General features: G+C 44.9%; 4 protein-coding genes across 4 annotated transcripts; 3 read left to right on the top strand and 1 right to left on the bottom strand.

Annotated features, from left to right (window-relative positions):
* The first annotated feature begins 20971 nt into the window (after nucleotides 1-20971).
* On the top strand, nucleotides 20972-22327 carry LOC123442337 (transcription factor bHLH168-like). The gene is made up of 2 exons (XM_045118343.1): nucleotides 20972-21426; nucleotides 21525-22327. The coding sequence occupies exons 1-2, from the start codon at nucleotides 21175-21177 to the stop codon at nucleotides 21972-21974; spliced, it is 702 nt and encodes a 233-aa protein (XP_044974278.1). The 5' UTR covers nucleotides 20972-21174; the 3' UTR covers nucleotides 21975-22327.
* A 4627-nt stretch (nucleotides 22328-26954) lies between these two features.
* On the top strand, nucleotides 26955-29641 carry LOC123439084. Its single transcript, XM_045115832.1, has 5 exons — nucleotides 26955-27157; nucleotides 27524-28179; nucleotides 28282-28461; nucleotides 28542-28633; nucleotides 28741-29641. The coding sequence occupies exons 2-5, from the start codon at nucleotides 27535-27537 to the stop codon at nucleotides 29471-29473; spliced, it is 1650 nt and encodes a 549-aa protein (XP_044971767.1). The 5' UTR covers nucleotides 26955-27157; nucleotides 27524-27534; the 3' UTR covers nucleotides 29474-29641.
* A 6022-nt stretch (nucleotides 29642-35663) lies between these two features.
* LOC123442336 (wall-associated receptor kinase 4-like) lies at nucleotides 35664-44235 on the bottom strand. Its single transcript, XM_045118342.1, has 9 exons — nucleotides 44032-44235; nucleotides 43651-43924; nucleotides 40804-40911; nucleotides 40611-40715; nucleotides 37493-38404; nucleotides 37274-37390; nucleotides 37104-37166; nucleotides 36583-36985; nucleotides 35664-36483 (listed from the first exon to the last, which is right to left on the bottom strand). Exons 2-9 carry the CDS (start codon nucleotides 43904-43906, stop codon nucleotides 35847-35849), a joined length of 2601 nt encoding a protein of 866 aa, XP_044974277.1. The 5' UTR covers nucleotides 43907-43924; nucleotides 44032-44235; the 3' UTR covers nucleotides 35664-35846.
* Nucleotides 44236-50132: 5897 nt separating this feature from the next.
* Nucleotides 50133-53510, top strand: LOC123442334 (subtilisin-like protease SBT3.8). Its single transcript, XM_045118340.1, has 8 exons — nucleotides 50133-50278; nucleotides 50381-50570; nucleotides 50676-50861; nucleotides 51124-51746; nucleotides 51932-51999; nucleotides 52085-52363; nucleotides 52463-52752; nucleotides 52881-53510. Exons 1-8 carry the CDS (start codon nucleotides 50177-50179, stop codon nucleotides 53426-53428), a joined length of 2286 nt encoding a protein of 761 aa, XP_044974275.1. The 5' UTR covers nucleotides 50133-50176; the 3' UTR covers nucleotides 53429-53510.
* Nucleotides 53511-71887: the final 18377 nt, after the last annotated feature.

Here is a 71887-nt window from a genome sequence, read left to right as displayed (position 1 = left end):
AATGTTGTTCGGAGTCCCGGATGAGATCACGGACGTCACGAGGGTTTCCGGAATGGTCCGGAAACGAAGATTGATATATAGGATGACCTCATTTGATTACCGGAAGGTTTTCAGAGTTACCGGGAATGTACCGGGAATGACGAATGGGTTCCGGGAGTTCACCGGGGGGGGGCAACCCACCCCGGGGAAGCCCATAGGCTTTGGGGAGACACACCAGCCCTTAGTGGGCTGGTGGGACAGCCCCAAGGGGGCCTATGCGCCAAGAATAAGAAATCAAAGGAAAAGAAAAAAAAGAGGGAGGAAGTGGGAAGGGAGGGGGACTCCTCCCACCAAACCAAGTCCAACTCGGTTTGGGGGGGGGGAGTCCTCCCCCCCTTGGCTCGGCCGACTCCTTGAGGGTCCCTTGGACCCCAAGGCAAGGCCCCCCTCCCTCCTCCTATATATATGGAGCAATTAGGGCTGATTTGAGACGACTTTCTCACGGCTGCCCGACCACATACCTCCATAGTTTTTCCTCTAGATCGCGTTTCTGCGGAGCTCGGACGGAGCCCTGCTGAGACAAGATCATCACCAACCTCCGGAGCGCCGTCACGCTGCCGGAGAACTCTTCTACCTCTCCGTCTCTCTTGCTGGATCAAGAAGGCCGAGATCATCGTCGAGCTGTACGTGTGCTGAACGCGGAGGTGCCGTCCGTTCGGTACTAGATCGTGGGACTGATCGCGGGATTGTTCGCGGGGCGGATCGAGGGACGTGAGGACGTTCCACTACATCAACCGCGTTCTCTAACGCTTCTGCTGTACGATCTACAAGGGTACGTAGATCACTCATCCCCTCTCGTAGATGGACATCACCATGATAGGTCTTCGTGCGCGTAGGAAATTTTTTGTTTCCCTTGCGACGTTCTCCAACAGTGGCATCATGAGCTAGGTTCATGCTTAGATGTCTTCTCGAGTAGAACACAAAAGTTTTTGTGGGCGGTGATGTGCGTTTTGCTGCCCTCCTTAGTATTTTCTTGATTCCGCGGTATTGTTGGATTGAAGCGGCTTGGACCGACATTACTCGTACGCTTACGAGAGACTGGTTTCATCGTTATGATTGTGATGTGATATGGCCAACAATGACTGGCAAGTGACGGTTTCTCCAACTTTAGTTGAATCGGATTTGACCGAGAAGGTCCTTGGATGAGGTTAAATAGCAAGTCATATATCTCCGTTGTGGTGTTTGCGTAAGTAAGATGCGATCCTACTAGATACCCTTGGTCACCACGTAAAACATGCAACAACAAAATTAGAGGACGTCTAACTTGTTTTTGCAGGGTATGATTGTGATGTGATATGGCCAACGATGTGATGTGATATATTGGATGTATGAGATGATCATGTTGTAATAGAAATATCGACTTGCACGTCGATGGTACGGCAACCGGCAGGAGCCATAAGGTTGTCTTTATACTAACGTTTGTGCTTGCAGATGCGTTTACTATTTTGCTAGGATGTAGCTTTAGTAGTAATAGCATAAGTAGCACGACAACCCCGATGGCAACACGTTGATGGATGATCATGGTGTGGCGCCGGTGACAAGAAGATCGTGCCGGTGTTTTGGTGATGGAGATCAAGAAGCACGTGATGATGGCCATATCATGTCACTTATGAATTGCATGTGATGTTAATCCTTTTATGCACCTTATTTTGCTTAGAACGACGGTAGCATTATGAGGTGATCTCTCACTAAAATTTCAAGACGAAATTGTGTTCTCCCCGACTGTGCACCGTTGCTATAGTTCGTCGTTTCGAGACACCACGTGATGATCGGGTGTGATAGACTCAACGTTCACATACAACGGGTGCAAAACAGTTGCGCACGCGGAACACTCGGGTTAAGCTTGACGAGCCTAGCATGTGCAGACATGGCCTCGGAACACATGAGACCGAAAGGTCGATCATGAATCATATAGTTGATATGATTAGCATAGGGATGCTTACCACTGAAACTATACTCAACTCACGTGATGATCGGACTTGGGATAGTGTAAGTGGATCATGAACCACTCAAATGACTAGAGAGATGTACTTTTTGAGTGGGAGTTTAGCATATAATTTGATTAAGTTGAACTCTAATTATCTTGAACATAGTCTAAGTCCACTTTGAATATATTTGTGTTGTAGATCATGGCTCACGCAAGTGTCATCCTGAATTTTAATACGTTCCTAGAGAAAGCTAAGTTGAAAGATGATGGAAGCAACTTTGTAGACTGGGCTCGTAATCTTAAGCTAATCTTACAAGCTGGGAAGAAGGATTATGTCCTTAATGCTGCGCTAGGAGATGAACCACCCGCTACGGCTGATCAGGATGTTAAGAACGCTTGGTTAGCACGTAAGGAGGACTACTCAATAGTTCAATGTGCAGTCTTGTATGGCTTAGAACCGGACTTCAACGTCGCTTTGAGCGTCATGGAGCATTTGATATGTTCCAGGAGTTGAAGTTTATCTTTCAGAAGAACGCCCGGATCGAGAGGTATGAGACTTCCGATAAATTCTATGCTTGCAAGATGGAGGAAAACTCGTCTGTCAGTGAACATGTGCTCAAAATGTCTGGGTACTCAAACCGTCCAGCTGAACTGGGGATTGAACTCCCGCAAGAGGCTATCACTGAAAGAATCCTTCAATCACTGCCGCCAAGCTATAAAGGCTTTGTGTTGAACTACAACATGCAAGGGATGAACAAGTCTCCCGGCGAGTTGTTTGCGATGCTGAAAGTCGCAGAGTCTGAACTCCGTAAAGAGCATCAAGTGTTGATGGTGAGCAAGACCACTAGTTTCAAGAGAAACGGCAAAGGCAAGAAGGGCAATTCGAAGAAGAGCGGCAAGCCTGTTGCCAATCCGCCGAAGAAACCCAAGGCTGGACCTAAGCCTGAAACAGAGTGCTTCTATTGCAAGGGTATGGGTCACTGGAAGCGCAATTGCCCCAAGTATCTAGCAGATAAGAAGGCGGGCAAAGAAAAATCAGGTATATTTGATATACATGTTATTGATGTGTACTTAACCGGCTCTCGTAGTAGTGCCTGGGTATTCGATACCGGTTCTGTTGCTCACATTTGCAACTCGAAACAGGAACTGCGGAATAGACGAAGGCTGGCGAAAGACGAAGTGACGATGCGCTTAGGAAATGGTTCCAAGGTTGATGCAATCGCCGTCGGCACAGTGTCACTTCAGCTACCATCGGGATTAGTGATGAACTTAAATCATTGTTATTTAGTGCCTGCGTTGAGCATGAACATTATATCTGGATCTTGTTTATTGCGAGACGGTTACTCTTTTAAGTCTGAGAATAATGGTTGTTCTATTTCTATGAGTAACATCTTTTATGGTCATGCACCGAATGTGAGAGGATTGTTCATATTGAATCTTGATAGCGATACGCATATACATAACATTGAGACCAAAAGAGTTAGAGTAAACAATGATAGCGCCATATTTTTGTGGCACTGCCGCTTGGGTCATATTGGTGTAAAGCGCATGAAGAAACTCCATGTTGATGGACTTTTGGAGTCACTTGACTTTGATTCACTTGACACGTGAGAACCATGCCTCATGGGCAAGATGACTAAAACTCCGTTCTCCGGAACAATGGAGCGTGCAAGTGACTTGTTGGAAATCATACATACCGATGTGTGTGGTCCAATGAGCGTAGAGGCACGCGGCGGATATCGTTATTTCCTCACCTTCACTGACGATTTAAGTAGATATGGTTATGTCTACTTGATGAAGCACAAGTCTGAAACATTTGAAAAGTTCAAGCAATTTCAGAGTGAAGTGGAAAATCATCGTAACAAGAAGATCAAGTTCCTACGGTCTGATCGTGGGGGTGAATATCTGAGTTTTGAGTTTGGTGCTCACTTAAGACAATGCGGAATTGTTTCGCAGTTAACCCCGCCTGGAACACCTCAGCGTAATGGTGTGTCCGAACGTCGTAATCGTACTTTGTTAGAGATGGTGCGATCTATGATGTCTCTTACTGATTTGCCGTTATCATTTTGGGGTTATGCATTAGAAACAGCTGCATTCACTTTAAATAGGGCACCATCAAAATCCGTTGAGACGACACCATACGAACTATGGTATGGCAAAAGGCCAAAGTTGTCGTTTCTTAAAGTTTGGGGATGTGATGCTTATGTCAAAAAGCTTGAGCCTGAAAAGCCGGAACCCAAAGCGGAAAAGTGCGTCTTCATAGGTTACCCAAAAGAGACAGTTGGGTACTCCTTCTATCTCAAAACCGAGGGCAAAGTGTTTGTTGCTAAGAACGGAACTTTTCTCGAGAAGGAGTTTCTCTCGAGAGAATTGAGTGGGAGGAAGATAGAACTTGACGAGGTTGTCGAACCTCTCATCCCTCTGGATGGTGGCGCAGGGCAAGGGGAAACCTCTGTCGTTGCGACGCCGGTTGAGGAGGAAGTTAATGATGATGATCATGAAACTCCAGTTCAAGTTTCTGTTGAACCACGCAGGTCGACGAGATCACGTGCTGCTCCAGAGTGGTACGGTAATCCCGTCTTATCAATCATGTTGTTGGACAACAATGAACCTGCAAATTATGAAGAAGCAATGGTGGGCCCAGATTCCAACAAATGGCTAGAAGCCATGAAATCCGAGATAGGATCCATGTATGAGAACAAAGTTTGGACTTTGGAGATACTGCCTGAGGGCCGCAAGGCTATTCAGAACAAATGGATCTTTAAGAAGAAGACGGACGCTGACGGTAATGTGACCGTTTATAAAGCTCGACTTGTGGCAAAGGGTTTTTCACAAGTTCCAGGAGTTGACTACGATGAGACTTTCTCACCCGTAGCGATGCTTAAGTCCGTCAGAATCATGTTAGCAATAGCTGCATTTTTCGATTATGAAATCTGGCAGATGGATGTCAAAACGGCGTTCCTTAACGGTTTCCTTAAGGAAGAGTTGTATATGATGCAACCCGAAGGTTTTGTCGATCCTAAAAATGCTGACAAGGTGTGCAAGCTCCAGCGATCCATTTATGGACTGGTGCAAGCATCTCGGAGTTGGAACAAACGCTTTGATGAGGTGATCAAAGCATTTGGGTTTATACAAGTGGTTGGAGAATCTTGTATTTACAAGAAAGTGAGTGGGAGCTCTGTGGCGTTTCTAATATTATATGTGGATGACATATTACTGATTGGAAACAACGTAGAGCTTTTGGAAAGCATAAAAGGTTACTTGAATAAAAGTTTCTCTATGAAGGACCTAGGAGAAGCTGCTTACATACTAGGCATTAAGATCTATAGGGATAGATCAAAACGCCTGATAGGACTTTCACAAAGCACATACCTTGATAAAGTTTTGAAAAGGTTCAAAATGGAACAGTCCAAGAAAGGGTTCTTGCCAGTTCTACAAGGTACGAGATTGAGTAAGACTCAGTGCCCAGCAACTGATGAAGATAGAGAGCATATGCGCTCCGTCCCCTATGCTTCAGCCATAGGTTCTATCATGTATGCGATGCTGTGCACTAGACCGGATGTTAGCCTGGCCATAAGTATAGCAGGTAGGTTCCAGAGTAATCCAGGAGTGGATCACTGGACAGCGGTCAACAATATCCTGAAATACCTGAAAAGGACTAAGGAGATGTTTCTCGTGTATGGAGGTGACGAAGAGCTCGCCGTAAAAGGTTACGTTGATGCAAGCTTTGACACAGATCCGGACGACTCTAAGTCGCAAACCGGATACGTATTTATTCTTAATGGGGGTGCAGTAAGCTGGTGCAGTTCCAAGCAAAGCATCGTAGCAGATTCTACATGTGAAGCAGAGTACATGGCTGCCTCGGAGGCGGCTAAGGAGGGTGTCTGGATGAAGCAGTTCATGACGGATCTTGGAGTGGTGCCAAGTGCACTGGATCCAATAACCTTATTCTGTAACAACACTGGTGCCATTGCCTTAGCAAAGGAACCAAGGTTTCACAAGAAGACCAGACACATCAAACGACGCTTCAACCTCATCCGCGACTACGTCAAGGAGGAGGACGTAAATATATGCAAAGTGCACACGGATCTGAATGTAGCAGACCCGCTGACTAAACCTCTTCCACGGCCAAAACATGATCGACACCAGAACTGTATGGGTGTTAGATTTATTACAATGTAATTCACATGGTGATGTGAAGGCTAGATTACTGACTCTAGTGCAAGTGGGAGACTGTTGGAATTATGCCCTAGAGGCAATAATAAATGTATAGTTATTATTATAATTCCTGTATCAAGATAATAGTTTATTATCCATGCTATAATTGTATTGAATGAAGACTCATTTACATGTGTGGATACATAGACAAAACACCGTCCCTAGCATGCCTCTAGTTGGCTAACCAGTTGATCGATGATAGTCAGTGTCTTCTGATTATGAACAAGGTGTTGTTGCTTGATAACTGGATCACGTCATTGGGAGAATCACGTGATGGACTAGACCCAAACTAATAGACGTAGCATGTTGAAAGTGTCATTTTGTTGCTACTGTTTTCTGCGTGTCAAGTATTTATTCCTATGACCATGAGATCATATAACTCACTGACACCGGAGGAATGCTTTGTGTGTATCAAACGTCGCAACGTAACTGGGTGACTATAAAGATGCTCTACAGGTATCTCCGAAGGTGTTAGTTGAGTTAGTATGGATCAAGACTGGGATTTGTCACTCCGTATGACGGAGAGGTATCTCGGGGCCCACTCGGTAATACAACATCACACACAAGCCTTGCAAGCAATGTAACTTAGTGTAAGTTGCGGGATCTTGTATTACGGAACGAGTAAAGAGACTAGCCGGTAAACGAGATTGAAATAGGTATGCGGATACTGACGATCGAATCTCGGGCAAGTAACATACCGAAGGACAAAGGGAATGACATACGGGATTATACGAATCCTTGGCACTGAGGTTCAAACGATAAGATCTTCGTAGAAGATGTAGGATCCAATATGGGCATCCAGGTCCCGCTATTGGATATTGACCGAGGAGTCTCTCGGGTCATGTCTACATAGTTCTCGAACCCGCAGGGTCTGCACACTTAAGGTTCGACGTTGTTTTATGCGTATTTGAGTTATATGGTTGGTTACCGAATGTTGTTCGGAGTCCCGGATGAGATCACGGACGTCACGAGGGTTTCCGGAATGGTCCGGAAACGAAGATTGATATATAGGATGACCTCATTTGATTATCGGAAGGTTTTCGGAGTTACCGGGAATGTACCGGGAATGACGAATGGGTTCCGGGAGTTCACCGGGGGGGCAACCCACCCCGGGGAAGCCCATAGGCTTTGGGGAGACACACCAGCCCTTAGTGGGCTGGTGGGACAGCCCCAAGGGGGCCTATGCGCCAAGAATAAGAAATCAAAGGAAAAGAAAAAAAAAGAGGGAGGAAGTGGGAAGGGAGGGGGACTCCTCCCACCAAACCAAGTCCAACTCGGTTTGGGGGGGGAGTCCTCCCCCCCTTGGCTCGGCCGACTCCTTGAGGGTCCCTTGGACCCCAAGGCAAGGCCCCCCTCCCTCCTCCTATATATATGGAGCAATTAGGGCTGATTTGAGACGACTTTCTCACGGCTGCCCGACCACATACCTCCATAGTTTTTCCTCTAGATCGCGTTTCTGCGGAGCTCGGACGGAGCCCTGCTGAGACAAGATCATCACCAACCTCCGGAGCGCCGTCACGCTGCCGGAGAACTCTTCTACCTCTCCGTCTCTCTTGCTGGATCAAGAAGGCCGAGATCATCGTCGAGCTGTACGTGTGCTGAACGCGGAGGTGTCGTCCGTTCGGTACTAGATCGTGGGACTGATCGCGGGATTGTTCGCGGGGTGGATCGAGGGACGTGAGGACGTTCCACTACATCAACCGCGTTCTCTAACGCTTCTGCTCTACGATCTACAAGGGTACGTAGATCACTCATCCCCTCTCGTAGATGGACATCACCATGATAGGTCTTCGTGCGCGTAGGAAAATTTTTGTTTCCCTTGCGACGTTCTCCAACACCGTAACCATGGACTATCTTCATCATTTAACGGGATGCTTGGATCATCTTTGACTTTGAAGGGAGGAATTTCATCAAATTTATTGTAATCTTCTGACATGTCTGTCTTGTCCTTGACTCCCATGATGTTTCTTTTCCCTGAAAGAACTATGTGGCGCCTTGGCTCATCGTCTGATGTATTCGCTTCCTTATCTTTTCTTTTCTCGGTCTGCTAGACATGTCCTTCACATAGAAAACCTGAGCCACATCATTGGCTAGGACGAATTGATCATTGCCGTACCCAAGATTCTTCTGATCCACTGTTGTCATTCCGTACTTCGGGTCTACCTTCACGCCTGACAGGTTGAACCATTTGCACCAGAACAAAGGGACCTTAAAGGAAGGTCCGTAGTCAAGTTCCCATATCTGCTCTATGTAACCATAGTATGTGACCCTTTGCCCGTTGTCGTCTTTTGCATCAAACCGGACGCCACTGTTTTGGTTGGTGCTCTTTTTATCTTGGTCTGCCGTGTAAAATGTGTTACCATTTATCTCGTACCCTTTAAAGGTCAATACAGTCGAAGATGGTTGCTTGACCAACAAGTATAGCTCATCTTCAACAATGTTGTCATTAATGAGACATCTTTGCAACCAACCGCCGAAAGTCTTCGCGTGTTCTTTAGCAATGAAATCTCCAGGTTGCTCCGGGTATTCCGAGCGTAAAATATCCTTGTGTTCCTGGATATATGGAGCCGCCAAGCTGGAATTAACTAGAACTGTGTAGTGTGCTTGAGTGAAAGATTGCTCGTCCATACATGTTGTTGATTTCTTTCCTAGCGTGCCTTTTCCACGCAGTCTCCCCTCATGGCGCGACTGAGGAACACCGATCGGGTTCAGGTCAGGAATAAAGTCAACACAAAACTCAATGACCTCCTCTATTCCATAGCCCTTGACCATGCTTCCTTCTGGCCTAGCACGGTTTTTAACATAATTCTTCAAGACTCCCGTGAACCTCTCAAAGGGGAACATATTGTGTAAGAATACAGGACCGAGAACGGAAATCTCTTGGACTAGGTGAACTATGAGGTGCGTCATAATATTGAAGAAGGTTGGTGGGAACACCAACTCGAAGCTGACAAGACATTGGACCACGTCCTTCTGTAAACTTGGTAGAGTTGCTGGATCGATTGCCTTCTGAGAAATTGCATTGACGAATGCACATAGCTTCACAATGGGTACTCGCACGTTTTCTGGCAGAAGCCCCCTCAATGCAATCGGAAGTAACTGGGTCATGATCACGTGGCAGTCATGAGACTTTAGGTTTTGGAACTTTTTCTCTTCCAGGTTTAGTATTCCTTTTATGTTCGACGAGTAGCCAAACGGGACCTTGATACTGCTCAGGACTTGGAAAAAGATCTCCTTCTCTTCCTTGGTAAGAGCGTAGCTGGCAGGACCTTTGAAATTCTCTGGATTCATCAGGTCGTCTCGTTCGTGCATACGTTGGTGGTGCAGCCGTGCTTTTGGTGTATCTCTCGACTTCTTCCCATGCACGCCCAATAAGTTTAGCAGGTTCACGCAAATATTTTTTGTGATCTTCTAACATGCGCTCCAACTTCAACCTCTCGTTTTCACTTCCGCAGTTTATCTGTTCTTCACGAATGACCTGACGAAGATCATCATCAGACTCATCAACAATGTCCTCAAGTTCAGGCTCGTCTTCCCCCATTTCAGTATCACCGTGTTCACCGAACATAGGATAGTTATCATTATCCTCTTCTTCTTCATTGTCTTCCATTACAACCCCTCTTTCTCCGTGCTTGGTCCAACAAAAATAACTGGGCATGAAGCCTTCTTGCAACAGGTGGGTGTGTATGGTTCTTGAGTTAGGGAAATTCCTCTTATTCTGGCATTTTTTACATGGACAAAAAATAAATCCATTCTGCCTGTTTTTCTCAGCCACATTGAGAAAACTATGTATGCCATTAAGGAATTCGGGACGACGTCGATCACTGTACATCCATTGCCGGTTCATCTGCATTATATAAATTTATCAAAAACCATTATGCTAAATCATCATGACTAAATTAATTAATTAATACAAAAAGTTCATCACACGTTAAAACCAAAGTAGCGTAGTGACCATACATATATAGTTCTCATAAAAACACACACTGAAACCAACCATAAAAACTCTCTCTAATTAATGCATTTAAAAACAACAACAAATGCGATCAAAATCGCAACAAAGGTAACAATTGACCCGACGGCATAATGATACCAAGCCTCTTTACTAATTGCATATTTTATAATCTTTCTAATCTTCAGACGCATTGCGTCCATCTCGCTCTTGTGACCATCGACGACACCGGCAAGAACCTTTTCCAAGGTCATCTTCTCTCTTTCAGTTTTTTCCAACCTTTCTTCAGTTTTTCTCAATCTTTCTTTCAGGCCAACATTTTCTTGTTCAACTAAGTGTAACTTCTCAACAATAGGGTTGATTGGCATTTCCGGTTCCACTATCTCCTAGATAAAAATATCTATGTCAAGTTGGTCGGCGTAATTAATTGTCATATAATCAGGAAATGAAAATATGTAGTTATAAAAGATAATATACCACATCCGAATCATAGACTGGACGAGGGCCAACGGGGACGGATATCAAAACCATGGCGCTATACATATAAAAAAAATCTTACACAATAAGAAAATTATATACAAGTAAATATGTAAATCATACAAATCAAAATTTGGTTTGGTAAATAAAAACAATAGGCTCACCAAGGTTGTGTCGGTGACGGGGCGATCGACGGCGGTGAGGAAGGGGACAAGGCGCGCGACACTAAAAAAAACCACAAATCATAATTAAATTTGAGCTCAAATTGCATATGTATACATAACAAATGATGAACTCTCTCTAGCTTAGGCATTTCATCAAACACCTAGCTAGCACAACAAAAATGAAATGAGCAAGAAAACGAGCAAAACTTGCAATGCCGGAAGAGGGAATGTTGATGCTAACCGTAGGACCGATGGGTGCCAACAATCTTGACAAATGGTGGAGAAAAATGGGGATGGATTAGAGCTCCCAAGAGGAAGGAGAGAGCAAAAATGGAGTTGAGCTCGAGCTAGAAAAAATGGAGCTGAGCTCGGGGTGGAATATAGGGGTGCTCGGGGAGGAAGGAGAGGAGGGCTTTAGGACCGGTTTGTGTTAAAAACCGGTGCTAAAGGGTCTGATAGCGGGGCCCCGCAGTTGCTGCAAAAATGAGAAAACCTTTAGCACCGGTTTGTGATACAAGCCGGTTCTAAAGGGTCTGTCCACTGGGCCCCCCTCCCTGCAGCAAACGGTCCAAAAACCTTTAGGACCGGTTTGTGTTACAAACCGGTCCTAAAGGCCTTGCGGCCATTTGCTGCAGGGAGGGGGCCCAGCGGACAGACCCTTTAGAACCGGTTTATATCCAATCCGGGTCCAATGTGGTTGGCTCAATGCCCTGTTTTCTACTAGTGGGTTGGGAGAGGAGAGATCGTGGGTGGGGGTCGCGAGGGTGAGGAAGCCAGGTGTCTTGGCCTTTTTTTCTCTTCGATGGAGTAATCGTGCGAGGGGAGGGGGAGGTCGAACCATCGTACGTGCAAAGGAGGGGTTGAACCATCACGACGGCAGATTCCCCTTTAATAGTAAAGATATTACGGAACAAGTTTGGGGCTATCATAACTTGTTTTAAATGTTAAAATGTAGAAATATAAATGTGGTGTACATTTATTGTGGCTCCTATAACAACAACACCGCAGCAAGCTACATTGATATTTCTCGATCGGTGCACACGCACCCTCTCCAACCAATAGCATATGCGTTAGTACTTCCTCTGTTGTTAAATATAAGTCTTTGTAAAGATTTTACTAGAAAGACTACATATGAAATAAAATGAATGAATCTATATACTTTAAAGTATGTTTATATACATTTATATATAGTCTTTTAGTAAAACTTCTAAAAAGACTTATTGGAATGCATTCCATGTACTAATTGCTCGATATCTGGATTCCATGTACTTATTGCTTGATATCTGGATTACGGTAAATGCTTGGCTGTGTAGTTGCAGGGTGAAGATGCCTGAACAAATCCGTGAGTTGTGCAATATGTATCCCGGTTATCGGCCACACGGCTGGGACCAAAAGAGCAGTGTGATTTAACTTAGCAGCTGCAATTTTGCCAGGACATTTAGATACTATAATTCCTTAGTTAGCTAGTGGTTCCGGCCAGATTAAAGACATTAGACCTCGTGGATGCATTAGTCCTTTTCCAGACTACATACATATATGTTGCACTTGCACGTTGAGAACAAATTAAATCTGGAAAGGAACAAATACCTTCAACATCAAGACTTTGGCCTGACATTGACAGTTAAGTTAATAGTTCTTTGACAAAAAGCAAATTCTGGTTCCCAAACTAATAAAACTTTATGTGACGCAGAAGAAAATACTCCCTCCGTCCCAAAATAAGTGTCTCAACTTTATACTAGCTCTAGTACAAAATTGTACTAAGCTTGAGACATTTATTTTAGGACGGAGGGAGTATATGTGAATGTCAGGATGCCTGTGGTAGAAAGATTAAGTGAAGTATGAATCGTGTTAGTACAACGTTAGAGAACTTTTTTTTTTGAAAATAAAATTTCAGAATGCATTCCATGTACTAATTGCTTGGTTATATCAAGTGTATCCTAGAGGCCCCTTCTCCTCCTCTGGCGTTCCCCAGGGAAGGAAACCTAGCCGCCGCGGGACCGCGACACTCCTCTTCCTTCCCTCCCTCACTGCAACAAGGGCGTGCCAGCAGGCGAAGCTATCCGGCATGGACAGCGACGGGGAGCTCTCTCCTTCTCGCGGGGCGGGATCGTCGTGGAGCGATCTACGCTAACCAGAACGCGGCGTGGTGTAGGGAGCGATGACGCTGGGCTGCCACGATGGCGGGCGTGGAGGGCTGCACGAGGAGAGTTGTGTGCTGGTGATGGCTATCGTGGTTGACGGCCGACCTGTCGGATCTGGACGGCACGAGGGGCGGTGGCACCTGGGCTAGGCGGAGTCGGGCGGGATCCCCTTGGGGCTGCTCGCTGGCTTGGTCTATCACGTGCGCTCGGCCTTGGATCGGCGCCGAGGCTAGTTGGGGAGGCATCCGCGGGGTGCTCGTGATGTGTCGTTGGTGGTTGTGCGTCGGGCACGGCTACTAACAGCGGTGGTGTCCGATGGCCCTTCTCGGCACGACGGCGGGCCTTGGCAGTGGTGGTCATCTCCTTAGTCGAAGATGATCTATCTGAGTCTAGAAGGTCGGATCTCCAGATGTGTCATGCAGTCCCGATTGCAAGTCGGCGAGACATAGTTGCCGGTGAAAACCGAGCCAACGGCGGGTGATGGTGGCGTTCTGTGTCGTTACCTTCATGAAGGCTTCGTCGAGTAATTACAACCGATCGACTTGTGCTGCTCTCGGGGAAACCCTAGGATCTTGCCTTCCAAATCGGACGATGGCGACATTGTGATGTCTTTTCTCTCTTGTGAGCATCGTTTGTGGAGCAGCGCTGGAAGATAGAGGTAGGAGGTGGAGCGGCTTTGTCTTACACGGAGCTTCGGTGAAGATGTCAAGTCATGTGTGGCCGACAGGTACTACGTTGTGTCATGTCTATTCAGCTTTAGGTTTGCTGCACTGGTTGTAGGTTTCGATACCTTATGTGAACGAATCGGCAACGACACCTTTTTTTAGTTATGAGAATTGATGATTTCATATTATCGAATTTATAGGTTTGAGTAATGGTTTCAGGTGATTTCATGTATTTTTTTTGTAGACATTTCTTGAATAACTAACAAACATCGTCATATACATCGATTGATGCAGAGACTAAGGGTTCTTAACCTCTTTTTTCAAAACAAGATGCACTAATTGCTCGATATCAAGATTACGGTAAAGGCTTGGCTGTGTAATTACATGGCAGAGATGCCTGAACAAATCCGTGCGTTGTGCAATATGTATCGGCCGCACTACTGGGATCAAAAGGGCGGTATTTAACTAAGCAGCCGCAATTTTACGAGGACATATAAATACAAATTCCTTAGTTAGCTAGTGTTTCCGGCCAGATTAAACAATTAGACCTCGTGGATGCATCAGTCCTTTTCCAGACTTCATATATATATGTTGCACTTGCACGTTGAGAACAAATTAGTTGGGGAAAGGAACAAATACCCTTCAACATCAAGGCTTTGGCCTGACATTGACAGTTAAGTTAATAGTTCTTTGACAAAAAGCAAATTCTGGTCTCCAAACTACTAAAACTTTACGCGACACAGAAGAAAACATATGTGAATGTCAGGATGCGGATCGTAGAAAGATTGAGTGAAGTATGAAACCTGCCTAACAAATGAATATATACTATGGGTATTGACTCAGCAAATATAATGATGCTGATGTTCCAAAAGAAGAAGAAAAGCGATGGATGATCATGAAACTATGAAAGGGAGAGCTATAGGCCGATTTTACATGCATGTAAACGTGCCGAATGTAGATTGTGTGATGGCGTTTGTGCCCATGCCCCGCTTCGCTTTCCTCCTCGTCACCAGAGGGTGATTTGGGCAAGGAATCAATCAATCTGTACATATTTTATTTGGCGCGTGGAAGTGATTGATGTATTGTTTTTCCCACATACGTAATTCTTTTGGATTGTGATTGTTTCTCACAACGATAGCTCTGTAAAAGGTTAAAAAAGTAACGTTATGCAAAACAACATGTGGATCAGCCCCAGTATAGATTTAGCTGGAGAAGTCTTGCACTTGGATGACAACGTTAACTTTTACAAAGTGTCCAATTCGACATGATTTATCTTTTGGAAAGGAGGTTAAACCCCAAGCCTACGCATCACCAAAATGCCGCATGTGATTGCTTAATTTAATTGTTGCTGTGTCACTCTTGCCATCTTATGAAGTATACGTCAGATGAAACCATAAACACATATTACACCTTTATCAAAGTTCAACTAACTGCCACAACTCAATCTTGAATTAATTAATTAATTAATTGCCACTAATCTTAATACTAAAGTTCTTAGGCTGTCCGTAATGGTAGTATCATAGGTAGTATCATGCATGCCAACTAGGCAATTTCGATGAGGTGGCATAGAATTAAATGAAGAAAGACAGGGTTGAGTATGATATCATGATACTGTATCATATTAAATGATGTGCTACTGATGTGTCTTGCATGGCAATAAATGAACTATCATATGATACTATGCATTACGATGTAGTATCATACACTAGTATCATATGCATGATACTAGTATATGATATTACCCATTACAACCAGCCTTAGAGGGTGCTTGGATACGTTTTAGTCCCATGACTAAAAGTAATGAGACTAAAACTTACTAGCCTCACCCATGCTTGGATCCAAATACTAAAGAGACTAAAATCAAGTTAATGGGCATTATCCTCCAAATCCTTCAATCCAGAACTTGCATGAGGAGTTAAATGAGAAGAGAGAGGACTAATGCACATTTTAGTACTTGGATCCAAGCATGGATGAGGCTAGCAAGTTTTAGTCTCATTACTTTTAGTCATGGGACTAAAACGTATTCAATCACCCTCTTAGATTGTCATGTGTACATTACATAGGGTGTGAATGCGAGTACGCATACGTATTTATTTTCTTGCGAAAGACGTGTGTATAATATTGTATAGCAACGTGGCGACCAAATGTCAAAACCATATATAATCTTCTAATCTGTCCAAGCCTCTGTTGAAACGCGCTAACATCGTTGGAGCATGTGTGCTCGATCTGTCTCATCATTAATTATGTAACTATATCAGCATCGATCGGCAGCTTAATTAGCAATGGAGATTCAAGGATTAAAATATTTGCCGGCCTCTTTGTCCTGGCTACTATACGCGCTGTGCACCTTAATCTATTATTCTAGCTTTACCTTTTGTCCTGGCTAGCTTACAGGAAGCAACTTTGCAGAGGAACAAAAACCTTACACTAATCTCTTGATAGAAAAAAGCTTACTTCGACTGGGCATGCATGCCATTTCAAGCTATTTCGTCGGTGGTTGGAGTATGCCGTTTTAGGGTACTGGCCCAACAGTGATGTGACCAAATTTTGTTCCCTTGATATGTGTTCCGTCTCCTAGAGGATTTACAACCGGACTCTTCAAATTCTTTTTAAATGTCTAAACAGGCCTTCCGATGACTGTCCGGTTATAAACTTTGACACAGACGGACCTCTCAAAACGTTTCTCAAACGCCCGGGTTGACCGGCACCCTTCATTTCCAGTTCAAATATGGGGCGGATATGGGCCGTCCGGGCACACCCTCTACGTCGGACCCTACAAGAAATTGCATCAAATTCATCCCGCAGAACTGTCGGATCCATTTCCTGTTTTCCTCTCTTCTTTCTCCGCGTGTCATCCGTCTCTCGCAACTCTGTCCTTGGTGAGATGGTCAGAATAAGGGAGAGCACATGCCTGAAAACTACTGTCATATTTTCCCATGATGTGGTGGAGGTCTTTGGGGTATAGTGTCTAAGAGAGTCAAATGCACATGACACAGAGAAGTTGTTGGCAATTGGAGAGGCCGGAGGGTTTTCCTGAATGTTCGGATTAATCGATTGCATGCATTGGCAATGAAAAAACTGCCCAAAGGTTTGCGACGAATGTATCAAGGTACACAAAAGAGGCCATCGTCATACTAGAGGCGATGGCATCACATGACTTGTGGATTTGGCATGCTTTTTTGGGATGTCAGGTTCTCACAACGAAATCAACATGCTTCAACGATCTCCGGTGTTTAGAAGGCTTTGTAATGGGGAATCACCTCCGTGCAACTACACCGTCAACGGCCGAGACTACAACATGAGATACTATCTTGCCGATGGAATATATCCTCAGTGGGCTGCGTTTCTGAAGACCACATCCGAACCACATGGCAGAAAACAAAAAACAAATCGCAATAATACAGGAATCAGCTAGGAAGGATGTGGAGAGGGCTTTTGGAGTGCTGCAAGTGTGTTGGGAAATTATTCCTCGGGCTGCAATGATGTGGGAACAAGAAACATTATGACAGTTGATGACATGTTGTGTTATTTTGCACAATACGAGTGTCGAGGATGAGGGTGATAGCGTAGGCCAAATCAACGATTTTAAAACACGTGGAGTACAAGTTGAAATCCCTGAAGATCCAGATGAAATGCAGCTCATGAATTTTTTGCAGATGCATCATAATCTCCGACATCATTATCTACACACGCAACTACTCAATGATCTGATGGACCATATGCGAACCCACAGTAAAAATTAAAGAACAGATGATTGATTGTGCACTTTAAATAAAATTGATGTAAAGCTTTTTTATGTTTGGTACCAACATATATTTTATGTGCGACGTTTATTATTGGATAATCTATGTACATAACTTTATATGAATTTAAAAATCCAGATATAAGATATGTGAATGCATATAATAAAATATGAAAGACTGTTCGAACGCATCCACGACACGGATGACGCCGGATTTGTTCAGTCCGGCTGTAGATGCTCTTAGCACCAACACCAGGAAGTGTTAAAATGAGCATAGTGAGGAAAAGAATAAATTAAACAAAAAAATAAGTATCGACGTAAGTCGAGGCAGAGCGTGTGTCACATCACCCCGGTGCGTCACGGAATACAGTAGGTACGTTGCTCTACCTTTGAACCCACAATTATTGCGTACATGCATATGATTATCCGGAGCTAATCAACATACTCCCTCCGTTCCGAAATATAAGTCTTTTAAGCAATTTTATTAGGTGGAGCAAAATGATTGAATCTACAATCTAAAGCATGTCTATATACATTCGTATGTAGTCTACTAGTGAAATCTCTAAAACGACTTATATTTAGGAACGGAGGGAGTATTATATAGTCGACTCACTGCCCTGTCAATGAGTCAATCAGTCTATATCTCAATTCCCATGGAGCTTGGTTTCGTGTGGAGACAGACGTCCAAATCACCACGTGATCATTAATTAACTGGGGCAATGCGAGTTCTGTGTGATCCACATAATTATGGTGGATAGGACACGTACGTGGATAGCGACTCACTTTTCTTTTCCTTTTTAAGATGATGATGTCTTTTTTTTACATATACACATGTACGTGTGTAACGGCCGCGTCAACAATACTGTTACCTCTCCAATCCATATTACTTCCTCTATACACAAATTTAAAAGTGTCCGCATCGCGTTAAAGTAGTGATCTAAGAACATCTACAACCGGACCCCTCATACCACCTAAAACGTCTGGACAGGCCGTCTGATCAGTGATGGGTTACGAAAATGCGATCCAACCGGACCTCTCAAACCTGGGTCATACGTCCGGGCTGACCGACACACCTCATATCCAGCCCAAATATAAGACGGATATGGGGTGACCGAGCATGCCCGTATGACAGGTTCGGCCCACCACCGACCCCACCACTGTACCCAAAAAAAACCACTCCGGTGCCTCGCTCCGAACCCTAATAGCTCACTCTCTTCCTCTGTCTCGTCCTTTCCCTTTCCGAGCCCGATCCCATCAAGTAGAATGTCGAGTGCCGGCAGCCGCTCCGACGACTTCAACGTCGACTCCGACGAGATGGCGCTCCGCATAGCCTTGGAGCAGTCCAAGGTGGAGACCGGCGGCAACTCCGAATCTGGATACGCCGCAACTCCCGACACGGTGGAGCGCGGATGCCGAAGCTGGACCCTCCCGGCCCGCGCGCAGCTCCGGCAGGGCTGCACAGTCCACATCGGTCCCGCATCGTGTCCTTCTCCCCCCCCCCCCGGGTCGCTGTTTCACGCGGGCAGCGCTGGGTCCTAGTGCCTGCGCCCGCATGTGCACTCCAGAATCGAGGCGCGCATCGCCCGCCATGAGAAGCAGCGGGCACTAGGATGAGGGGAAGCGGGGCAGTCCGCATGCCGCCACCGTGGGATGCCTGCGGAGCCCAATGAGGACGAATGTCTCCTCGCATGGGTGTACTGCTGGTCCCTCACGACGGCGGAGACGAACGCTCGGTGCCTACAGGGAAAAAATTGCGAAGGCGCTCCGGCGTGCTATTGAGCAGTCGGAGCGTGAAGCGAAGGAGGCGGCGGAGGAGAAAGCTCGAGTGGCACGGTTGAAGCGGGAGCAGGACATGGCAGTCCGGCAAATGAAGGGGCTCATCATCCTCTCCGGCGACGACTCCGACGACAACGGCAGCTCCTCCTATGACGACCAAGAGCCTTCGCCAGCCGCAGACGGCTACAGCTCCGCCAGCGATCCAAAGAGGAAAGGTCCGGTGAGGACGTGGTGATCTGCCGCCTCCCTCATACACATTGTTAACATAGTTTTTAGTTGTTTTTATGGAGGGAGTAATTGTCACGGGCGGAGTGATGGCGTGGCAAAGGAGCTTTTTTTAACACGGTATAAACGCAATCGCTCATATACACGCGCATACACTCACCCATATGAACACACATCCTACCCTTAAGAGCACCTCCGAAAAACTGAGCCGGCATGTCGTCTTGAGATTTACGAAGTCATCCAAGGCGCCTCGTCGGCGACAAAAACATTTTCTTCTACTGAAAACGTATCGCCGGAAATACTGAAACAAATTCAAAAATAATACAAAGTAAACCCTGATGAACTGAGCATACCATTATTTTTTTAATCATCCAATCACTCATTGGTTTACGCGTTGCAAAGGAGCAGAAATGGCGGAACTCCTGGGCTACCGTGGCAGCACCGGTGAGATGCAGTCTTGGGGCGGAGGAGGAATGTGAACTAGGACCAGGAAACGGATGGAAAGCAACATCCCTTGCCTTGGTACGCATGCAATGGAACAACAACGTGCGTGCATGCGCGCGCGTGGCCGGCTACCGTGTAAAAAAAATCGTCCACGCGACAACAAACTCGTTCAGACGGACACGATTCCTCTTTCATCACTCGGAACCGGGCGGAAGAGAAGAGGGGGTTGACTCTTGACCACCACCACTTGCTCCTCCCTCAACACATTCTTTCTACCATCTCCTCTCCTTTTTCATCACCCCTTTTTTTTTCATTTTTTTTAGTTAGACTAGAGTACAGTAGATGGCTGTTTGGTCCATTTTGCTCTGCCCCGAGCCCATCCATCTCTCTCTCTCTCTCTCCGGTGATCTTTCCACGCTCTTCGACGGTCCGGGCGAAGATCACCGCTAGAATCGAGGAGGAGATCTGGGAGAGGCACACTGCTAGAATCCCTGTCGGTCTGCTTTCGGACTCAACAAAGCCGTAGGAGGAGGCGCATGCGGAGGATGAGGAAGAGGAGGTGTAGCCCGCTCCGATGAAGGAGGAGGAAGAGGAGTCGGCAGCTCTGATGGAGGCGGAGCAGTCGAAGCAGGAGGTGACGTCGGCTCTGGGATTCAACATGGAGCACGCGGAGGCGGAGTTCGCCATTGCTCAAGCGGAAGAGATGACGGAGCAGCATGTCATCCTAGAGTCCATCCCAGATGAGTTCTATGTGAAGGCCAACCGACGATTGATCCGGTAGGAGCGGGCGGCGACCCACGCTCCTTTCGCCCAAATCGAGGCGGAGTCGGAGGAGTGAGTTTTAGATGCCGTCCATGTATCCAAAGCCGAGCACGAAGATGGTCGACGTCTACGACGAGGAGTAGATACCTACGTAGTTGTAGGTGCATGGTACCATAAATTTTTACGTTTGTGTGCTTTGGTAAAGATTTAAGATTTACTACGAGGATTGATTGGAGTACTAGCGTCGCATTTCACTCGCGTGGTGGAACTGGAATGCAACGGCGTGGGTGCGCGTGGCGGGACCCACACGCTCGGGTGGACCATGACCAGTAGGAGTTGACTTTTGACCGCCACTTGCTCCTCCGTCCATCCCTCACTCAATCAACTGATTCTTTTCTTTTCTTTCTTATTTTTTCTTTTTAGATGAGATGAGATGGCTGGTTGTTATTCATCGACTACTACTTAATTAATCATCAGTCGCTGCTCCTCGTGCTGCTGCTTCTGGTGTACAGTATAAATAAGCTCCTTTCCCACACCCCAACCACCATCGTCGACCTCCAGCCTTCTCCCACCTTCAATCAATCCCAATCCATTCCTACACCTTGTTCCTCCTTCTCCTTCTCCACTCACCACACCCAACTCATGAAGAGCAGGAGGCAGGCCGGCCGCGGAGGTGCCGTGGCGGCGGACGGGAACCACCACCACACCACAAGCAGCGGCGAGGACACCGGACGCTGCAACACCAAGATGGAGCGCAAGGACGTGGAGAAGAACCGGCGGCTGCACATGAAAGGACTCTGCCTCAAGCTCTCATCCCTCATCCCCGCCGCATCCCCCCACCACCACCTCCGCCATTATTCTCCTTCCTCTTCCTCGCCGCCCTCCACCAACAAGGTAAAAGGCAGATCTTGGCCGATTAGAGCCACTGTACATAAGCATACCGTTACCGAGCACCATCTGACAACGACGGATTCCTTCTCCTGTCCGTGCAGGACGCGGCGACGCAGCTGGACCAGCTGGACAGCGCGGCGGCGTACATCAACCAGCTCCGTGCCCGGATCGACGGCCTCAAGCGCCGCAAGCAGGCCGCCCTCTCCGGCGGCTGCTCGTCCTCCGTCTCCGCCGGCGACTACAAGCCACAGACGGCGGCAGCGCTGCCGGTGATCGAGGTCCGGCACCGGGACGGAACGCTGGACGTGGCGCTGGCGAGCGAGGCCGGGCGTCCCTTCCGGCTGCACGAGGTGATCGCGGTGATGGAGCAGGAGGGCGCCGAGGTGGTCAGCGCCAGCTTCTCCGTCGTCGGCGACAAGATCTTCTACACGGTGCACTCACAGGCGCTCTGCCCCCGCATCGGCCTCGATGCCGGCCGCGTCGCCCAGAGGCTCCGCGGCCTCGCCGCCGCCGCCGCCGCCGCCGTCTCGTCGTCAGTCCTCCTGACATGATCTTAGTATCCTTTTTTGCCATGGCGAACTGACCGACCGACTGACTGACCGGAGGCTAGCTGTTGCAAGGGGTGGTTGATTTGCGGGTTGTGCTGCAAATGAACAACTTTTTTTCATCAATCGGGGCAGCAATGCTCTGTGCGGTGTTTGTTTCAGCTCTCGATTCCCCTCCTGTACAAGTGCTGTTCCTCTGCTTATCTGCTTCTGAGGTGGGCTTCAGGTTCGTCTGAAATCTTAGGTGTAATTGTTGAGATAATATTTGAGTTCTGAGACCCCTTGACAGACTAGGCGTGAGGCCGAATAATGTAAATATGAATGAATGATTCAGGAACATGTATGAATGCCTTGAAAAATGTTGTTGGTTGTGCCTTTGACCCTTAAGCGAGGTGTGTGAGGGGATCGATTCCATGAACGAACCCTGCCAAAGCATCTGTTCCAAGCTTTGCTATCTTGTTGCTTACCAGGCAAACAAATTTGGTAAGCAATCTCGTTGCTTCCACAAGGACAAGGAGATGCTCTACTTCTTTTTTTTCATACTGCTACTATGCTATGACAGAAGAAGGCTATTACTCTACTTGTGAAAACGGCTGTGCTATACTCCCTTCGTTTTCAAGTATAAGTCTTTTTAAATATTTTACTAAAAGACAACATACAAAATGAAATATATACACTCTATAATATATCTATATATACATCCGTATTTAATTCTTTAATAAAAAAATATATATATTGAAGAACGGGGGGAGTATGATAAACAAGCAAAGCAGAACGTTGGTGGTTTTGGTACGGGTGACAATGATGCATGAGAGAGAGAGAGCCGCGTCGCTTTCCAACACGTGATGGATCTGCTGCTGCTCACGAGTCACGAGCAGCAATTGATTATTCTTTCTTTTTATCAACGGATGATGATCTTGTTGTGTACAGACCACGAGGGAGTATACAATTATTGAAAGTATATATTTGCAGCTGCCGGGTGTGTGAGCTGCGTGCGCCAACAGGAGGCAAACTCAAAGAAAGCGTGAGGCCTCTGCATGCATGGTGCCTACTGACCGACCGTGTGTGAAAAATCTCTCGCTCTTGTACACCAAAAGAAGCAGAAATTGCGGCCGGCAACTAATCCAGTCATAATTTAGTATCAAACATTCTGCCACATGTTCAAAGTTCACCGGACTAGTCAAATAACCAACACAAACGATAAGTGCCACACGTGGAGTTCAAAACACAAAAACATCACATTTCAGACTTGTTTACGAAGTGGTCACTACCCCCCCTCCCCACACACCACACACACACACACACCCCGTTGTCCAACTCCCGTGGCACTCATGGGACCTCACCGCCGGGCGCCGGCGACCACCACTGCCCTGCCAGCATCTCCTTCCTCCTCCCTTTACTTTTCTTATCCTCGTATCTTTTTTTCTCTCCTAACTGAACCACCCTGCAGGTCAATTGCTGCCGCCGCCGCATCCAAGGAGCTCCGCCTACCGCCTCCACGGACCGGATCTAGGCATCCTCACCCGTCCACAATGTTCAACTATAAAAACAACTGAACATTTTCCGTACATCTTTTTTTTTTCTTTTTTTTAATAAAATCATGAAACATAAACAATTGAAGGACATTTGTAAAAATCAGTAAGCATATAGAAAATCTAGTGAGGTTTTTAAAGTGTACGGACAATTTTCAAATTTTATGACCATTTAAAAAAATCTTGAACAACCTCCCCTTAAATTTGTTACATTTTTTTATAATATGTTACAATCAAATAAAATCCTGACAAAAACAATCCAAGCACAACATCTATAATTGGCTGGCTCAATAATGATCATGATGAACATTGGCTGCTTTTGCTCAATAAAAAAAAAGAACATCCCTAGACAGCGATATGTATCGCTTGTAGACGGTTGGCCAACCAACCCAGCAAAGCAAGCAAAACATGCAGGGATTTCAAAATTTACACAAGTTCAAAAAATGATTATGAATTTAGCCATTCTTGACGAAACTTAAAACATATTAACCAATTAAAAAAGGTTCAGTAATTGCAACAAATCAATTAAAATATAAAATAATTTTTCCTAAATAAACTCATGAAATTTGCAATTTCACCAATTTTCAAACTACGCAAATTTAAAAAAAGTCCGTCTATTTAAAACACCATGATTTCCTAAATTTCATGTATTTAAAAAAGTAACTTGATTTCATTTTTGACAATATGTAAAAGCTATCTTCATATGTGCAAAATTTTCATGAAATAAACTAATATATCCTGAAATAAAATAATCCTTTTAAAAATGTTCATGAGCTTTTCTTGAAAAAAAAGAGAAGCAAAAAGTCAAAAACGAAAGGCAAAGAACCAAAGGATATTATAAGAATAAATAGAAAAAACAAGGAAACTAAAATATCGGAAAAGCAGCATTCCAAAACTTATAAACACATTGAACGCCGGGAAGAAATTAATTACTGCCAGCCGTAGGGCAGCCTCGCTTGGGCAAGCACAAGACATGGACGGCCTAGCACGAAGGAGGCCACATCCTCTTTTTTCTCTTCTTTTTTCACCTTCTTTCCCTTTTTTCATTATAATTCAAAAAACAAAATAAATAAATAATTATACTCAAAACACTTTACATAAAATATTTGAAAAATATAATATAAACTTGAAAATGTTAAATGTACAAATATATTTTCTTATGTGTATAGAATTACTTTTCAAAATGTTAATAATATATTTAGAAAATTTCAAATATGTATGAAATTTTTTGATGTGCAAAGGTTGTATACCGCGTGTGGAAAAAATTAGACCTAAAAAATTGCAAGTTTCCGAAATTGGTAATCACATATTAGGAAAATATTAAACATTTATATCAAAAATATATCTGATGTTTGTAAAAAGGCAAATAAAAATATGAAAAAATATACATAAATATATATATATTTACAAAATGTCAGTCTTGTATTTGGAAGATGTTCAACGTGTATAAAAATGGGTATTGGGTATATAAAAGAATGTACAGATTTGCTTAAAAAGTATATATCCAGAATATATGAGATAAAAAAGTCAAATCATGCATTTCAAAAATGTTAAACGCGTATGTAATTACTTTACCAAAATACAAAAATGTATAATGTGTATGTGAAAAGTTGATATGAAAGTGTTAATTATATTGTTGAGAAAAATATTCCCAATGCATACAAACAATATAGAAAGAATAACGTTGAAAGCCAATAAATGAAAAAAAGGAATAAATAAATAAATATGTAATTTAAAATCTTGTCAAAGCCTAGAAAAGAAAGAAAGTAAGGGAAAACTAGTTAGAGATGTGAAACAAATGGTAAAAACAGAAAAAAGCAAAAAAAATGCGACATAACAAAGAACCCGCGAAGGTTAAAAAACAAAGATAGAAAAAAAGAAAAATCATAGAAATAAAAGAAAATAAAAGCAGTAAAAAGTGAGAAAGGCAAAGTAAACAGAAAAACGAAAGAAATTCGTTGAAGAAACAAAGAAAACCAAAAGGAAAAAAGAAAAAAAAATCAACTCAAATGAAGCTACAACTAGCTATCAAACGCAGCCAGTGATGATAAAATATTGAAATATCCCACCTCTATAGTCCAGATGGTGCCTATACTCGATATAAGAGAGATATAGTGTTGACGAGGAAAAACCAACGGAACCCTCCTTGTAGCAACCGCCATTAGCCCCATAGTGCCAGTACGTGCGGCACATGATATTCTTGAAATCCCCTTCATCGAAAAAACAAATACCAAAAGAAAACAAAAAGAATTTAACCCATGGGGCCTGGATGTGTACCGTTCACCCCATGTTGTCTCTATCTCTCCTGCTCCCACCCCATTTATGTATCGTGAAAAGAAGATATAGCAATGCATCGTAGTTTATGTGTTCGTTCAAAAGCTTAGGGGCATGTATTTTATCTATAGTAAACACAGTTCAAGAACATTTTACATAAAGCACCACATAAAAGAAAACAAGTAATTATCCATATGCGAAGAGAAGATAAGAGGCATGCACCCTGTTGCTATCGAATGTTGGGTGAGGCCGAGAGAGTGTGCCCGAACGCAATTGAGGTTGCTCGCAGTTTAGCCAAGTTTTGTAGGGAGGCGGGTTACATCATCGACACACATATTAAAAGTGATCTCGTGACAATTGTACCAAATTTTCTACTACCATGCATCATCTAGAGATGACACGCCAACATGATATGGGTGCCGCTAGGTATTAAAAGAAACAAAAACAGAACGGATAACAAGCACACAAATATGCAAGAAAAAAGGAAGGGGGGGGGGACATCAACGTCATTTCGGCTATTCACAAAGGCCTCCCGCATTTATGACAGCATTATATTAACAAGCTTGGCGATCCAGACGAGAACACAACCAAAGACGAAAACAATTAAGAAAAATGAATAGAACAAGACAAAAAAAAAGTAAAGACTTTTGCTGGCAATGAACGAGAGGAGGCCTCCCGCATTTAAGAGCATAATATAAAAAAGGTTGGGGATCCAGACGAGAACACAATCAAAGACAGAAACAATTAAAAGACATGGATAGAACGAGACAAAAAAAATGTGAAAACTTGTGCTTGGCGATCCAGACGAGAACACAAGCGGAGACGAAAGCAGTTAAGAGAATCGGATATAACGAGACAAAAAATGCGAAGTCTCGTGCTGGCGGTGAACGAGAAGCGAGAGAGGGAGGGGGGGAGGGGCAAAGTTGTCAATTCGCCCACGAGCATATATTTTTTCCAATTCAAGGGAGGATATTGCAAGGTACCAAATTGTTGCATTTCTTACCTCCTAAAATTGAAAATTGATGCATTTTTTTTACTAAAAAGCCAATAGGACGACTAGGTGAGGTGACAGGTGGCAGGGGCAGCATCGTCATTTCGCCCCTCAGCTCGGACTCGACCGTTGGGCAACGTTCCAATTTGGTTTCCCCTTCTTCCCTTGCCGTCGCCATCCGCCGCCCTCCTCCTCTCTTTACCGTTGCTCCCCCGTCCAGCTGCATCCCGCCTCCCTCTCCAGCTCCCCCGTCGACGCCACCGCCTTCTCCCTCCCTCCCTCGTCGCCGCCGCCTGGGGATCCCGTCGTCGCCGCAAAGCTCCCCGTCAAGCCTTCCCCTCTTCTTCCTCCAGCGGCCGGCCGGGAAATAAAGCTCCCGTCTTCTCCACCAGGTACTGACCAGTCCATCGCCCTGTTCTTTCCTGGTCCATTGCCGTCCCCTGCCCGCTCGACGCCGCCATGACCGATTCATTTCCTTTGCGCCAAGATTTCTCATCCGCCCTCTTCTTGATATGCCAACAACTCAAGGTTTCCCCGAATTAGCCCAGGTTTCCTCGGATCCCCCCCCCCCCCCCCCCCCGCTTGGGGTGCAAGATCGGGCTCGGATTGACCCCGGTTTCCTCGAATTCAACTCGATTTGATCGAATTCGCCGTTTCCTCGAATTTTTCCGACTTGATTTGACCAGCAAGATCGAGAAATCGACGCCAAAGAACAGAGCGTTCCTTGCCTAAGGCTGACCCGAATCCCGTCTCCCCAGATCGGATCGCCATGGCGACGCTGTCGGCGGGGGTGCTCCTGAAGCTCCTCGACGGGATGAAGACGGGGGCCGCCAAGCCCGTCGGCGAGCACCGGACGGCGGTGCTGCAGGTGACGGACATCGTGCCGGCGGAGATGGACGAGGTGGACCTGTTCCCCAAGCACGGCCGCTTCTACGTCAAGGTCTCCGACTCCTCCCACTCCATCTACGCCACGCTACCGCCGGCGCAGGCCGACCTCGTCCTCGCCAACAAGCTCAGCCTCGGCCAGTTCGTCCACGTCGACCGCCTCGACCCCGGATCCCCCGTCCCCGTCGTCGTCGGCGCCAGGCCCATCCCGGGGCGCCACCCGCTCGTTGTCGGCACCCCCGAGCCCGCCAGGAAGCCCGCCGCGCCGCGGAGGGGCTCCTGGGGCCCCGAGAATCATGGCGGCGCTGGGGTGCTCGCGGCGTCGCCCAAGGTCGTCAGGCCCATCGCGCTCAGCTTCGAGGACCGGACGCCCGTCAAGGAGCGGCCCTCGCCGGCCCGCAGCTCCGCGTCCGTCAGGAAGAGCACCAGCGTCATGCCGAGGCTGGTGACCCGCAGCCGGAGCTTCGTCGCCGACCGTGGCGACCCTCCTCCGCCGCCCAACAAGATCCCCAAGAGCCCATTCCCACCGGTATGTTCTCTATCTGCACGCCTGAACTCAACATTTTTTTCATGGCTTCTGAAGCTGAACTGTGAACTGAAGCTGAAACTGTTTGTGTGTGGGTGGGTGCAGGAGAAGAGCTCGATGAGCTGCACGGCCGTGCGGACGATGAGCAGGAGGGCCAGGGATGAGGAGCCCTCCTCGCCGGTCTCCGACGACGACGCCGGCAGCACCGCCACCTCCTCCAAGCGGCGGCCCTCCTCGTCGGCCGCCCGCGTGCCGGTACCAGGGAAGCTCAGCTCCCTCGGCAAGGTGTGTGATCATCTGTCTGTCAGCTGTTTTATCTGAATGAACTCTGAACTGAATCGATGCTGGAAAATTTGTCATTTCAGGAGGCCATGGAGCAGAGGGAGCAGGCGCAGAAGGTGGCGCTGGAGGCGCTGCGCAACGCCTCGGCGACGGAGAACGTCGTCAGAATCTACAAGTGAGTCAATCAATGGTGGTTCTTGATCGATCTTCATTGCCATCTTAACACTGTCTGTTTGCTGTGACATGAGCTCACCGAAATGTGTTGGATCGCTTTCTTGTCAGGATGTTCGCCGAGGTGAGCAAGGCGGCGAGGCCGGACGCGCCCGCGGCATGCTTCGACGGCTTCCTGAGCTTCCACCAGGAGGCGGCGCAGGCCGTGGCCGACATCGAGTCGATCCAGGCGGCAACCTCGATGGCCGCCGCGGCCGCCACGAACGACGTGCTCGTCGAGGCGACGCCCGCGCCGAACGTGCTGCAGGAGATCGCGCAGAACAGGGCCGCCACGCCGGCAAGGCGGCGGGGCCTGCTCGGGTTCGGGGGCATGTCCAAGTCGGTGTCCTTCGCGCCGGGCACGCTCCAGGACCCTTCGTCGCGGCCCGACGGCGGTGGGGCCCGGAGCTCGAGCGCCAGCAGGAAGTGCCTCGGCGGCATGCCGGACAAGGCGCCCGTGGACGGCGACGACAAGAACAAGAGGTCGTCGGCTCCTGCAGCGGTGGCGGTGGGCAACTCGCCTCTTGGGTCGTCGCTGAGGATGGCGAGGCAGATGCAGGCGGAGGCCGGGGGCTGGTTCATGGAGTTCCTGGAGGCCGCGCTGGAGGCCGGGCTGAAGAAGAAGCGGAGCAGCACTGGCACTGGCAAGCCGTCGGCGGCGCAGAACTGCCCGCAGTCGCTGGTGCTGAGGGTGATCAACTGGGTGGAGATGGAGCAGAGCGGCGGCGAAAGCCGGAAGTCGGCCGGGCACCCGAGGGCGGCGGCCATCGCGAGGAAGCTCAGAATCAAGGCCAAGAACCCCTGATCAATTGAGGAAGCTCAGGATCAAGGCCAAGAACCCCTGATCAAATTGCTCCATCGGTGCTTTGTGAATTGTGAATTGTTAGACGATGAGGATTACTGCTCTGCTCGTGTGCACTGAAGAACACTGAAGCTCTTCTTCGGTTCAAATTAAAATTCGTTATTCTTTCCACATGATGATCTCTGTTCGTTTTTGTGCATTGTGTTTTTGTTGTACTATGTTTGAATCAGAACTGGGCGAGCTTTCTTGGGTTGATTCTAAAGACACGGGATTCAGAACTCAAACACACAAACTTCAGTTTTAAATGAAACGGTCTGGTGTTCCCAAGGACACATGACTCAGAAACCCACAACAGCTGATTCATTTGGTTTCAGCAAAACAGACCAAAATCGACTAAGGCCCACCTAAGTTAGGGTTCCCCCCTCTTTTTCTTTCCCCTGCGCCATGGGCTGAGTGGGGAGGCGCACCAGCCCAACTAGGGGCTGGTTCCCACCCCCACTTAGCCCATCTTACCTCTTGGGGTCGCAGCCCCCCTTCGGTGGTCCCCCGGGACCACCTCCGGTGGTCCCGGTGGTCCCGGTATGTTACCGGTGATGCCTGAAACACTTCCGGTGTCCGAAACCATCCGTCCTATATATCAATCTTTACCTCCGGACCATTCCGGAGCTCCTCGTGACGTCCGGGATCTCATCCGGGACTCCGAACAACTTTCGGTAATCTCGTATAACAATTCCCTATAACCCTAGCGTCATCGAACCTTAAGTGTGTAGACCCTACGGGTTCGGGAGACAGGCAGACATGACCGAGACACCTCTCTGGCCAATAACCATCAGCGGGGTCTGGATACCCATGGTGGCTCCCACTAGCTCCATGATGATCTCATCGGATGAACCACGATGTCAAGGATTCAATCAATCCCGTATACGATTCCCTTTGTCTGTCGGTATAGAACTTGCCCGAGATTCGATCGTCGGTATACCTATACCTTGTTCAATCTCGTTGCCGGTAAGTCTCTTTACTCGTTCCGTAGCACGTCATCGTGTGACTGACTCCTTAGTCACATTGAGCTCATGATGATGTTCTACCGAGTGGGCCCAGAGATACCTCTCCGTCACACGGAGTGACAAATCCCGATCTCGATTCGTGCCAACCCAACAGACACTTTCGGAGGTACCCGTAGTGCACCTTTATAGTCACCCAGTTACGTTGTGACGTTTGATACACCCAAAGCACTCCTACGGTATCCGGGAGTTGTGCAATCTCACGGTCGAAGGAAAAGATACTTGACATTAGAAAAGCATTAGCATACGAACAATACGATCTAGTGCTAGGCTTAGGATTGGGTCTTGTCGACCACATCATTCTCCCAATGATGTGATCCCGTTATCAATGACATCCAATGTCCATGATCAGGAAACCATGATCATCTATTGACTAACGAGCTAGCTAACTAGAGGCTTGCTAGGGACACATTGTGCTCTATTCATTCACACATGCATTACTGTTTCCTGTTAATACAATTATAGCATGAACGATAGACGATTATCATGAACAAGGAAATATGATAATAACCATTTTATTATTGCCTCTAGGGCATATTTCCAACAGCTGCGGCGGTCGCGGCGGCCACTGGAAGTGCCGCCGCCGCCAGTGTGGTCGGTGTCGGGGCTGACGGTGCGGATGGGTCGGATGAAGACGAAGATGGGTTCGAGTTCGAGATTGGGACTCTGGGGAGATTTATGAAGCCTCAGGTACCAATGTTGGATTCCCATCTCAAATCATACTGTGTTTTCTGCTGGTGATAGATAATCCTCCAAAGTGGGATGATGTATCTTATACATAAGGAAGCTTAGCTTATGCATGGATCATTTTGTTGTAGAATGATGGCCATTTGCTTGTTGTTGTAATTGGTTGTGCTCATTGTTGGAAACAATCAAGTCGTGTCCCGCTACGAATGATGTTTGTCAAGTCGGATTGTGCCGGATTTGTGTGTTCATTGTTGGTATAATCAATACTTAGCTATGTCCTGCTAGGAGCTGTGTTTGTCGAATCTGATCGTGGCATGTCGAGTCCTACCTTGCTATGTCCTAATTGACGTGTACGGAAGGCGAGTCCATGTACGAGAGTGGTTGTGTAGCTTCATTGTGCATACATACACATGCAGGTTGCAATGTTGTGTGCTGTTTTGAGAAAGAAACAAGGGGGAAAAACAGAGGCACCCGAGCTGTCTTTGCTGAAATATGCCTATCTTGTGTATGCGTGATTGTTTGGCTGATTGATTCTGCCATACGAAGTATTACTTAGGGCGAGATTGTTGGAATAATAGTCGTGTCTGGTTTGGTCCTACCTAGCTATGTGTTAGTTGACATGTATGACTTGGACAAGGTGATTATGTGGAGTGTGTACGAGTGTGAGTCATCTAGCTTGATTGTGTACATATACACATGCAGGTTATAATCTTGTGTAAGATTCGCAAGAAGGAAACATAAAAAAAAGAGGTACATGAGATGAATTGGCAAAACATCCCAATTGTGTGTATCTGATATTTGTTGGTCTGATTGACTGCTTGGGCTAAAAGCTAACACTCCTCTTAAATTTCAATATGATATACTGTTTGTGGCTATATGTTTGTCATTTAGTAGTACATGTACTTCAGATATCCTTTTCGTATACCAAAGGTTATACCCTTCTTTTTTTCTGCAGATTTATGATGGGTTTTTGTACGGGTTTAGAGTGTAATTGTACTGGGTCGCCGGTGCTGAAACACATTCAATATGCTCAAGTACACATCATAACACCTGTAATGATGATGATGTAGGGGACTGTAAATGTCTCGGCAATGTACAATACAAGGCACCACACTGTTGATAGTTCAGTTGTTGCACGTGGAAATTTTTGGAGGTTAGAATCATCACGAGGTGGTTCAACTAATGGAAATGACAATGCACCTGGTTTCCTTATTCAGTTGGGTCCCTTACTTTTTGTGCGAGACTCTACAACACTTCTTTTGCCTATTAATCTGTCAAAGCAACACCTCATTTGGTATGCTTATGATCACAAGGTACTTCTCTTATTCTTGATATATGAATCTACGCATGTTCATTAGTTTTTATTTATTTTATCCTTCAGATAACTTTCTAGAACAATTTTTTTTGCCTTTTCTTATGAATGGTAATCTCTAAAGCTATATATACATTGCATTGTATATTGGTAAAATGCGAAATATACTACAAGAGTGCAAATATTATGCATAGGCGCATAGCATCTGCTTGAAACTGAAACGAGGTGGGTGAGATTGTGAGGTTTTTTTTAGGGAATTGTGAGGTTATTTTTTATAACGAGAGTGGGTGAGGTCTTTTTTTTTATAACGGGAGTATGTTCTTAATTTTCTTTTTTTACCTTTTCTGTGTCTACCATGTTTATTTGTACATTATGGAATATTTGATTATATTTTGACTACTTCCTCCATTCCTAATTATAAATCTTTTTAAATTTTTGAATATAAATCACATATGGATCAAAATGTCTATATGCATCCGTATGTAGTGCATAAAAGACATATATTTAGGCACGGAGGGAGTATACAGACAATAAATATCTCATATGTTCTTTACGGAGAAATTCACCATGTTGATTGCCTTGGATGTGTGATTTTTGCTAATTATGAGCAGGGAATTTTCGGTGTACGGTTATTCGTGTGTTGCACGTGCATGCTTACTAGTGTGAACAAAAAGGTAGAATGTGTGTCTGAACAAAAAGGTACTGTGTTATATTTAGGAATGTAGGGATAATTAAGTAAAAGTTAAAAATGCATAAAAATACATCCCTTTTTAAATTAAAATTCTCGTGTGCAATGAAGAACACTGAAGCTCTTCTTCGGGTAAATTAAAATTCGTTATTCTTTCCACAACTTCTGTGTTCGTTTTGTGCATTATGTTTTTCTTCTATGTCTGAATCGAAACCCGACGGGTGTTTCTAAGGACATGGGATTTAGAACTCAAGCACACAAACTTCAGTGTCAAATCAAACGGTTTTTGGTGTTTGTAAGGATATATGATTCAGAGACCAAAAACTGATTGATTTGTTTCAGCGAAAGAGACCAAAAACGACTTAATTTAGAGTGATTTTCTCAGACATGTTTTGTCTACTCACGGATAAAGTTATGAATTGACTGGCATTCGGAACGAATAAAAACAAAACGGATAAAAGTATATTACGCTCACTCTTCACATAGTTTGTGTACTTGCGATTATATCTTTTTTGTCAATAATACCACATAAGTAATTTTGTCGTGAAAGACAAATGCGAAATAATACACTTGAAAATGCTTGTTCCACAAAGTTTCATATTCTTTTGTTTATATTTATAAAATATTATAAATGCATATATTTCAATATTGTTTTGTAATTACAATATGAAACATGTTCACTTAGTATAAATTATTTGGAAGAGTAATATAAAACTATACAGGCAGCACTAAAAAACATATTTGTGACACTTACAAATATCTAACACATATTAAAACATGTTAATAGCTTTAAAAACATATTTGTGACATTTATAAATATGTAAGACATATTAAAAAAATTATTAACACATATTCACTTAAATGTTCATAAACATCTGTTTGAAAAACATGTCAGTCATGTATTTAAAAAATGTTAAACATGTGTAAAAACTGGTCTTCATGTATTAAAAATGTACAGAATGTATGAAGAAAAATAGACATAACAAATATATACTAAATTTTTTAATTATGTATTTGATTTTTTTAACCATGTATAAAATAATGTTACATATGTGAACAGAAATAGTTAAAAAGTTATGTATTACGCTTACTCCTCACATTTTTTGTGTACTTGAAAATTTATCATTTTTCTCTAAGTACACAACAAAAGCCATTTCCGAAAAAGTTTCAAATTTTTTTACTACTTCTTTTCTGCCTAAACAGGTTCGCCTAGTCCCAAGTTCCAAAAATCTGCACCGGACTTTTCCAATCCTGTGAACTACACTGAAGAAGTGTTGGCAATTAGAACGTACTGGACTAAATGCAGCGGAAATAAAATAATCTTAGCACCGCTCATGTACTGACTCCAGTGATTATGCTGATATAATTACTTTTTTCTTCATTTATTCTTTGAATATATTCTAAAACATATATTTCAGATTATTTTCAAAAAATCACAAATTAAAAAAGTTAAGGCCGTGTAAGTTTTTTGGTAGCGCATGAAAAATATTGGTACCATTAAAAACATAGTTGTAACACTTACAAATATTGAATAAATTGAAAAACATTTGTTAGCATTAAAAAAACATTTGTGTCATTTACAAATGTATGCAAATATTTAACACATATTCAACAAAATGTTTTTAAACATCTATTTCAAAAAAATTGTCAATCATATATTTATAAAATATGTAACATGTGTAACAACTTTACCTGGTGTATCAACAAAATGAACGTATGAAGAAAAGTAATCATAAAAATATATATTAAAAATGTTTGACTATGTTGAAAATGTTAACCATGTAAAAAAATAACCACAATCTTAATCATGTATTTGAAAACTGAGAATGTGCTTCAGACGTATATCAAAAGTTTACAATGTACATGAACACAAGTATACATGGAAAACATATATTTGCTAAAATATGTAAATAATTAATTTCAAAGATGTATGAGATATACAAAAATTCTTTTATATTCACCCGAAAAATTTCAATTTGGCCCCATGTCTTTCTTACACAAACGGAGTAATTAGGGATCTAGCTGGAGTCGCGAAGCTTTAGCGACGAAGGGTGCCCACCGATATATACTATCAAGGTGGAAAGGACAAGAACAGCTGCAGCCAGAAGATCATTGGCGCACGGTTCTACAGCACATGAGTTTCTGACGATGTCCTCAAGACGGTCTGCAATATAATTTTCTTCTTTCTTTGGAATTAGTAGATATCTAATTTCCACTGAAGTCAGACTCTCCTGAAGGCCTGAACATCAGTAGACTATTATTTTTTTAACATTATTGGTTGATTTTTTGGAAAAGAACATTACTGGTTGATATCTAAATTTTATAATGAATTAAATGTTTCACTATATATAGTGAACAAAATATGTGCCTATATTAAGCGAAATACGCTGTCTCAAGTGAGGTAAACATTTGAACACGGTGAATAATATTTGTGACAATGTAACAAAAGGACAAGCATAATGACTCTATCCGAATTTAATTACACTGAACCAGTGTGTTTATTTATTGAACAAAAACATGTGTCCGCATCGATCATAGATTCATGGTGATGGCAGGATCAAAAAGTCGAGACATGTAGTAGTGGTTTGACATAAGTACAGAAATAGCTTCGAACATCAATCCGCTTCATCACGGCATGCTAGCCCACCGCCTTGCGAATGTGAGGGGAGCGACTCCAGCATCTTCATTGGCCCGTAATGTGGAGAGGGCATTCTCATTAGCTCCCGGAGGTAATGTAGTTGCTTGTTGAAAACTAATCAAGGATTGCTTTATGACTCCCATATTTGGACGCTCTTTACGATTCTGGTGGACACACATGAGTCCCAACTCCAATACAGTTTTCATCTCCTGGTCAAACGGACCCCTCAATCGCATGTCAGCTGCCTCAAGAATGTTATTGGCATCACGAAACCGCTCAACTTTCATGATAAGGCTGTTTTCGACATCATCCACGATTGTTGGTTTTTCTCCGCAGACCATCTCGAGCAACAACACCCCCAAGCTATACACATCAGACTCCCAACATGCCTTGCCGGTCTCAGAATATACTGGATCAATGTAATCTTTACTGCCACAGACGTGCAACGTGTAGTATGAGGTTGCGGTATGGTTGACTTGTGTCACCAGGCCAAAGTCAACCAACTTGGCATTGAAGTCTTTGTCCAGCATTACATTAGCTGGCTTAATATCCCTGTGCAATGTGACTTTGTTGGCTTCATGATGGAGGTAGTTAAGACCCGAGGTTATTCCAATTAGAATGTCGCGCCTGAAATATGCATGCGTACATACCTTATCTATATGGTGTCCCTGTCAAATAAGTTACTTTGAAGGTAACCAACAGATCTCAGAGTTGTGTCGTGCATACCTTTTTGGCCAACTTAGCTGGTATGATATACGCTCGTGCCGCGCACCGTAAACTCGTGCACCTAAGGCACCAACCTTAGGGTAAAGATGGTCCTCAAGGCTCCCGTTGTTCATTATTTCATAGACAAGCAGTAAGTTATTGCCTTCTTCGCACCAGCCTACAAGATGTAGAATGTTCCTATGGTGCAGCGGGCTGATAATTTTAATCTCCTTTTCGAATTCCCTTCTTTGTCGAGGTGATGGAATATCTTCTATACATTTTTTTATTGCTACCTCCTCATTCATGCCCAAAATTTTTCCTTTGTAAACAACACCGAAACCGCCCCTTCCAAGCATATTTATCTGTGCAAAGTCATTTGTTGCTTGGGCCAATTGCGCATAAGTGAATTTCCTTGCACTATTCACTGAAATGAGTAATGCAATGTGACTTGTAAATGTTTAAGCTAAGCTGTATCTTGTATACTGACAATGTGGTTTAGAAATGGTGCAAGTTTTTCCGTGAAAATAGATAAGCAAAGGTACCTTCTGTCCTGGGCTCCCGACTCCGTTGCCTATCCATGAACTCTAGTTGCTGCGCTTGCGCCACTAGAACACATATATACCACAAAAAGATATTTTGTTCAGATTTGGTTTGGTCAGCTTGTAGTTTAACATTTTTGAAAAGAGAACTTGTAGTTTAACACATACAATACCTCTTGTCCTACGTCGGCACCATAACCAAATGAAAAATCCTACCAAAGCCAACACAGCGACAAGGACGCATGTTATCGTCACCACGGCAATTGTAGGACGACCTGCTGAATGGACACCTGTTGCCAAAAACATATTACAGGTTCAACCAATGAACTTGTATGTAAAATGCTGACCTGATTTATAGATACGGGCTGTTCATCATAGCGGGGCCGTCTTACTTGTGCATCCTTTGTCAAGGTACGGGCTGCCCTGGTAGCCTTTGGTGCAGCTGCAGACATACCCGGGGCCGTTGCTGGAGTCGATGCACTCGCTCTTGTCGCTGACGCAGGCGTATCCGGAAATGCTGGGCGCCTCATCGCAAGACGGGGAGCTGCCGTTGCTGCCACGGATTGCCCAGTCCAGCAGCATCGGCATGCCGGTCCGGTCGACATCCATACGAAGGTCGGCCGCCCGGAATGTGTAGTTCCCCTTCTCCACGATGAAGGCGTAGTCGCACGGGCAGAATTCCTGGTTGGCATGTGACCAATCGTCATCATTGGTGAACCGCATCTTGTTGTCTGTCAGCCCCGCCGGAATGTCAACGTGGCAGCAGCCGACTCCATCGCAGGCGCCATCCTTGGCGCTCCCGGAGTTGTCGGCATAAGCGATGCACCCGGTGTAGTAGGTGTAGCCGTAGCGGCCGCGCAGCCCGCTGTTGGTGTAGGCAAAAGTGTTGCAGCCAAGGACGAAGAGTTGGTTCGCCGTGTTGGAGATGCGGTACATGCCGTCCCGGTTCAAGTCAACCCAGCCGGAATTCCACCTGATAGGGTCGCCGGTGGAGTTGTAGCACTGGTACGCCACCGGCAGCATCACCCGGACCTCCGGGCGAGGGGTAACCGACAGGCTCAGGACCTGTATAGCATCGCTGGTGTTGGCTAGAATGGGCATGCTGTTGACGCAGGTGATCTCAAAGCCCGGGCGGAAGCATCCGTGGCCTATGCCGAACGGGTAAGGGATGTCGACGCCGCCACAGCTCTCCTGGCACCCTGGTTTTGAGGTGAGTCGACTATCCGCGTTGCTCGCAAGGAGCAGCAAGGATGTCGTAGCCATAATTGCTGCTTTGTTTCTCAACAAGCTACTAGCTTCCACGGCTGCAAACAAACATTTAATTTGTAACTTGGTTAGGTTAGGTTAGGTGACCAGAAAGGAGAAGGACGTGTTATAATGGAGAAAATGATAATACTGATATATGAAAACAGGAAAAGGTGACTCTGAGAATTATTATTACTTCTTAGGTAATAACTCTGAGTAGATTGTAACTTTGTAAGATGCTTCCGAGTTATATTGGGATGTTCAAGTCATTCCATCGAGGACCAAGGTGTTCTTAATTTCAATTCGATCCAGTTCCTTTTCATTTAAGTAACATATTGGTACTTGCACCGTGGAACTTGCTACATACTGATGAATGAATATACTAATTAAACATAAACTCATTTTGCAACGTTAATTGACATGTAAGCTCAGCAATATTTGGCTAGACCCAGTTCAAACCACATGCGCGATACTAGTTATAACGGTTAACTAATTGAAACGTTGCTTGCTTATCTGTAGGGTAATGATTACATGCTTGATTGTTTAGATACATTAAACAATAGAATTTCTACTTACTGCACTATTCTGCAATCACTATTTCATGTAACCCCTGTCATAAAATACATCCATTTTTAGGTTTGTTCTGAGTTAAACTATTTTAAGTTTAACCAAGTTCATAGGGAAGACTACCACCATCCAAGACCAAAATTAGAATCATTATTATTAGGTCCAATTGAAAATATGTTTTTCTAGAGTGTGCTTATTTGTGACTTTGATCGTACTATTCCCTATAAACTTGGTCAACCTATATATGAGGCCTGATCTATGAAATTATGTACCAAACCTAGCTATGAGACCTCATCGATATGGTTTGAAGCCATAAACACCACTTGCAATCTGAATTCCGAACTTATAATCACACCATCTTCTCTAGTCTGTCATTACATGTATGTTATGACACTGGGTGTGCCTATGTTTCTATGTGTTGTACAGCTGTAATCTTTCTTCATCATTACTACCATCTTTTTCCAGGCTTAGATTTCACAATCTAGTGTTAGGCATTTACTCTGTTTAATATAAAGTGTTAGAAAGGTTAGTTAAGAATGTTCTAAGATATGGATGATGCATATAACTGTAAGAACATTTTTCTGCAAGATGATGCTTATGACGGACTTATATAAGAAATCCAACTATTAAGAGCTTATAATGAATTTTCTTACACTACAAGCAAAAAACATTTATTTGCCATGTTCAGCAAAAACCATAGCAATTTTGTTATAGCTATGTAAAATTCATCTATACTTACTATTTTCACTGTGTTGTCAAAAGTGAAATATGGTGGAGATCAAGCCAAGGCATTGCTGGCACATAGAAAAACAGGTCAGCGTGATCAAAATAATCGTACATTGTCGTTAGAACTCTAGTTGTGTCTTCTGTTTTACTACACCTACCAATGCTGGCAAAGCAACGGACCAGCAGCAGCAGAGGGTATCATGTGGAATTAAGCCTCAAGAATTAATTCATTTGGCTGTTGTTCTAGTTGTTGTATCATCTTATCGGCTATTGTGGTTGTTACAATCCAGTAACTGGAACATAGCCAAAACATGGCATTGTGAGGAAGATTGTAACAGGTCATTGTTGAGGATGCCAAAACAACTGGAGCAACTATGCAACTAAGCATGGTTTTCGACTTCATACTCTACCTTTTAGCATTTGAGACACATATTTTGATCCTATAGATACATAGGGATATATTAGAAGTGTGAGCTATATTATTGTTGTTTTTGTCGAAACTTTGTGTTGTTTTCATTGTTGCTCCTCTATTTATTAGTATACGATGGGTAACAGAAAATGTTACGTCAGTTATCGACTGAACACCATATGAAACAATATGTCATGAGGTTCAGTTCCCTTTTATGAACTTACGTCCACCTTAATCATATAACTATGCAACTGGAGCAACTATGCATTTCATTTTTCATATAAGGAACTTTCAACAAATATAGCAAGCTATATAAGATAGATGCCCATGCAAATGTGGGAGGAAGTGTTGCTAATTATTTCTAAAGAAAATATCCCTTTCTTAATGATAAGATTTTAGTTCTAATCCGAACCATTTATATCATTTATAAGTGGTTGTGCTAAAGCAGACCCTACATGGTGCATGCAACTTTCGCAAGAAATTATCTTGATCTTGTCCAAAAAATTAGCTTGGCCTTTAAATATTTTCTATTACGACATTTTCTTTTGTGCTCGAATGTGTACCTTTATGAACACCACTAATGACACTTCCTCCAATCCGTTTTTCATCCGCAAATTCACTTGCTTTATGCACCAATTCTGGATAAGTCATTGATATCTTGGCATACACTGGAAATAAAAAAACATGGTAAGTTGTAACATTTAAGACTAAGCCTAGTTCACCTTATATTTTTACACTGCAATGGCCATACGATACCTTGTTTGTATATCTGGAGCTGTAACCAATGCAATAAACCTACTAACAAAGCCACCACACATAGTACGGCAGGGATTGACCCGATCACCACCATAGTTGCGCTAGAACCTGCAAAGAGTAGACATGTTGCCGCGAACAAATGCCAGAGAGAGGTTAATGGATGAATTTTCTGGCTAACTACTTAAAAACTTGTCTACTATCTTAATATATTTTTTAAAGTTTGTTCATGGAAACCAGCTTTCTATTTATTTTGATTGATCAGATGAGAGGCAAAGTAAGATATAATTTTGAGTTAATTAATCAGAGAGGGTGGTTTTCAGTATCTAGGAGCTGTATATATAAGATCCTCTACTGTGTTTGGCAAGAAAATTCTTCATATGTTTCATCTAAAACAAACAAACAAAATTCTCTTAATAATGGTGACAGAAACAAAAAATGTTTAAAAGATTTCACAGCATGTTAATTAGAAAATGAATGAGCAAGCATGTCCGTGTAGCATCAGTCCAACGTCATAAGTTATACAATATAAAACAACTTCTAGCCAATTTTCTTTGTTCATGCGTCCTTAACGAACACACTCAGCTTTATTGAACTTCATATGCACAATGTGTTCTAATTTATTTGATCTTGTAGTTGGAGTGAATAATTTAGTTCTTATACCTCAAAAAAATAATTGTAACTGCAGTTTTAATTCTTCACGCAAACTGCCGTGCATAGTGCCAATTGTTGCCCTGTATTTAACTCGAAGCTCACAACTCAACTGTACAAAAGGTCCAACAAATTAACCCTAATTACACTTTCAATGTGATGGAAGCGTATCACCATTGAGCTTGAGAATGCATGTCGATCTGTATGTGAAGTCAAGAACATCACTATTAAGCCTATTTGACTCGTAGAATTGTCAAAACAGGGAATATTAAAAGAAAGTATTAGAGGTTTATGTCCGGTTGAATCTGCCTCCATTTCTAAAAAAATGTCCGGTTGAATCCTATAGGATTGAAAGACTAATTAATTTGCATCAAATAAGTGTTTGACATCACATAAAAAGCAAAGGTATTTTAACAAGTGGTTTGAGTGGATTGATTGTTCTTTTACCCAAACATAGTGAAATGCAATCCTTACGAAAAATTCTTACATATCCCAATCCTACAAATCAAGCGGTGACATAGGAATTTTCTAAAGGACCCAAACCAACTAAAAATATTATGATTTCTCCTTTGAACCGAAGGAGCCCTAATATGTGAACTGTGCATATGTATAATCCCAAGCTCTTGATGTGAACCTCAAGCTTTTTGTAAAGCAGGGCCAATCCTCTTTCATTGCTTTACCATGGAAGAAATATATTGATCCAGCATAAGGATCGAGGGGGCGGGAAAAGTTCATGCACTATTAGGACATCCACTGTGCACATACACAATCAGCACATCTTGGAAAAGCAGATAGCACAACAAAACGAACCTACCAAAAGCGAAAACAAGTTCGGAGCTCTCAGACAGATGAGAGACAACCAAACAAAATAGCAGGACCATGGCTTCGTGAAGACAATAGAATCATTGACCCACAAAATAAATAAATAAATAAATAACAAGACAATAGAGCCACTAAAATCCAAAGCTAGATATGATGCATAGAGATCAGTTATGGCCTGTTGGAACTCGTCCACGGGATTGATCACGTCAAATCACGACGAACACGCGCAGACAAAAAACTCTTGCCAAGGGTACGTCTCATACCCTCTAAATTTCTCTCTTTATTGCATTTCTATTTTCATGACACCGATACTACATGATTACAATAGTTACGCATATACTCTGTATACATATAGCATCAAGACCTACCAGGTAACCGACTCGATCTATACTTACCTAACACAATATGAACGCACACACCTAAGAAACCTACCAGAAGTCCAGAACACGGACTAGTACGTACTCCTGCCTGATCTAATCACTTCAGGTCCTAACCTATAGCAAGGACCAACTCCTAACGTGACCTGAACCACACGTATACATCCAAGAGACCAAGACACCTCCTAGCCCGACTAATTAACTTGGCGAGGAACTAATTAATCTTTTATTAGACAAGATTACTGCTAACATGGCCATTCCAGCAACAAGGCTTGATGAACTAATCAATCCGCAAGTACCATAATTGGGGTAGGTGATGTCGGTGTAGTAGGTATGCGCGTAGAGGCCGCTGTTGGTGAAGGCGACTGTGTTGAAGCCTACAAAATCGATGTTCAAAGTTTTGTGCACTGTTTGAGCATTGATTTTGTTTTTTTAGTTTGAGCTCCTCGGAAGTTATTTTTGGCTGAAATTTTGCAAGTAGCCCGGTAATGTTTGGTGTCTCCAAATTTCAGATTTTTTGGATTTGATTTCATCATGTTTTTCCAGCTTTTCCCAAACTCGGATGTAGTCACCCGAGAGTAGTGGCTACTTTCGGATCGAGGAAGCGGGAAAAGTTCATGCACTATTAGGACACCCACCGTGCACACACACAATCAACACATGTTGGAGAACCAGATATAGCATAACAAAAACGAGCCTACCAAAAGCGAAAACAAGTTCGGAGCTCTCAGACAGATGAGAAACAACCAAACAAAACAGCAGGACCATGGCTCCGTGAAGAAAATAGAATCGCTGACCCGCAAAATAAATAAATACTCCCTCTGTCCCAAAATAAGTGACACATATTTTGTACTAAAGCAGCGACACATATATTTTGAGACGGAGGGAGTAAATAAGAAGACGATAGAATCACTGAAATCCCAAGCTAGATATGATGCATAGAGAACAGTTATGGCCATTCTAGCAATAAGGCTTGAAGAACTAATCAATCATCAAGTACCGTAGTTGGCGTAGTAGGTGTTGGCGTAGCGGCCGCTGTTGGTGAAGGCGACCGTGCTGAAGCCTACAGATCCGTAGCTGTAGCTGCCGGGGCCGCCGGCGGAGCCTACAGATCCGTAGCTGTAGCTGCCGGCGTCGCCCATGGAATTGTAGCACCGCAACGCCACCGGAAGCACGGCCGGAGCCACCACGCGAGGGATCACGATCAGGTTTAGGACTGCAAGGAGCAGCACACGCAGCGACGATGCTGCCGACATCACTGCTTTGCTTTGTTTCTGAAAAGAAAGAGAGGAAATAACAATCCAGTCAAAGCTTTGTGTTCATCGATCACGAACATCGCGAGTCAGTATCTACTCCCTGCAACAACAGATCTAGAGAGTACCAGGGCAAAGGAGTGAGTAGGTCTCTAGTCTCTACTCGATCCCCACATGAACAGATCCAGAAGGCAAGGAGAACAGTACTAACCTGGAGGAGATGTATGGATGAGAGAGCGACGGAACTCACAGGGTCAAATTTGAAGGTGCTTACCTAAGCGCGTAGACCAACAAGACGTAGTACCTTTTGACGGGTTTACCCACCAACAGCTACCTCCCACGAAATTTTCTACAAGGAATTGATAAACAAATACAAGCTGGTGTGGTCTCAAAATATATTTGACGAAATTTTCTACAAGGAATTGATAAACAAATGCATGCGACCATACAAACAACCATAGATAAGAGGGGGGGGGGGGGGGGGGGGGCGCCCCGGGCCCCCGGAAAGAAGGGGGGAGGGGGGGCGCCCAGCCATGTGTAAGCAGCTCTCTACAAGGATCGGCAACCGCGCTGGATCCTCGAGTACGTAGTCATTAACGATCTAGAACCTGCTCGGTGGTCTCATCAAGAAGAACGAGGCTGAAACGTTATTTCTTTAGTACTGGGCCTTGGGCTGTTCTGGTGGGTCACAGTAGGCTGGGACACCACTGGTTCAGCATAATTGGTCCTAAAAAAACTGGTTAAATATAATTAGTGATCCTTTTTCTGGAAGAAGGAATTAAATACTCGGGAATAGAACACTCGCGTTGCTCTTCTTTCCTGTAAATGTTTTATATTATTTTATAAGAAGTTCATGATTTCATGTTATAAATTGACAGCTGATTGTTTTCATTAACTTTATTTAGATTTTTTTATGTATTCAACTTTGACCTTAATATGTTCGTATAGTCCCGATGTAATTCTTGTATGGTTGAATATGCATTATAAGTCATAGAAATATCATCACTACCGATTTACCATACCAAAAATTTAGTTCTTTCTAAACCATCATGGGTGTAATTTGGTCCACATTGAGAGGAGACCGCACTATGCCCACCAGTCACAATGAACTTTAGCATCTCAGGATGTTAGATTTTTTTATAATATTTTATAAATTACCTGACATGATATTGCTTTTTATGTGTTTATTAAATCTTTATTGATAAAATTTTATTTTATTGACATACATTAACTTTTTGTATGCTTATATTGAAGGGGTCGTGTTTTATTTTTGCCCCGGGCCCCCAAAATCCCAGGACTGGCCCTGGATAGGTATTGATGTTTTGAATGACGAAAAATAGACCACGTCGGAAGCTAGTGCATATTTTCGACAAAAGGGCGTCTTTACTCCCTCATGATGGCGCATCAAAGTGATACAACCATGATGAACATACACCCGGTGTCTGGCTCTCCGCATAACTAGGATGCATACAACCAATACAAACTCACATGCACAATAAAAATATGCTAGCAAAAGGGCAAAGTTATACAAGACTGAAATTATGCCTAAGTGGAGAGGAAGTTAGTGCATATACCGGTAAATAATCTGCAACGAAGAGGATCATTTTCTTTTGTCAATTGTATCATTTCTATATAACTAGAACAACCAAATCAAAGCCACGGGATGTTAAATTCCATATGATGGGTTATTTTTATTAGATGATACTATCTATGATACTCTCCCTGTGACCAATCTTAGATTGTAATATTTCTGCGTTGAGACTTGTTTTATTTATCATTTTTTCATATGTTAAATTCCATAGGATGGGTTATTTTTATTAGATGATACTATCTATGATACTCTCACTGTGACCAACCTTAGATAGCAAGGCTGTGTCTTTTTTTAATTAATTATCCTTTAGTTTTCTTCTCTATCTAGAAATTAAGCCAAAAGGCAAGTTCATGGATTCTTCCAACCCGTAATATACTCCTGCCTGGCCCCTCACCAAACAGAAATAAGTATGAATGCATGATATGTAAAGCCCCCTTTAGATCTTATTATATACATCATTTCCTTATTATACAAGCATTTGGCACTGCAAAAAGATAACCGAACAGAACCGCTGAACCGACCCGAATCGAAATGCAAAAAAAAAAAAAAATTCCCACCCCCACACCTTCTCATTTGCACAACCTCGGCCACTCTCCCTCCTTCCCACGCTGACGCATACCACGCAACCTCGTGCCATCTATCATGCTAGACACGAGCTCTATCCACACCGGGCACCCCTTCTCCAACCTAGCTAGCAGTGTCGCTACTCGATTCAACGCGATCATAAACCAGGGAGGCCCCTGTTCCATACTTCTTGGCACATCCAGGCATCTCTCATGTTGGGCCACCCGCCCTCTTATCAAATCAACAAATCACCACCTAGATACTTGATCATGTAGCGGAAGCAAACTTGCATTGACAAAATGGATGCTCAATTGTTTCTTCTTTGTGATAGAAACAAAATTACCTACTTCCGGGCAAGTGAGTTAAATTCAGGAGATTGTCTTCAGTGAGAATCATTCTCTATGACCAGAGTTTTCCAAAGGAGAAAGTTTTCTCAGGTCTGCCGGCCGGTCACCCACTGGCCTTAGGGATATGAGTTTCTAGCATGGGTGAGAGAGGGCGAAGATTATTGTTGCGACATGGTAGATGCAATGTGGAAGAGTTTGGCTATGGTACAATGTTAAACAATGGTGAAAGCATTTGCTGTGTATCGGGAGTAAGGACGTGTGCATGTTATTTAGAGGCACAAGATTCAGTCTTATAGGCATGATTCGGTTTGATGTAGAATTGATTCTCACGATAACTATACTTGCAAGAGGGGAAATCAAACTTATGCTAAGGTTATAACAACCTTGACTCCTAAGTCCTAACAGCAGGAGCTCTGGCTAATAATTATACTAGGAAGAAAACAAAGCATGAAAAAAAGGGGCAAAAAGAAAGAAAGACAAAACCGTAGAAAAAAGATAGGCCAATAGTCACAATAATTAAATACTTCAACAGACACACGTTTGTGTCGTGTTGGGCGGAGTAGTGTCACATTTGTGATGTTATATAAGTACTGAACATAAATTAACAGAAAAAATAAGCAAGTCTTAGCTACGAAAATAACACTAGTTGCCAAGAAGGATAGAAGTTTCTGTACCAAGAAGCAAAAAAGCTTGAACTATATATCAGACAAACATATATAGTAGAACTGGGTAGCATCTATATGGAACTCAATCCGGGTGAAGATCTAGAAGAATATGGGGCCTCCGTTGTGTATGATTCTAATGAAAGCGACGTAAAGAATGCTTACGAGGGGGCGGCGCGAAAAACGGGAAAAGTGAACCATCGTAACGCGCTGGGGGAGTGGGCAGGGGTATTTGGTTGGTGAACTAGAGGACATATATACTCTTAAATAATTTGAGAGTGAAATGTGTCATTAGCTGGTCACTAACTCAAATTGACTGCATGCTCTAGGCCAACAACTCAACAATTGATCGATTTAGGCTATAATCTCGTTAATTTGATTATTTAAGACCAAAGCTGATTTGTAAGTGCATGTCAGTCTACTTTTGATCGCTTGCTAATTGACTACAGTTTTTATAAGGGCCTTTCTGTAACAGGTCATGCATGCATGACTTGCTGTAAAAAAGGGGCAACAGTTTTTATAAGGGCCGGCCTTTCTGTAACAGATCATACTTGACGCCTTCAAAGTAGAAAAGTGTTGCAAGCTGGAGCAGGTTCACGTGAAACAGTCTCCTTGGACTAACCATCAGCACTTGTAACTGCATTAGCCAAAAACTTGATTTTTCAGTTGTGCAACTCGACCGACTCGCTGCCGGAACGCCGTCCACCCAGGGCCGGCCTTCAAGGCTTCAACAAGCAGGTCAGTACATGTGTAGCTTCAAGCTTCTCACCGTTTGTTCATGAAACACGATCGATCAAACTCAAGTTGCTAACTACTACTGCTACGAGAGTAGTAAACTGACAATAACATACCTGCATATGGTTGTGGTGAACCATCCATGAAGAAGATTGTTCCACCATCATGAATGCATGGATGTCGATAGATGTGCATCGTTAATCGAATAGGGTTGGAATCTTAATGATCACTCTCGCTGGCCCATCAATCACTCTCCAATTCAACCACCTCTAGCTGCCCAAGTCAACTGATTGTAGCTTAGATATTTATATCCCGGATAATGCTACACCTAAGTACAAAGTTACTACAAAGTGAAGTCACTTATTTTGAGACGGAGGGAGTACTACTTACTTGTTTTACGATAACATGCAACATGGACAAATAGAATTAGAGACGCATGGATGAAGCAACCCACACTTCTGAATATCAAAGGGGGGTGGGGAAGTTAATTAATTTGGAAAATGCCTTTAACCTTTGTAGGCCCTTCGTAGATGTAGGGTTATCGTTATATCCCTTCTGATGGGATCAATAATGCTACATCGACAGAATATTACCTGGGGGTGGTCTAAGAAGTGATACTGATTAATTTGGAAAATTACATTAGCATTCGTAGGCCCTTCATAGACGTAGAATTATCGTTATATCCGTTGTGGTGGGATCAACAATGCTACATCGACGGAATATTACCGTGGTGTGTGTGTGGGGGGGGGGGGGGTCTAAGAAGTGGTAGTGACTCGGCATGTTGTTGTTTGATTAAGGGAAAGGAAGGGGCCTCACCCACCAGTAATTCAGGGAATGGAGAGAATTTAGTGGATGGCCCATAACACTTCCATAAGAAGCCTGTTGGTTTAAAAAAATTGGTGGTGGGATCAGTTCATCCAGATTTAAGTCCTTTGGATAAATATATATGAATCCACAATTCATTTAGAGTTACTTATTAGCCTATTTCTTACACCATATTTCTATTCCATGAAATTCTCGAGTCCAAAGATGGAAGTATATGTTGTGTTTCATTTTTTATTAAATAATTTCAATTAAGTGGTATATCAGTTTCGTAAATAGCAAATATCAATAAAAAAATAAAAAAATGTATATTTTCAATAGAAGAAGCATTTCTTCTATCGAAAATAAAGAAATGCACCCTTCTACCAAAATCCAGTTTGCAAGGATCAAATAAACCCGAATTTCAGTAGCCAATGAATAATTATTTCCGGTCTTGTTTATCTTTAAATATATCAACATTATAACTCTTCAAGAGCTTCTACATGTCTCTTCTCGACGAGGGTTAGATTCATTTTACCTCGGTCGCTCCATACACATTGATTTGTCGATCGAGACCCATGACATGCATGTCATGACAAAAAAACTATACAAAAAAGATACTCCCTATGTTTCATAATACGGTGTCAATAGATTTTTTTTGGAAATCAAACATCATCAACTTTGACCAAGTTTGTAGAGAAATATCTACATAAATAGTATCAAATTAATATCACTGAATAAAACACATGATATACTTTCATATATTTATTTTGTATTATTTGTATTGGTATTTATCTTAAAAACCTTGGTCAAACTTTGTGATGTTAGTTTTTATGATAAATAATATGCACTACATCATGGAATGGAAGAGGTATGATATATCTACATCAAATGGATTGTATATCTAAATGGCATAGGTAGACCCTAATAGTTGTTGACAAATCGATCGTGTCGACCTATATTTTATAAGTCTTTCAGAATCTCACTTGCTTGACTCGTATTCACCGGACTATCTGGTAAGTGGCTTAGCTAGAGGGTGGAAAGCTTGTATATATTGTAGTAGAAAAATTCCTAGAAGCAGCAGTATTGTAGTAAGACCGCCTACGCACATATCTTCTACCAACTGGGTATGTTGACGATCAAGTCGCCACTATTGGTACAGTACAATAACCTCATGAGACGCATGTACGCTCACATCACACATGTAGCATCTCATATCTATTTACATAAACTTTCAAAGATCCATAACCTTCACCTAGTGAAAAAGTCTCTTGGTCATTATAAGCATATAATTGACGTGGGGTGCACCGTGTGGGCACCTTGATGCTCATGCTCATTTATTTTGTTGTCAAAGAAAAATACAAGTAATTTAGATGAAGAAAAGTCGGACCTTTCGAACATTAATAACGTTTGGTTGAAAACAAAGTCTGAACTAAAAGATCAAAGTTCAATCTGGACAAATTCAACTAAAGCAACATTTCTATACAACACGACGTCTACCATAAATATGAGCCATCAATATATAGAAGCGATGAGACCCATCACAGTGCGCTGAGAACCAATATCAGAAACAATGGGTTTCTCTTCTTCCTCGCGGCGCTTATGCGTACCTTCGGTGCTACTGGTTTGCCTTTCCATGATTTTATGCAGAGCACAAGGAGGATCATCTCGCAAGGTAATTTATGCTTCTGTAGTTTTATAAATTATTTAACGGTTTTTGGTGCTTCATACAAGCTAACCCTCTACATGCGTGTATCCATGCGTCTGTTGTGTTTAGCTCTACATAGTTTACCTTGGTGACGTGAAACATGATCACCCCGATCACGTCGTGGCCTCGCACCATGACATGCTCGCCGGTCTTCTCGGAAGCAAGGAAGAATCTGTTGCATCTGTGGTGTACAACTACAAGCATGGCTTCTCCGGCTTTGCTGCCATGCTTACACCAGAACAAGCAAAGCAACTTGCAGGTAGGAAGCCGTCGTCGTCATGGACAACTAATGAATTAGCTCTCATTTATGCTTGCATATTAAGCTCGGTAGTTGAGCAATTATCATGTGATGTGATGCGTGCAGAGTTTCCGGACGTCATCAGCGTCGAGCGGAGCAAAACACACACCACAACCACCACAAGGAGTTGGGACTTTCTTGGCGTCAACTATCAGACGCCGGCTAGTGAGCTGCTCCATGGAACCAACTACGGGGAGGATTGTGTTCAAAATAACTATGGGGACGATGTAATCATCGGGGTGGTGGATACTGGTAAGTTATCAACCACTGTTTGAACCCGTACAGTGATTGTATTGTCTCAGATCTATGTATGCATCCGTGTGTTTCATTTCAGTTTTGGTATTTTTTCTCAAGAGGACTGAGAGATAACTATTCACTCTTACTTACTACATTGATCAGGACCATCTGATCATTGCAAAAGAAATAAGATGAACCCTAATGTGACGGCTATTAGTAGTTCGACTAAGAATTTTAATTTGGCCCCGTTTCTTTCTTATATAAACCGACTAATCAGGGATATGGCCGGAGTCAAGAAGCTTCAGTGACAAAGGGTACGGGCCAATACCATCAAGGTGGAAAGGAAAGTGCCAAGTCGGGCCAGACTGGGGCATCAATAATTGCAGCCGCAAGATCATCGGCGCAAGGTTCTATAGCGCCGGAATCTCCGATGAAATACTCAAGACGAACTCGCTCTCGCCACGGGACAACCATGGCCACGGCACGCACTGTGCATCAACTGCGGCGGGCTCAGCCGTGGAGGCAGCAAGCTTTCATGGCCTCGCCAAGGGGGTTGCACGGGGAGGTGCGCCGCGCGCTCGCATAGCGGTATACAAAACCCTGTGGGAAACTCCTCGTGGTCCGCAAGGAGGTACAGCAGGCGTGCTAGCCGCCATCGACGATGCGATCTATGATGGAGTAGACGTCTTGTCTCTCTCCCTCGGTGTCCCGGGCGAGAACTCTTTTGGTGCTCTGCACGCCGTTCAAAAGGGGATCACCGTCGTGTACACGGCCGGCAACAATGGCCCCATACCACAGACGGTTGGGAACACTTCGCCGTGGGTCATCACGGTGGCAGCAACCAAGGTTGATCGGTCGTTTCCCACGGTGATCACGCTAGGAAACAGGCAACAAATAGTGGTAAGTACCTAAATCATTATTATTTTTTAAGAAGGAGGAAACGAGCCTCCGGCCTCTGCATCAATCGATGCATGCAGCCATAAGTAGCTAAATCATAGATGGTGAAAAATGAACATATCGAAAGAGCCAGAAGGGAGTGTGTATATTAACTCTTGAACAAACTAAGTGGCCGTTTTATTTTGCAGGGACAATCTCTCTATTACCAAGCCAAGAACTCGTCTGGGAGCAGTTTCAGAGATCTTATCTTAGCCGAGTAAGTAAATTATACTGTAATAAGCTACCTCACGGGTTTTGAATTTGTCTCGCAATCCTAAGCCCAACTTCACTCGCATCTGTAGGTTATGTACCACGGATGAACTTAATGGGACCGACGTGAGCGGGATGATCCTTGTCTGCGTACCGTCGCGAAGGGATGAAAGTGTGCTAACACCACTGGTAACTTTCCCACAAGCATCACAATATGTCCGGAATGGCGGAGGATCTGGTCTCATTTTTGCCCAATATACTAACGACCTTTTAAGTGAGACGGCAAAACTTTGCAACGGGATTGCCTGTGTTTTCGTGGACCCTGACACTGGGGAGAGGATCCGCAAATACTACTTCTTGGACGCCACCAGGTACCTTTTCATCTAGTAGTGTTTTTCAATGTGTTTGTTTGATCAAGTGGCCTTCTCATCAACGGACAAAACTTTTTTTTATTTTTTTACTATGAGCAGCTCTCCAGTTGCGAAGATCGAACCAGCAAGAACCGTTACAGGGAAAGAGATACTGGGGCCAAAAGTGGCATCATTCTCCTCAAGAGGTCCATCGCGTGATTACCCCGATGTTATCAAGCCTGACATAGCAGCACCTGGAGCCAACATCTTGGCAGCTGTGGAAGATTCCTACAAGTTCATGTCTGGGACGTCTATGGCAGCCCCGCATGTATCAGGCATCGTTGCGCTACTCAAGGCTCAACACCCACACTGGTCTCCTGCCGCGATAAAATCAGCCATCATCACCACAGGTAAAAAACACGAACCATCTGCCAGCAATAACTTTGTTTCTCGCAAAACAGAAAAAAGCCATAACTTTGTAAAGGAGGAGCATCCGAAGATTCCCAGTTCATCTGTTTTTTCATGCATGGTTGTGAAGCCCATATAACGGACGAGCGTGGCATGCCGATACTGGCGGAAGGGCTGAGTCGGAAGACCGCCGACCCGTTCGACTATGGTGGCGGCAACATCAACCCCGGAGGCGCGGCCGATCCCGGCCTTGTCTACGACATTGATCCCCGTGAGTACAACAAATTCTTTGGGTGCACCATCATCAGGAGGACGACCGTGAGTTGCGACGAGACGACCCTACCAGCATACCACCTGAACCTGCCGTCCATTGCGGTGCCTGAGCTGAGGCGTCCGATCACACTGTGGAGGACAGTGACAAACGTCGGTAAGGTTGATTCTGTGTATCATGCACAAGTCCAGAGTCCTACTGGAGTCAGGATGGAGGTTGAACCAATAGTGCTCGTGTTCGACGCCATGAACAAAGTTCATACATTTAAGGTGAAGTTGTCACCAATGTGGAAGCTGCAAGGGGACTACACCTTTGGCAGCATTACTTGGCGCAAGGAGCACAAGACAGTGAGGATTCCTGTTGCGACTCGAATGACGATCCATGATTTTTATGCAGATGTAGCGTAATTAAGTAGCCGGGGTGGAACATATGTATAGGAAATTGTGCTCTTATTATATATATATATACCACTTCCTTCGTCTGGGTTTATTGTGCCTCCTCATATTTTGGGGCAGAGCTTTGATCATCTATATCAGTAAGAAAAATTAAAATATATATTAGGAAATATACAATTGGATTGTACATTTCTGAAAGGAGGTTAACCATAAGCGTATGCATCGAACATTGCACACATATTGTTAATGATACAAAATCCAGCAGTTAAACAATATCGATCTAGAAATAAAGCAAAAGAAACCCCGAGAATGCATGCCTCACGACAGTAACTTCATCAGATAGCCACTAACCCAATCATACAGGAAAAAATTAAAATGAAAAATACACAACTTGTAGGCTACACCCTGAAGAAGAAATCGCCACACGTGCGTCGATGATGATGACTCCAACCCAAGGTTAAACTCTAGATTCTCATCCCCAAACCAAAGTTTCAATCCACCATCTTCAGTAAGAACAAAATGCAAGCTTGCGTTGACATATCTTGATTATAGATCTTGTGTTTTCACCGGAGAGGATAACTCATCATAAATCAGTCTCTACCATCATCCCTTACCGGCTACTGATTTCTTGATAAACATATACATCTGGAGAAAACACCGGAAGACAAAGACGTCCTATACCATCTGTCTCTTGCCACTGTCGCACCACCTTTTTTCTTGAAACAGAGGCATAAGATTTGCCTCGTCTATTAAAGAAGGATAGAATAGAGTTTGAGAGTTTTACAAGAATCCCATGAACACGACATGCCAATTACTCACGCCTAATGATATTCCCTAGCTGTTTAGCACCCGCACCACCTTCAATCTAGCAGCAACATGCTAAACATCACGAATTACACCTTTGCTTGCTTCTTATTGAAAAAAGAATGATGAGACGATACACATATTCACTGGACAAGTACGTGCCTAAACATGTAGGTTCCCATCGTCTGTTGAGGAATCACGATCAATCAAGCTCCAATTGCTAAATATTACTGCTACTACTAGTACACTGACCATAACATACTTTTATACGGTTGTGGTGAACCATCCAGGAAGTGACGAAGAAGATTGTTCCATTATCATGAGGTCGATCGAATTTGGTTGTAATCTTAATGATCAGCTTCGTTGCTGGTCCATCAATCAATCACCAATCCAACCGCCCCTGGCTAGCCAAGTCAACTGAGCGTAGCTTAGATATTTAGATCCCTTGTGGTGGGGTCTGTTTATCTGGACTTAAGTCCTGAATTTCACATAGGTTCTTGCGTTTTTTAGAGGATATAATTGAGATAGGTACCCACACATCTTCTACCAACTGGATATGTTGATGATCAACTACTTTTTTTTGGGAACCCCAAGTACACTTGCATCTCATGTCTATTAACATGACCACGTGCTTTGCTCACCTTTTAAAGATCCATAACTTTTACCAGCAAAAAAACTAGAGAAAAAGTAGGTTGGTCATTATGACCATAATTGACGTATGGTGCACCGTCTGGCACCTTGATGCCCATGCTCATTTATTTTGTTCTCAAAAGAAACTGCAAATAATTCATATGAAGAAAAGTCGAACCTTTCGGACATGCATAACTTTATGTTGGAGAAAAGTCTGACCTGAAAGAACAAAGTTCAATCTGGACAAATTCAACTAAAGCAACATTTCTACACACCGCGGCGTCTACTTAAGTACGAGCCCTCAATAGCAGTGATGAGACCATCACAATGAACCTAAGAACCGATAGCTGAAACAATGGGTTTCTCTTCTTCCTCGCGGCCCTTATGTGTAGCTTGTTGCCTCTCGACTCTCTGAAACACAGCACGCACGAGAGATTTTGCGCAGCGAGCTTTCAGCTGCTTTTCTGCTTTCTTCTCCTTTTATTCCTTAACTGAAATGAACGTGCCGCGGTTCCAGCGCTCCGACTGGATCGTGTCATCCCACGATCGAGCACTTGGTCCACGGCGAGCTAAAACTCCTCCCAGATCGCACGAACGCGTCTTGCGGGAGGGACTAACTAACCTGACGAAAAGGAAATGCTAACTGAATCTATCTGCTAACTGAAGACTAAACTGAACCTGCTAGCTAACCTAGCTTATTGTGCAACAAACTCCCCCTAAGCTAGATTTGCTTGCATCTGATGACTCCCACTCGATCACGCATCTCCTGGAAATGGGTCCGTCCGAGCGCCTTGGTGAAAATGTCCGCAAGCTGATCGCCGGTCCGCACATACTGAACATTGATGCTGCCGTCCTCGACGCACTGACGGATGAAATGGTAGCGCAGCTCAATGTGTTTGCTCCTGTCGTGGAAGACAGGGTTTTTGCTCAGCGCGATCGCTGACTTGTTGTCGATGCAGAGCCTGATGGCGCCGTCGTCACGCCCAAGTAATTCTCCGATCAGCCGCCTGAGCCAGATGCCCTGACAGGCAGCTCCAGCCGCGGCGACGTACTCCGCTTCGCACGAGGAGAGTGCGACGATCTTCTGCTTGGCTGACTGCCACGACACCGGACTGCCTCCGAGGAAGAAGATGGTGCCGCTCGTGCTCTTGCGGTCATCCAAGTCTCTCCCGAGGTCCGAGTCGCAGTAGCCGACGAGCTCCGCGCCGCGCTCCTGCCAGGCATAGCAACACCCTAGTTGCCGTGTGCCGGCGACGTACCTGAGAAGCTGCTTCACAGCGGCCCAGTGTTCGCTTGTCGGTGCCTCCATGAACCTGCTGACATACCCGACAGCGTAGGTGATGTCAGGTCGCGTATGGGTGAGGTAGCGTAGGCTTCCCACCACGCTCATGTAGTATGTGGCGTCCACGAGTTCGCCGGCCCCCTCCCGCCTGAGCTTGAGGCGCGGCTGCATCGGCGTGGCCACGGGGTGACAGTCGGCCATGTCGGCCTTCTCTAACAGCTTGCCGGCGTACGAGGACTGCGCGATGACGATCCGGCCCGGCCTTTGGTCCACCTCGATGCCGAGGTAATAGCTCAGTAGTCCCAGATCGCTCATCTTAAAGAGCCCCATCATCTCCTTCTTGAACTCAACGATCGCCGCCGTGGACGCTCCGGTGATGATCAAGTCGTTCACGTACACGCCCACCAGGAGCCGTCCGCCGTGGCCAGCGCGCGTGTACACTGCGTGCTCGGATGGGCATTTCTGGAAGCCGAGAGCATTGAGGCTGCTGTCGAGCTTCGCGTACCACGCCCTTGGTGCCTGACGCAGCCCATAGAGCGCTTTGTGCAGCCGGAGCACCTTGCTCGTCGCGCCAGCGTGCTCGAATCCGGGAGGCTGCACCACATACACCTCCTCCTCAAGTTCGTCGTTGAGGAAGGCCGATTTGACATCCAGGTGGTGCACCTCCCACCCTTCCTGTGCGGCTGCGGCGAGCAACACACGCACGGAGTCGAGACGGGCCACCGGGGCGAAGACTTCTTCAAAGTCGATGACGGCGCGCTGCACAAAGCCCTTCGCCACCAGACTGGCCTTGTGTTTGATCACCTCGCCGGCGGCGTTCCTCTTCTCCTTAAAGACCCACTTCAGGCCGATGGGTCGGTGACCTGCGGGCAGATCGCAGAGGGACCAAGTCTCGTTGGACTCAATGCACCCCATCTCTTCGATCATCGCTGCCCGCCACGCCGCATGAGGCTTCGCTTCTGCGAACGTCGCCGGCTCTCCCTCAGGTAGTAGGAGGAGATGCTCTGTCCTCCCGCCTTGCGCCGCGCCAAGGTTGACCAGATCATCCAGGCGGCGAAAGCGGTGCACGGCGTCGGGATCGTCTGCGTCGTCGAACATGTCCGCGTCATGAGGCGGCGGGGTTGCGAACTGCACATCCTGCCAGACAGGAGTGGCAGCGGACGCGCCGCCTGCTGCTGGCGAGTTCTCTGTCCCGGCAGCGGAGACGGGGCGTGGCGATGTAGGCGTGCTCAATCCAGCTCCCCCGGTGGCAGGTTCGGGTGACGGCGGAGCAGAAGTTCTTGCCGGCGTGACCACATCTTCAAGGGGTCCTCCATATGCCGAGAAGTCGACGACGAAGGAGCCGCCTGCGCCCGCCGTCTCATTGCTCCAATCCCAGCTCGCGCTCTCGTCAAACACGACGTCGCGGGACACGTGCACCCGACGCGTCGCCGGGTCGTACACCCTGTACGCCTTGGAGCCGGGCTCATACCCGATGTGTACCATGGGAGTGCTCCGGTCGTCCAGCTTCTTGAGAAGGGGGCGCGCGCTCTTGACATGTGCCACGCACCCGAAAACGCGCAGGTGGCTCACCTCCGGCTTCCTGCCGTGCCAGGCCTCGTACGGAGTCGCCCCGTCCACGCTGCGCATGAACGCCCGGTTCAGGAGGTAGATGGCCGTGGTCACCGCCTCTCCCCAGAAGTAGTCCGGCATGCCCTTGGCTTTCATCATGCTCCTTGCCATGCCCACCACCGTCTGGTTGCGCCTCTCGACCACGCCGTTCTGCTGCGGTGAGTAAGGCGTGGTCAGATGGCGCTGGACTCCGGTGGACGCAAAGTGCTTTGCCAGCGCCGTGGATGTGAACTCTCCACCGCGGTCCGTCCGCAGTGTCCCCAGCTTACGCCGTGCTTCTGTCTCAACACGCGCCTGGAATTCCTTGATCGCTGCCGCGGCCTCGTCCTTGCTTGTCAGCAGGTTGAGCCACATGTAGCGGCTGTGATCGTCCACGAGAAGGAGGAAGTAGCGCCGTCCTCCTGGTGTCGCTGGCGTGATCGCTCCACAGAGGTCCGCGTGGATGAGGTCGAGCGGCGCCTCCGCTCTGTACTTGGCCGTCTGGGGAAACGGCGCCCGACGTTGCTTGCCGGCAAGGCACGCCTGGCAGAGCTCTCCGGAATGCTCAATGCCTGGCAGACCTCGCACCATTCCTCCCCGCGCCATCCTCTGCAGAGCGTCGATGTGCAGGTGGCCGAAGCGGGCGTGCCAGCGCCATGACACGCTGTCCGTGCGCGCACCGAGACAGACCGGGCGCACTGGGTGAATGTGCAATTTGTACAGACGATTTGGAGATCGCTTTACCTTGACAATTAGGGCACCGCGGCGGTCGTGGACGGAGAGGATGCCGTGGTGGACGTTGATGTCGCAGCCGTTCTCGTCGAGTTGTCCGAGGCTCACCACGCTGCTCTTGAGCCTGGGGATGTAGTACACGTCCATCAGGGCGCATTGCGCTCCCCCGTCGGTGGCGAACGCGACGGTGCCGCGCCCTTCGATCTGGACCACCGAGCCATCCCCGAACCGCACGGATCCGGTGATCGCGTTGTCGAGCTTGGTGAATGCCGCGCGGTCGCCGGTCATGTGGTTGGACGCGCCAGTGTCCAGGTACCACACTGGGTCCGGGGCGGCGTCCCCTGTGGCTGGAGCGACGCTGGAGTGCTCCTCGTTGAGGAAGACAGCGGCCTGGGGTGGATCGCGACGATCATCGGCCGGCGACACCGTCTGGATCGGGTGCACGAGCTCGACCACCTCGGCGAACAGCATCTGAGGATCGGCTTCCTCATCGGCCTGGGCGAGAAGGGCCTCCTCCTCCCTCTTCTTCTTTCTGCATTCGCGAGCCCAGTGGCCCTTGATGCCGCAGTATCGGCACTTCTCCTTGTCACCGCCGCTCTTGTCGGGGTAGTCCGCGCCGCGCGCGGCGCCACGTCCGCCACCGCGGCCCCTTCCTCGGCCACGGCCGCCGCCCTTGCGGCGGTTGTTGTTGCCACCCGAGGCATGCGGCTGCAGTTCGCTGGCCTGCCACTCCTCCCGAGTGAGAAGCAGCCGCCCACCTTGGCTGCTGCTGCCGCCTTGTGCGTCGTCGAGGCGGTCCTGCACGACGCGTAGTCTGCCGGTGACCTCGTCCAGAGAGAGTGTGCTGATGTCCAGCAGCGTCTCGATCGCGATCGCCACCTGCGCGAACTGGGGTGGAACCACGCGCAAAAACTTGGCCACTACCTTTGATTCTTCCATGGTGTCGCCAAGGGCGCGCAGGCCGGTGACGATCCCTGACAGGCGGAGCGAGAAGTCGTCGATTGTCTCACCGTCGCGGAAAGTGATGCCTTCGAAGTCACGCCGGAGTTTCTGCGCGTTGGCCTCGCGCACACGCGTGGCACCGAGGCGCTGCAGGGCGATGGCGTCCCACGCCTCCTTGGCGGTCTCCTTCTCTCCCACCGCGAGCAGCACATCCGAAGGGAGGCCACGCAAGATGGTGATCATCGCGTTGCGCTCGTGGTGGAAGGAGACGTCGCCATGGGATACCGCCCCCCACCAGCCATGGGCCTGAAGGTAGACCTTCATGAGCAGAGCCCACTCGGCGTAGTTGGTGCGCGTCAGCATCGGGAGCGCGCCCGAAGAGGGCGCCGGCTGCACCATCGGCTGCATAGGCATGTCGCCGCGGCGGCGAGTTCGTCCCCGATCCTGGGACGGTGCACGGAGGCGTGGAGGGGTCTGCGAATGCCCTGAGCCGCCCGCGAACGTCCTTGCCGCGGTCGGCGGCGTCCTTGACATGGCTCTGATACCACTTGTTGCCTCTCGACTCTCTGAAACACAGCACGCACGAGAGATTTTGCGCAGCGAGCTTTCAGCTGCTTTTCTGCTTTCTTCTCCTTTTATTCCTTAACTGAAACGAACGTGCCGCGGTTCCAGCGCTCCGACTGGATTGTGCCATCCCACGATCGAGCACTTGGTCGAGGGCGAGCTAAAACTCCTCCCAGATCGCACGAACGCGTCTTGCGGGAGGGACTAACTAACCTGACGAAAAGGAAATGCTAACTGAATCTATCTGCTAACTGAACTAACTTGAAGACTAAACTGAACCTGCTAGCTAACCTAGCTTATTGTGCAACATAGCTTCGGTGCTACTGGTCTGCCTTTGCATGTTGTTATGCAGAGTACACGGAGGGTCATCTCGTGTGGTAAATTGACTTACTTCTTCTTCTTCTTTTGCGAAGGTGGTTGAGCCCCCAATCTCTGCATGAATGATGCATACAATCATTTTTATTTGTTAGTAGATCAATGGAGGCGTGCGTTGCTGCGTCCGTCTATTTATACACTAAATATATATGGGTTCTTGTAAATACATGGGCAGATGAAACATATTGTATTTATGCAAACATAACCTTATATTAGTCAATAATCAACAAAATCCTATATATACTCTCGAAAAAGCAAGGTTTACATATACGAATTTGCTTGCTATGACAACATACACAAGAATGTATGTACGAAACACAACCAATCAATCAGCCAAGACAAGCAACATACAAAATAAACATATAACATGAGACATAATTGGTCATTATAGATTGTATAGATGGTGCATTAATGAAATCTTAGAAGGTCTCTCTATTCAAAGGGCCACCATGTTCAGCAACAAATAATAATCACGCAAGCCCGTTGCACCTAGGCGTTTCTTGTGGAGTGCTTCGCATTCATGGAGAAGAGTGCTAACAAGAATTTCAATTAGTTAGAAAATCAAATAAATGATGTACTCCCTCCGTCCGGAAATACTTGTCCTAGAAATGAATAAAATGGATGTATCTATAACTAAAATAAGTCTAAATACATACATCTCTAGGACAAGTATTTTCGGACGGAGGGAGTACTAAATACTGTAGACTATCTTTGATGGATTTCAGTAGAGTAATAAGAATAGCTTTAAATAAGCGTATAAGTATTTCATTTCTATTTTCACTGGAGCAGTTAATTTCTACTACTTCATTTAACATACTCAAATCAGATACTGATCATTTACATGCTGTCTTTCTTCTATATTTCTTAGATAATCCTAGTGTTCCGATCGCTGCAGCCAGGCGACGCCTATGCAGACAACACCTCTCCCTAGGCCTCTGACATAACCACCTATATTACAGCTGCAAGATGTGCTTTCATCCTGATTCCAAAAGCATAGTTCCTTTTCCATAGGAGAAAGAGGACAAGAGAATCAGCGAGCCAATGTAGAATATGAGCCACCTTGGCCGCCCCCTTCCTTCATGATAATTCTACAACATAATCAGTATGTTCGATGGTAAATGGAGCCACACTTGGTCATACATTACAAACTTAATTATATGAAAGAAATGCAATGACTAATTATTCTTACAACGGCATCCGCTACTGAACCAATGGAAATTTTAGTTATTTCAGTGGATGCATAGCAATCGTCATCGAGCTTTCACTAAATTCGATGAAAAAAAACACAAAGTGGGCACTAAACCAATGATGGAGTATAAACAGTATATTATGACATGACTTTTACATGCATGCTGACAGCATTACACTACATTAGGTTCCTAAGAACAAAAACATATTGGCGATTCTAAGAAAAGCATTACCACTACAGTAAAACACCTTTTTTATGCTCAACACTTTTTATAGTGTTTCTGAAATCGTTGGGTTCAACCTCGCCATGTTTCTAACAGGAGTTCTATCAACACTCTTAACACAAGTCGAATGTGTTATGTATGACGATATTACCTGGAGAAAAGGCAGGCATTCAAAAATATATAGAGAAGTATTTTGTTCTGCTACATGATTTAAGTTAAAGGCATACTGTAACTTCTTCTGTTTCTTCCTTTGACTGCCAGATATTTCTGAAGTTCCATTTCTTTGTATCTTGTACCATACATGTGATTTCCTCTCTACTCTCCATATATCTCCTCTAGTGCCTCTTGCATCTGGTCACCTCTTGCCTGATGTCCTTGTGACTACCACAATAATTTACTAAATCATCATTAGGCCTTCCATTCATTCAAAGCTATGAAAAACACTTAAGACCTAGACGGGTCTCATGCCCAAGAGGATTGTGAAGATAGAAAGCCACTGACAAATAGATCACCACAGATCGATCCAAGCAAGAGTGTACGGATCACGCTCCCTTGTTCATAATCCCTTCCATTATCCAGCCATTACCTATGCTCTCTTGACATCCCGTGGATCAACAACCGTAGTGATAGACTGGACAAAAAATATTAGAGTTTCGTAATTCAGTTACGTCATACTCCCTTCATTCGTAAATATAAGTCTTTTAAGAGGTTTCACTAAAAGGACTACATACGGATGTATATATACATAATTTAGAGTATAGATTCATTCATTTTGCTCCGTATGTAGCCCTCTAGTAAAATCTTTAAAAAGACTTATATTTAGGAACGGAGGGAGTACTTTGCAAGCAGGGGAGGTCCCTTCTCAAAATCATAGGAGAGTACAAGCACGACACCTAGAAATCACAACTGAGAGAAACAAGGAGGCATCGGGTGAGGAGTAGAGGAGGCATACCACGGACTTGCGAAGTCGTCGGGGAACTAGAGTAGTGGGGGAACGGTGGTGGCGGATTCATCCCAATCGCCCCCGCCGCTGCAGGAAAAGGCTCTTCGCTTCCTATTCGCGCTCACCTGCAAGCCAAAAAAACAGAAGGCTTATAGAATTGGGCTGAATCCATGGGGAAATTGGATTAGCAGCAGGGGAGAGGTAGAGTGGTGGATCCAGTGGCGGCATCCTTCCCCGTCGCTGGTGGCGTCCTGGAGCAAAATGATTTGTGCACGATGGAGAGAATGGAAATGAGAGAAGACGTGTACTCGTGCTTGGCGGGGATGCCTTCTTCAATCGTGCGAGAGAGGGACGTTGTGGCTCGAGTTTGGCGTCGACAGTGGCGGCGGCGGCGATGACGACGAAAGAGGGGACTCGGGCAGAGAGAGACGAAAGGACAGTTGGATGTGCGTCGCGTCCAATGGATCCCTTTAGCGAGGCCTAGTGCACCCCCTTCGCTGGAATGGGCTAGCGGCTTGCCGACGACCCAATGCACTAGAGGCCTTCGTTTTGGCCTCTGGAGTAGCAACCGCATACGACAGTTGGGCCAATATTAGAAACATGCGGGACAGGTGCTTTTAAACACGAGATCTGACAGCCAAAAATGTCCAGATCGCAAAAATGGACAGTCAGAAACGCAAATCGCTGTGAGGCCAGGGATTAGGTGCGGCTTTACTGTCCTTAACTAGATCAATGATCGCGTGTGTTGCTGCGCCCATCAATTTATTCCGTAGATAATAGGAATTAAATATCTAATCGAGCTGTTAGGAAATTAAGAAAAATAAGAAACTTAACTTTCTAGATAAGAAAACAAAGCATCAATATTTGCAATTCGTAGGATCGTGCCATGAAACATAAATCTGTGATTATAAGAGCATCCAATTCACACGTTTCTATGTTATCCATAATGACAAAACGATGACACAAATACCTGTGAAGATCCATAGGTACAAGTATTTGATATTTTTTGAAAATAGTATTATGATAGAAGCATGGCCCATCATATATAAACTGGGAACATGCAACTGATAATGACTTAAAAAAGAAAAAAGGTGTACAGCAAGCAAATACATTCCTCAATATATGTGGAGAGCATATCATAACTAAGAAAACAAACCATAAATAGCTGATGAGGCGCCCTAGGTGCAGGGCGTCGTTGCCGTGTAAGACAACGGAGAATCAAATGGTTTTGTATCTTCAGTTGCATCAACTATCATCCCGTACATATTGAAAGTATAATTGTATCTAGATAAGCGAGGTGGAAAATAATAGAAAGGTCGCCAAGGTCAAAATAAAATGCACTTGAGTAGACCCGTCTCACATGCAACGTCTCCCACCTATGAGTGTTGTCAATGACTATACAAGTAGAAGCCTCACAAGAACCAACTCACTACCCCAGTTATCTAAATACTTTATATGACATTCAAGTTCGAAGTTAAAAGGTACTTGGATGAAATAAAATGGCCATATGTAGCTTCACCTCAATTACCTACAATTCTTAAAATGGTCTGCAAGTATAATCTAAATATGAATCAGGACTTCTTTTAATTACAGAATCTCATAGAAATTTATCACCGTTTCATCACCCAAGTAGGTCCAGACTTCGGTCATATTTGCATGTCGCATTCAATTTCAATGAAGATCAAATTAATGGAGTACAATTCCACATTTCTACATGTGAATTAGGCTTGCATAGTAAGTAAACTGCAGTTTCAAATAATATTTTTTGCTACTGTAGCTCATAGCTATAGCCTCTTTCAGTTAGAGAATCTGTAGAAACACTCAGAAAGTGACATGCAATTTAACAAAAAACTTCAGATTTGATAAGTGCCCTGTAGAAACACTCAGAAAGTGACATGCAATTTAACAAAAAACTTCAGATTTGATAAGTGCCCCCTGTCCTCCAAGTCATAAGTCAAATCAAGGTTGACGCAGTAACTGAATTAAGTCACTTGTATGATTTCTGGATCAGCCTGTAAAGTAGTGTTGAAGCTGGTTTATTTTGATCAGCATGTCCTCCAAATTTTGACCACTGCCTGAAATTTGTAGTGTGGCAAATATGTGTTCCAAAACAGTTTTGTTTCGAACAATTTCTAAATGGAATTAACTATATAATTATCGTGGGTAGACACGGAGTACAAGTACAACCACTGTTCGAAACAATCGTGGGTTCTCCGAAAACAGCCACTGAGGCAAATGGGAATGTCCCGGTTTTGTAAAGCCGGGATGCCAAGCAAAGTTTCATGTTAAAATCCATGGATGCACATAAAAAAAAGGAAAAAAGGAAACACAAGAGTAGATCGCACTTCAAAAGCCATGTATTTGCCGTACCATGGTAGTCTAAGGATCTGGTCTTCGGGAGTTTCAGTGGAAAAAGAAGGAACATTATTCTGAAAATGGGTTTAAGAAGATATAAATGCATGGTTTTAAGAGTTGATCACGTGTTTTACTATTGGTTTGATGTGGGTTTAGGAATCTTGGCAGAAACAGAATGATTCGTAAGAGATGAGAGTTAGGTATTAGGGTTGAAGCAGTAAAACTTATGATTACTATCAAAGTTCAGGTAAGGTGTAAAAAATCAATTGTTTATGTCAAAGTTCAGGTATAGGTGTTGAGAAAATTTTGTTAGTGAATTACCGTTCATTTTGTCTTTTGTAAATGTATTAGTGGTTCTTGCTTAGGTTCATTGTGCATATACAATCTCATGTTGAACCTCGTCCTTTTGGATGCGCCAATCGGCGGTAGAGGCATGCTATGAGGCAAAATGGTGGAAAACAATTTGGATGCAGGTGGGGGATATTAGAAGAAGAAAGGGAAGGATAAGATGGATGACCGGAGTGCCATCATCGTCGTTGGTGAACCACAACCCTGTAGCCGCGTGACATCGCCAACTACCTTTGGGAGTGAAATGAGACGCCAATAAAGGAAAAACTTCTACGAGTTTAAAAAAAAGGAATGTTTGCTCTCTTAACTCTTCTCGCGCCTAAAAAGTGCCAACACTAGTGTAGAAATTAGAAAATCAAAAGGGAGGCCATTTCTCCTCGACTTGAACATTTCAGAGAAGTATGAGCAAATAAACAATAATACTCCCCTTCTTTCTCACACTATGAGTAACAAGCATAGTGTGTACAATGGTTGCATTGTCAAGAATCTAACCTGCTAAGGACCCGTTCGGTAATCCACCAGCTTCTTAAAATTTAAGAATCTACGGAGCATCTATGCACTGATACGTCTCCAACGTATCTATAATTTTTGATGGTTCCATGCTATTATCTTGTCAACTTTGGATGTTTTATATGCATGAATATGCTATTTTAAATCTTTTTTGGGACTAACCTATTAACTCAGTGCCAAGTGCCAGTTTCTTTTTTTCCCGTGTTTTTGACCCTTTTTCAAACGGAGTCCAAATGGAATGAAACTTTACGATGATTTTTTTGGACCAAAAGAGACCCCCGAAGCTTTGGAAGAAGACCAGGCGAGCCACGAGGGAGTCACAAGCCCATGGGATGCGACCTACCCCCCTGGACGCACCGTGCGGGCTTGTGACCTCCTCGTGGGCCCAACTGACGCAATTCCACCGCCATAAATTCCTATAAATTCATAAACCCCCAGAAAGAAACCTAGATCGGGAGTTCCGCCACCGCAAGTCTCTGTAGCCACCAAAAACCAATCTGGAGCCTGTTCCGGCACCCTGCCGGGAGGGGAATCCATCTCCGGTGGCCATCTTCATCATCCCGGCGATCTCCATGACGAGGAGGGAGTAGTTCACCCTCGGGGCTGAGGGTATGTACCAGTAGCTATGTGTTTGATCTCTCTCTCTCGTGTTCTTGAGATGTCTTGATCTCGATGTACCGTGGGCTTTGCTACTATAGTTGGATCTTATGATGTTCTTCCCCCTCTCCCTTCTTGTAATGAATTGAGTTTCCCCTTTAAAGTTATCTTATCGGATTGAGTCTTTGAGAACACTTGATGTATGTCTTGCACGTGTCTATCTCCTGTGATCAACTTGCAGGTTTGTGACAATTGGGAACCTATGCATATGGGTTGGCACACGTGGATTCATGTGAGTACTCGATGTATGTTTTGGTGATCAACTTGCGGGTTCGTGACATTGGGAACCTATGCATAGGGCTTGGCACACGTTTTGACTCTCCGGTAGAAACTTCGGGGAACTCTTTGAAGTCCTATGTGTTGGTTGAATAGATGATTCTGAGATTGTGTGATGCATATCGTATAATCATGCCCATGGACACTTGAGGTGACAATGGAGTATCTAGGTGACATTAGGGTCTTGGTTGATATGTATCTTAAGGTGTTATTCTAGTACGAACTCTTGAATAGATCGATCAGAAAGAATAACTTTATGGTGGTTTTGTACCCGACAATAATACCTTCGTTTGTTCTCCGCTATTAGTGACTTTCGAGTGACTCTTTGTTGCATGTTGAGGGCTAGTTATATGATCCAATTATGTTATCATTGTTGAGAGAACTTCACTAGTGAAAGTATGAACCCTAGGCCTTGTTTCCACGCATTGCAATACCGTTCGTGCTCACTTTTACCATTTGTTACCTTGCTGTTTTTGTAATTTCAGATTACAAAAACCTATATCCACCACCCATATTGCACTTGTTTCACCATCTCTTCGCCGAACTAGTGCACCTATACAACTTACCATTGTATTGGGTGTGTTGGGGACACAAGAGACTCTTTGTTATTTGGTTGCAGGGTTGCTTGAGAGAGACCATCTTCATCCTACGCCTCCCGCGGATTGATAAACCTTAGGTCACCCACTTGAGGGAAAATTGCTATTATTCTACAACCCTCTGCACTTGGAGGCCCAACAACGTCTACAATGAGAAGGTTGCGTAGTAGACATCATGCACGTGCTTCACAAATTTGAACTACAACTCCGTCCGCTCCGGGAGCGGAGGGACTGGCCCTAACCACACACATAATTGGCCAGAATACCAGAACAGACAAAAATATATTCTTATTCGCTTTCCCAAGAGAGAACAAAAGTACAAACAACAACAACAACAAAGCCTTTAGTCCCAAACAAGTTGGGGTAGGCTAGAGGTGAAAACCATAAGATCTCGCGACCGACTCATGGTTCTCGCACATGGATAGCAAGCTTCCACGCACCTCTATCCATGGCTAGTTCTTTGATGATGCTCCTGTTGGAATTATGCCCTAGAGGCAATGATAAATGTATAGTTATTATTATAATTCTTGTATCAAGATAATAGTTTATTATCCATGCTATAATTGTATTGAATGAAGACTCATTTACATGTGTGGATACATAGACAAAACACCGTCCCTAGCATGCCTCTAGTTGGCTAGCCAGTTGATCGATGATAGTCAGTGTCTTCTGATTATGAACAAGGTGTTGTTGCTTGATAACTGGATCACGTCATTGGGAGAATCACGTGATGGACTAGACCCAAACTAATAGACGTAGCATGTTGATCGTGTCATTTTGTTGCTACTGTTTTCTGCGTGTCAAGTATTTATTCCTATGACTATGAGATCATATAACTCACTGACACCGGAGGAATGCTTTGTGTGTATCAAACGTCGCAACGTAACTGGGTGACTATAAAGATGCTCTACAGGTATCTCCGAAGGTGTTAGTTGATTTAGTATGGATCAAGACTGGGATTTGTCACTCCGTGTGACGGAGAGGTATCTCGGGGCCCACTCGGTAATACAACATCACACACAAGCCTTGCAAGCAATGTAACTTAGTGTAAGTTGCGGGATCTTGTATTACGGAACGAGTAAAGAGACTTGCCGGTAAACGAGATTGAAATAGGTATGCGGATACTGACGATCGAATCTCGGGCAAGTAACATACCAAAGGACAAAGGGAATGACATACGGGATTATACGAATCCTTGGCACTGAGGTTCAAACGATAAGATCTTCGTAGAATATGTAGGATCCAATATGGGCATCCAGGTCCCGCTATTGGATATTGACCGAGGAGTCTCTCGGGTCATGTCTACATAGTTCTCGAACCCGCAGGGTCTGCACACTTAAGGTTCGACGTTGTTTTATGCGTATTTGAGTTATATGGTTGGTTACCGAATGTTGTTCGGAGTCCCGGATGAGATCACGGACGTCACGAGGGTTTCCGGAATGGTCCGGAAACGAAGATTGATATATAGGATGACCTCATTTGATTACCGGAAGGTTTTCGGAGTTACCGGGAATGTACCGGGAATGACGAATGGGTTCCGGGAGTTCACCGGGGGGGGCAACCCACCCCGGGGAAGCCCATAGGCTTTGGGGAGACACACCAGCCCTTAGTGGGCTGGTGGGACAGCCCCAAGGGGGACTATGCGCCAAGAGAAGAAAATCAAAGGAAAAGAAAAAAAAAGAGGGAGGAAGTGGGAAGGGAGGGGGACTCGTCCCACCAAACCAAGTCCAACTCGGTTTGGAGGGGGGAGTCCTCCCCCCTTGGCTCGGCTGACCCCTTGAGGGTCCCTTGGACCCCAAGGCAAGGTCCCCCTCCCTCCTCCTATATATATGGGGCTTTTAGGGCAGATTTGAGACGACTTTCTCACGGCTGCCCGACCACATACCTCCATAGTTTTTCCTCTAGATCGCGTTTCTGCGGAGCCGTGCTGAGACGAGATTATCACCAACCTCCGGAGCGCCGTCACGCTGCCGGAGAACTATTCTACCTCTCCGTCTCTCTTGCTGGATCAAGAAGGCCGAGATCATCGTCGAGCTGTACGTGTGCTGAACGCGGAGGTGCCGTCCGTTCGGTACTAGATCGTGGGACTGATCGCGGGATTGTTCGCGGGGCGGATCGAGGGACGTGAGGACGTTCCACTACATCAACCGCGTTCTCTAATGCTTCTGCTGTACGATCTACAAGGGTACGTAGATCACTCATCCCCTCTCGTAGATGGACATCACCATGATAGGTCTTCGTGCACGTAGGAAAATTTTTGTTTCCCATGCGACGTTTCCCAACAGTGGCATCATGAGCTAGGTTTATGCGTAGATGTCTTCTCGAGTAGAACACAAAAGTTTTTGTGGGCGGTGATGTGCGTTTTGCTGCCCTCCTTAGTCTTTTCTTGATTCCGCGGTATTGTTGGATTGAAGCGCCTTGGACCGACATTACTCGTACGCTTACGAGAGACTGGTTTCATCGTTACGAGTAACCCCCTTTGCTCAAAGATGACTGGCAAGTGACGGTTTCTCCAATATTAGTTGAATCGGATTTGACCGAGGAGGTCCTTGGATGAGGTTAAATAGCAACTCATATATCTCCGTTGTGGTGTTTGCGTAAGTAAGATGCGATCCTACTAGATACCCTTGGTCACCACGTAAAACATGCAACAACAAAATTAGAGGACGTCTAACTTGTTTTTGCAGGGTATGATTGTGATGTGATATGGACAACGATGTGATGTGATATATTGGATGTATGAGATGATCATGTTGTAATAGAAATATCGACTTGCATGTCGATGGTACGGCAACCGGCAGGAGCCATAGGGTTGTCTTTATACTAACGTTTGTGCTTGCAGATGCGTTTACTATTTTGCTAGGATGTAGCTTTAGTAGTAATAACATAAGTAGCACGACAACCCCGATGGCAACACGTTGATGGATGATCATGATGTGGCGCCGGTGACAAGAAGATCGTGCCGGTGCTTTGGTGATGGAGATCAAGAAGCACGTGATGATGGCCATATCATGTCACTTATGAATTGCATGTGATGTTAATCCTTTTATGCACCTTATTTTGCTTAGAACGACGGTAGCATTATGAGGTGATCTCTCACTAAAATTTCAAGACGAAATTGTATTCTCCCCGACTGTGCACCGTTGCTACAGTTCGTCGTTTCGAGACACCACGTGATGATCGGGTGTGATAGACTCAACGTTCACATACAACGGGTGCAAAACAGTTGCGCACGCGGAACACTCGGGTTAAGCTTTACGAGCCTAGCATGTGCAGACATGGCCTCGGAACACATGAGACCGAAAGGTCGATCATGAATCATATAGTTGATATGATTAGCATAGGGATGCTTACCACTGAAACTACTCTCGACTCACGTGATGATCGGACTTGGGATAGTGTAAGTGGATCATGAACCACTCAAATGACTAGAGAGATGTACTTTTTGAGTGGGAGTTTAGCATATAATTTGATTAAGTTGAACTCTAATTATCTTGAACATAGTCTAAGTCCACTTTGAATATATTTGTGTTGTAGATCATGGCTCACGCAAGTGTCATCCTGAATTTTAATACGTTCCTAGAGAAAGCTAAGTTGAAAGATGATGGAAGCAACTTTGTAGACTGGGCTCGTAATCTTAAGCTAATCTTACAAGCTGGAAAGAAGGATTATGTCCTTAATGCTGCGCTAGGAGATGAACCACCCGCTACGGCTGATCAGGATGTTAAGAACGCTTGGTTAGCACGTAAAGAGGACTACTCAATAGTTCAATGTGCAGTCTTGTATGGCTTAGAACCGGGACTTCAACGTCGCTTTGAGCGTCATGGAGCATTTGAGATGTTCCAGGAGTTGAAGTTTATCTTTCAGAAGAACGCCCGGATCGAGAGGTATGAGACCTCCGATAAATTCTATGCTTGCAAGATGGAGGAAAACTCGTCTGTCAGTGAACATGTGCTCAAAATGTCTGGATACTCAAACCGTCTAGCTGAACTGGGGAAGTAACTCCCGCAAGAAGCTATCACTGACAGAATCCTTCAATCACTGCCGCCAAGCTATAAAGGCTTTGTGTTGAACTACAACATGCAAGGGATGAACAAGTCTCCCGGCGAGTTGTTTGCGATGCTGAAAGTCGCAGAGTCTGAACTCCGTAAAGAGCATCAAGTGTTGATGGTGAGCAAGACCACTAGTTTCAAGAGAAACGGCAAAGGCAAGAAGGGCAATTCGAAGAAGAGCGGCAAGCCTGTTGCCAATCCGCCGAAGAAACCCAAGGCTGGACCTAAGCCTGAAACAGAGTGCTTCTATTGCAAGGGTATGGGTCACTGGAAGCGCAATTGCCCCAAGTATCTGGCAGATAAGAAGGCGGGCAAAGAAAAATCAGGTATATTTGATATACATGTTATTGATGTGTACTTAACCGGCTCTCGTAGTAGTGTCTGTGTATTCGATACCGGTTCT

This window comes from Hordeum vulgare, chromosome 3H (genome assembly GCF_904849725.1).
Source record: "Hordeum vulgare subsp. vulgare chromosome 3H, MorexV3_pseudomolecules_assembly, whole genome shotgun sequence".
NCBI classification, from domain to species: Eukaryota; Viridiplantae; Streptophyta; class Magnoliopsida; order Poales; family Poaceae; genus Hordeum; species Hordeum vulgare.
This window is presented reverse-complemented; position numbering and strand designations above follow the sequence as displayed.

Bases quoted from the DNA above. Each gene is read 5' to 3' on its own strand.
- LOC123442337 (XM_045118343.1), top strand. From the start codon at position 21,175: ATGAAGAGCAGGAGGCAGGCCGGCCGCGGAGGTGCCGTGGCGGCGGAC. The intron at 21,427-21,524 runs GTAAAAGGCAGA...CTGTCCGTGCAG, and splicing joins CGCCGCCCTCCACCAACAAG to GACGCGGCGACGCAGCTGGA.
- LOC123439084 (XM_045115832.1), top strand. From the start codon at position 27,535: ATGGCGACGCTGTCGGCGGGGGTGCTCCTGAAGCTCCTCGACGGGATG. The intron at 28,180-28,281 runs GTATGTTCTCTA...GGGTGGGTGCAG, and splicing joins CCAAGAGCCCATTCCCACCG to GAGAAGAGCTCGATGAGCTG. The intron at 28,462-28,541 runs GTGTGTGATCAT...TTGTCATTTCAG, and splicing joins AGCTCAGCTCCCTCGGCAAG to GAGGCCATGGAGCAGAGGGA.
- LOC123442336 (XM_045118342.1), bottom strand. From the start codon at position 43,906: ATGTCGGCAGCATCGTCGCTGCGTGTGCTGCTCCTTGCAGTCCTAAAC. The intron at 40,716-40,803 runs GTATCGTATGGC...TTTTATTTCCAG, and splicing joins GCTCCAGATATACAAACAAG to TGTATGCCAAGATATCAATG. The intron at 36,986-37,103 runs GTACCTTTGCTT...TACTCATTTCAG, and splicing joins TCGGGAGCCCAGGACAGAAG to TGAATAGTGCAAGGAAATTC.
- LOC123442334 (XM_045118340.1), top strand. From the start codon at position 50,177: ATGGGTTTCTCTTCTTCCTCGCGGCGCTTATGCGTACCTTCGGTGCTA. The intron at 51,747-51,931 runs GTAAGTACCTAA...TTTATTTTGCAG, and splicing joins GAAACAGGCAACAAATAGTG to GGACAATCTCTCTATTACCA. The intron at 52,364-52,462 runs GTACCTTTTCAT...TACTATGAGCAG, and splicing joins TACTTCTTGGACGCCACCAG to CTCTCCAGTTGCGAAGATCG.